Consider the following 71,209-nt stretch of genomic DNA (forward strand, 5'->3'; position numbering starts at 1 on the left):
CTGGGGCACTCTTGTTGGAATTTAACCTCTGCAACGGGTATCTGGAGGCAGGATGAAAATTGCTGATGTTCTGCCCCTCTTGTAATGAAAGCCTTCCTGTTGGGAACTGGAGGGGAGAGAGAACCCTGTGGTTTTGGCTGCACTAGTGTGGAGTAGAGTTTATATCTCCCAGTGCAGACAGGGGTAGGAGATGAGGAAGTGGGTCTTAATTCAGATACTATAGACTTTCACTTTTCTTTAATGAATTTTAGTAGATTTGTAGCTGGGGTGCAGGGGTGCAAGAGTACCTGGCTCTGGGGGGTCCCAAACACACCAGATTTGGCCACTCCCCATTGACAAAATGCAAAGGCAGAGGGACGAGTGGTGGTGGAACAAGACAGAAATTTATTTCAGTGAGGCCAACGCCGGGAAGACTTGGATAGCGTTTCAAAGACTGTCTCCAAAGTGACAAAAATACTTCCTGGTTTATGTAAGTAAAGTGGGACAAAGGTCAGTGGGTATGTGCAGGTGGGCAGGAAAAGTCTGGCACTCAAGGTCTTGGAGTTCATTACCTGCTGGGTCTTGCTGGCTTGGGGCAGTCCTTATTGCTTGAGGGGATAAGCGGGAAAGAAGAACTTAATTAGAAAGTACAGACTGTGGGGTTGTGGGAGGGGGGTGGGCTAAATGGGTAAGGGGCATTAAGGAATCTACTCCTGAAATCATTGTTGCACTATATGCTAACTTGGATGTAAATTAAAAAAATAAATAAAAATTTAAAAAGTACAGACTGATACCACAATGGGGGTAGTTGAAGCCCTCTTTCAGATTTTCTTCCCCCCCCCCTTTTTTTTTTAAGTTTATTTATTTATTTTGAGGGGTTGGATAGGGAGAGAGGAAAATCCCAAGCAGGCTCTGACCTGTCAGCTCAGAGCCTGACACGGGGCTTGATCTCACAAACTGAGATCATGACATGAGCCAGAATCAAAAGCTGGATGCTTAACTGATGAGCCACCCAGGTGCCTTGTCTTTCAAATTTTCTTTCTTTCTCTTTTTTTTTTTTCTTAATTAAAATATTTTTTGGGGGGCACCTGGGTGGCTCAGTTGGTTAAGCATCTGACCTGGGCTTAGGTCATGATCTTGGTTTGTGAGTTTGAGCCCCCAGTAGGGCTCTGTGCTGACAGCTCAGAACCTGGAGCCTGCTTCAGATTCTGTGTGTGTGTTTCTCTCTCTGCTCCTCCTCACTCATGCTCTCTCTCAAAAATAAAGTAAACATTAAGAAAAAAAATAAGGGACGCCTGGGTGGCTCAGTCGGTTGAGCGTCCGACTTCGGCTCAGGTCATGATCTCACAGTTGTGGGTACGAGCCCTGCATTGGGCTCTGTGCTGACAGCTCAGAGCCTGGAGCCTGTTTCAGATTGTGTCTCCCTCTCTCTCTGCCCCTCCCCCACTTGTGCTCTGTCTCCCTCTGTCTCAAAAATGAATAAACATTAAAAATTTTTAAAAGAAAAAATTTTTAAATGTCTATTTTTGAGAGAGAGAAAAGCGCAAGCAGGGGAGGGCCAGAGAGAGGGGGGCAGAGGATCTAAAGTGGGCTTTGCACTGACAGCAGAGAGCCCGACGTGGTGCTCAAACTCCTGAACTGTGAGATAATGACCTGAGCCAAAGTCGGATGTTTAATTGACTGAGCCACCCAGGCACTCCTCAGGTTTTCTTGAATAAATGTTTCATCATGTGCTATATCTCCTTTGGATCCTTTCCAGAGACTTAAACTTTTTTTTTTTTTTTCTAATTTTTGTCAGTTTTACTGGGGGTGTAGGTCTGCAGAGCCTCATGCTGGAAAGTGTTCTTATATGCTGATTTCCCCTTTTAATATTATAAATAACTTTTCTCGTCATTATATCATTAGAATTATAGCATCATGGGAAAATACAAAAAAGTAAAGATTAAATGAAATTCTAACCTCCAGTGATTATTGTTCATATTTTGTTGGACATCCTTCACATCTTACAAGCGTATATTCACTGATAGATATATGCATGTAATTTTTACATGTTGCTCTATAACGTGTAAACTTTGTAACGTGTTTTACACACCAGTATGTCTTGAGCATCTTTCCCTGGCAAAGTAGATTTACAGGTTTTTTAAACGTTATATAGATGGCTGTCTAATATTCTAGCTTATAACTATGCTATACATTTTCTTCATTTCTTGTTGGATGTCTAGATTGTGTCCAGTTATTAGCTTATTTATGAATGCTGCTTGAAGTCTTGCAGCCAAGGCCTTGTTTATGTTACTTATTTCTTTAGGCTAAACGCTGAGGAATGAAATTATTGGGTTAAAACATGTGAGAAACTTCAGGGTTTTAATGTGTATTTCCAAATTCTCTTTGGGGAAACTACACCCATTTGTTTTCCATTACCACTGAGGGTGACTGTCCACTTTTTGTGTACTTGCCATTGAAACAAAAAACTGAACACTAGTAATTAGATCTGCAGAAATGGTACTTGATTTAATTTGTGATTATTAGCTAAGTATACCTTTTATCATTTTGGCTATTTGCATATTTTTCCTTAGAGAACTATTTGTTTTCTTCTGTTTCCTCCCCCACCCCCCCTTGGAATATATTAAACAAAAAAATCTGAATAGATTGTTTATATCTAATCGTTCCCAATATAAATTGCAAATGTTTTTTCCTGTTGTTTAACTTTTATGATTAAAAAAAATGAAGATCTCTATAGAGATATAAAATTTAAAATTCAAAGCTGTTGCTGTTGGGTATTTACCTTTGCCTTTTATTTAATTTATATTAAGTGAGTAATTCCCAACCACAGATAAGATGCATACTTATATAGTTCCTTCTGGTTTTTCTTTTTGCTTGTGTGTGCGTATCTTTAAATCAAGAGGAGAATTTATTTTGGTGAATGGTTGTGAGGTGAGGATTTAAATAAATATTTCTTGGAGTGCCTGGGTGGCTCAGTCGGTTAAGCGTCCTACTTCAGCTCAGGTCATGATCCGTGAGTTTGAGCCCTGCGTTGGGCTCTGTGCTGACAGCTCAGAGCCTGGAGCCTGCTTCAGATTCTGTGTCTCCCTCTCTGTCTGCCCTCCCCGCTCATGCTCTGTCTCTCTCTGTCTCAAAAATAAATAAAAACATTAAGAAAAAATTTAAATAAATATTTCTTCCCCAAATATCCAAGTAGTTTTCTTAACTCTGTTAGATGATCTGTCCCTTCCCCATGGTATGTGATTTTCAGGGTGATCTTGTTTTGTTTTTCTTCAGGCGTCTTGCAGCCCTCCAGAAGAGAAGAGAACTTAGAGCAGCTGGCATAGAAATTCAGAAGAAGAGAAAAAAGAAGAGGGGAGTTGATTATAATGCTGAAATCCCATTTGAAAAAAAGCCTGCTCTTGGTTTCTATGATACTTCTGAGGAAAACTACCAGGCTCTTGATGCAGATTTCAGAAAATTAAGACAACAAGATCTTGATGGGGAACTAAGATCGTAAGTTGCCTTTCTGATTTTGAAAATGGAAAAGTATAGTAGGAATTTTATGGAGGGCCATGCGCTATCCTTGTCAGAGCCAGATTTTTATTATTTAGGACAATGTGACCTACATAATATTTTTATTTATTTACTGGATTCACGTTTCTGAGAAAACCAGTGACCCTTGTGGTCGTGTCTTTGGCATAGAAGGCTGTTTGCATCTCCTGACACATCAGCACTTGGCTCTTAGTGTAGTCTTTACTCACTGAGTCACAGTCTTAACGTTGATGTGCATTTGTGAACAAGTTAGTTATTTTACTAATGGACTGAGGAATCTGTCAAAATCTGGTCTGGTTTTTTGTCTATTCTAGTGAAAATTTTATCTTGTTTTCTTTGAATGAAATTAAAGTTACCGATGCATACCTAAGTCTTTTTATCTAATGGGGATACATAAGTGTATTTATAAAATGTTTGTCTAAAGGTGCAGAGGATTTTGCCTATTTCTAGGGATTTTTAGAGTTTTCTCTATTTCTTCCATTTGAATTTTGTGGGGAGAACTTTTTATGGTTGTCAGAGAGTTTTAGTTTTCTACTCCCCTACTGACCTTCCACTCTGTTGACATGAATTGGGACTAAATGACAGGTGTCAGGCACCATGAAACAGGATTTTCTTGGATGTACTCCATTGTATTTGTTTCTCAAATTAAGACCTTGTATGAGGTAGGCTGTTTGAATAAAGAGGTGGAAGTGGGAGCGGCTCGTCTGGAAGGAACAGGCTGGATGGGGAAGAGGCTGACACCCAGACTGGGAGGAGGCATTCTTGGAGCTTTCAGAGGTGGCCTTGAGCCTGGCATTAGACTTTAACCATTTGTCAGGACTGAAATATCCTTTAAAAAAACAAGTGAATTAAAAGAATCATAATGAACAATTGAAGAACAGTTTTAAAGGGAAATTTAAAAATTCAGTGTTTTAATCCCATCCCCTTTGTATTACTGTTTTCCGTTTTTTTGTATGCTTGTCTCCATCATTTTCGTAAGTGCACGCACATACTTTTGTAAGAATGTAATCATGATATAGGAATAGTTTAATTTTCTTGTTGAAATTATATATAAAATTTTGTTTATCATCATAGTCTTTATGTAGCCTTAATATTTAATATGTAAGTTACTTAGTACTATATCTTCTTAATAATTCTATCACTATTCTCAGCCTGCATTCCTCTTGAGTATAGTGGGTGAGTAACGGTGTAGGGCACAGCTTAATGTATTTGGATTTTGTCTTTTTATCAGTAATTTTTTTAGGAATGGGATTATTTTGTTCGAAGTGTATGAGTATTTATATGGCTTTTACTGTTATTGTCTATGTGTAACTTTTAAAAATCTCTCTCTGCTTTGATTCATGGTAGGGAAAAAGAAGGAAGAGACAGAAAAAAAGACAAACAGCATTTAAAAAGGAAAAAAGAATCTGATTTGCCATCAGCTATTCTTCAGACTAGTGGTGTTTCTGAATTTACTAAAAAAAGAAGCAAACTAGTACTCCCTGCCCCTCAGGTAATCTAATAAAAACAGTTTTTTTATTGTGTGAACTCATATGCTTATAATTTATTTAGCACATGTTTGAAGAAGGGTCTACATGCCAGGCTTTCGCTAGGTGTTGGGTGCCCTTAAGAAATTTACAGTGTAATAGGTGAGCCACATAAGGATAAGTCCTTGTGATTTACTATGATAAGTAACAACTTCTCTGTATAAATTATTATATCTGGCCTTAAATTGCCCCTGTGATGGTTTAGTAAGTAATTGTCAGCTTTTAGCAATTTGTGAGCAGGTTAGGGCTCCTGGCCTCTTATTGTAGCCGATTAGGATACAGGTGGTATTTGGCTGTGTGGACTTTAGGCTGCTTTCTTATAGGGAATGTTTTGTTGTGCCATACTTCTCTTTTTGAGACAACAGCTGTGAAAATCAATGTGGTAGATGTGAAGAGAGAAACATACCCTCATTCAGCTTACCATTCAGCTTACCATTCAGCTTATCAAGGAACAGCCTTCTCTTCCTTTGACTTAATTATAGTTGGTCAGAACCATGGGAATTTTGAAAAAGTTCTTGGTTTATTTTGAATAGTACAGCTCTGTAGAATTGGACTGTTTGGTTTAATGGAGCAGAAGGATGGACTTAGGAGGCCAGAAGAGCTTCTTTCTTTATCCAAATGATGCACTTAGGTCAACACAAAATTCTTGGGCATAAACATGACATAATTTTGTCAGATGCTGCCATCCAAGTACTGATACTCCCTTTTTTTTTTTTTTTTTTTAAGTTTATTTCTTTTGAGAGAGAGAGAAAGTGCTCATGTGGCTGAATGGGGAAGGGGCAGAGAGGGAGAGAATCTCAAGCAGGCTCCGCAGTGTGGAGCCCAGCACGGGGCTCAAACCCACGAACTGTGAGATCATGACCTGAGCCGAAATCAAGAGTCGAATGCTTAACTGAGCCACCCAGGCGCCCTAAAGTAGTGATATTTCTTAAATTGAGATTTTGCCTATAATTTTTTTTTCTTAGTTCTCTTTGGGATACTTGCTTTTTAAAAATTTATTATTTTTTTATGTTTGTTTTTGAGAGCGAGAACAGCTGACTGAGCTGTCAGTACAGAGCCCGACGTGGGGCTCGAACCCACAAATTGTGAGATTATGACCTGGAGCTGTAGTCAGACACTTTACCGACTGAGCCACCCAGATGCCCCTAGGATACTTATTTTTGTAAAATTACTAAGATAACGCTTTTTGATATTCTCAGGGATCTTATGGCTCAGTGGACTTTGATGTTTTAATTGGTTTTTAGGCCCCCCTCCTTTGATGGTTGTATACAAACGTGATTATTTTATGTTCTTGGTTTATTGATGTGTTAGTTGGTTTGAAAGCATTTCATTATAGAAATACAAGACTTTGCCGCTTGATAGTATATCATATATGGAATTTATCCCCACATTATATGGGGAAGACTTAAAAACTTTTTTGTAGAATTTTTCAAACCCACAATAGTGAAGAAAGAAGTACAGCAAACCCCTGTGTACTCATCACACAGCTTCAGTGATTCATCTTTCTGGAATATGGAAGTTTTAGGCTGTATTGTTCTTTGGTTAAAATGTTGCTGTATGATGATTTTCAGATTTCAGATGCAGAACTCCAGGAGGTTGTAAAAGTAGGCCAAGCAAGTGAAATCGCACGTCAGACTGCTGAGGAATCTGGCATAACAAACTCTGCCTCCAGTACGCTTTTGTCTGAGTACAATGTCACCAACAACAGCATCGCTCTTAGAACACCTCGTACACCGGCTTCCCAGGACAGAATTCTGCAGGTAAGCTGTCGGATAGTAGAGTGAGCCTTTCACTTCTTGTCCTTGAAAGTGAAGGAGCATAGTAAGTGATTTGGTTTGTTTCTTTTAAAAGGGGTAAACTAGATCCTAGAGATTTTGTTATTAGGAACCTAAATTAGCAGATTCAATAATGAGGTGATTTCATTTCCACATTTATTCATAGGTTTGTTTGTTTTGTTTTGTTTTTTTGAAGCTAGCCCTTCGAAATCTTTAGTACCTATTAGTAAAGCAAAGCATTTTAAAATTTCACATTGCCTAGCAGTCCTAGAAAGAAGTCAGGTGTATGTAGTCAGTAGCTTTTAAAATTTCCTTGCATTTTTGTGCTTAGCTTGGCACAGGCTGCCATCAGTACTGTTTCCCTCTCTCTCCTAAACACATGGGGTATACAGCTCTGTAGGGGGTTTGTATGCCAGAGAATAGCCACACCTAACAAAACACTATTGAACGTCCTTACGTCTCATTTCCTCTTCTCTAATAGTCAGAAGTACAATTTTAAGGTCTTTATTGGGAGTCACATGGTTCCTATTAAAACTTAGTAAGAAAAATAGTTGTGCTCCTCATTGCTTGCTCTCTAGAGGCACCAATTACAACTCTGTTTTTACCATCTTCTTGCTTGGACACTTGTTACTTGTTGATTTTATTTTCAGTTTTAGCCACTTCTCCACCTGGGGATTTGAACATTTGGCTCTCCCACCCTCTTCCTCTATCATGCACGCACACTCTTTCTATTCCCTCATTTTCCATTATGGTTATATCATAATTTTGATTAGTTCTGTATTCATGGTTTACTTAATGACTGTGCAAGCTGTATTCGTTGCTGAGCCCACAAAGCGCCTTATGATTACTTATGATTATGGTTTTTTTTTTTTTTTTTGAGTTAATACTTGTTTTATTCAGATGCTAAATTTTTTGATGACTTAGCACAAATTCAACTCTAGATTGACACTGTCTGTGTAAATCTCTTGTAATCTGATCAAATTTTAGATATTCTCAGCTTCTTGAAAAAGTCTTTCTCAGAATTTCTGAGTGTTCTATTCTGGACGATTACTCTTTTATTTTATCTTTTTTATTTTAATGTTTTAATTTTTATTTTTACTTATTTTTTCTTTTTAAAAAAATTTTTTTTAATGTTTATTTTTGAGACAGAGCGTGAGCAGAGGAGGGGTAGAGAGAGAGGGAGACCCAGAATCTGAAGCAGGCTCCAGGCTCTGAGCTGTTGGCACGGAGCCCCACGCGGGGCTCGAACCCACGGACCGTGAGATCATGACCTGAGCCGAAGTTGGACACTCAACCAATTGAGCCACCCAGGCGCCCCACTTATTTATTTATTTATTTTTTTAAGTTTATTTATTTTGAGAGACAGAGCAGAAGAGGGGCAGAGAGAGAGGGAAAGAATCCCAGGCAGGCTCTGTGCTATCATTGCAGAGCCTGATGCAGGGCTCGAACTCACAGACTATGAGATGATGACCTAAGCCGAAACCAAGAGTTGGACGCTTAACCAGCAGAGCCACTCAGGTGCCCCTATGTTTTTTTTTGAGAGAGACGGGGACAGAGCATGAATGGGGGAGGAACAGAGAGAGAGGAGGACACAGAATTCACAGCAGGTTTCAGGCTCCCAGCTGTCAGCACAAAGCCTGACTTGGGGCTTAAACCCACAAACCATGAGATCATGACCTGAGCTGAAGTCGGTGCTTAACTAGCTGAGCCACCCAAATACCCCTGGACGATTAGATCTTGTTTACAGCTTGTTCTCTTGATTTCCTGTTACTGGCACCCTAGAAAGTCTCTTGGATCACCTCTTTCCTGGCTCCCATGTCTTTGGTTTTTTTGGTTTATGTCTGTTAGTGAAAGGTTACTGAAGTTATGGAAGTTCCTTCAATAACTTTCTGAGGAGAAGGGTTCATGGAAGATGGAATTTTTAAGACCTTGCATAGCTGTGAATTATTGGTCTAACTATAGTATAACTGGGTATAGAACTCAAGATTGAAATCTTTTTTTTTTTTTTTTTTTTTTTTGGTCTTTTAAACTCTACACCCAATGTGCAGCTTGAACTCATGACCCTGAGATTAAGAGTTGCATGCTCCACTGGCTGAGCCAGCCAGGTGCTCCCAGATTGAAATGGTTTTTGTTTACAGTTTTGAAGGCAGTGCTCCAGTGTCTTCTGGCTTCTATTATAGCTATTGAGATCTCTGCCATTTAGCAAATCCGTTTTTTCCTTTCTCTAGAAGCTAATATCTCTTTTTCACATGCATAGTTCTTGGTGTGGGTCTGTTTTCAATCACTCGCTAGGTACTTAGTGATCTTTTCATTCTGGAGATTCCTGGCCTTCAGTTCTGGGATGTTATTTTGAAAATTTTGTTTCCTCCCTTTCATTGGTCTATTTCTCTTATGAAATAAAATAAGAATTTTCTTATTTATTCCTCTCTGGTTTTCTGTTTTAATTGACCTTTTGACTTCTTGCTAGGAGATTTTCTGTGAATTTTATCTTTTTTCGGTTTTTAAATTTCTACAATCACATTTTTAATTTCTAAGAGCTCTTTAAAAAAATGTATTCAGTTCTTAAATATTTCATTTAGTGAATATTTTGTCTTATTTCTCTGAAGCTATTAATGATGGTTTTGTTTTATTTTTATGTTTTATTTTCCCTGTATAGTATTTAAGTTTCTTTTGTTCTCTGTTTTTCATATTGGATGTTTCCTCAAATATCTTTTGATCTTTGGCTCTTTGCCTGTATCTAGGGGTTAAGGGCAGGGCAGTTAAAAGTAGACTAGAAGCTCTCTAGGTGTGGGTAAGGCTCCTCAACTCCAGGCTTCCCTGTAGGCTGAACTGTCTGCTGGGTTTCTTTGGCAAATTCTTGATGTCAGTATTCTACATCTTTTGGGTTAGTCAGATTCTTGAGAAAAGTAGCTTCCAATTTTCTGCCCAAAGGTGTAAAGCTGGCCAGACTTTTAGGAGCCTAGTTGGGGAAAGTGTTTTGTATTTGGACTAGCAAAAAGAACACACACAGGACTTTGGTAGTGTGAAATTCAAGGTTCTTTCCATGAACTAAGAACAGAGTAATGGGTAATGGAATAAGCCTTATTCTGGTTATCTTCATTTATTTTTTAAATTTTTATTTATTTTTTTTTAGAGAGAGTGTGTGCACAAGTGGGCGGGGGAGAGTGGCAGAGGGAGAGAAAGAGGGAGAATCTTAAACAGGCTCCATGCTCAGCACAGAGCCTAATGTGGGGCTCAATCCCATGACCCTAGGATCATGACCTGAGCTGAAGTCAGGGGACACTCAACCAACTGAGCCATCCACGTGCCCCTGGTTATCTTCATTTTGCCCCAAAACTTACTGGCTTAAAACATGTCATTGATGCTAATGGTCTCTCTTGGTCAGGAATTCGGACCGGGCACAGGAAGAATGGCTTGTCTCTGCTCCATGATGTCAAGGGCCTCAGCTAAGAAGACTCAGCACTGGGGGGTGTCTTGACACATAGGGACTTGAATCATCTTCTTTCCATGACTGGTGGTTGATGCTGGCTGTGGGTTGGGTCCTCACCTGAGAATGGGGAATGCATCTGCATGTGGCCTCTCCAAAGCTTGTGCTTTCTTTCAGCCTGTGGCCTCAGGACAGTTAAACTTCTCTCATGGTGTCTCAAGGCTCCATTAGGGGTGTCGTAAAGAGTGTGGTAGGAGGCTGTATGTTTGCTCACCCTGCCTTGGAAGTCAGGCTGTGTCACTTTTCCTGCGTTCTGTTAGTTACAGGTAATTCACAAGGCCACCTGGACTCAAAAGGAGGGGACATAGACCTCCACTTCATGATGGGAGGAGTATCAAAGTTGGATTCTAAGAAGAGCACATAAGATGAGAGATATGGCTGTCATTATCTTGGAAGATGTAGTCTTTCACAGGCCCGGAGTTGGGGATTAGGAGATTGTGGGTGCAGTGATAGTAGTAAGTGCTGCAGGGTTGTGGCAGAGGGACTAAAGACTTCGGAACATTGGCAGGCCTGCCTAAAGAGGACAAGGCTTCTGAAAGGAATTTGCCTTCATGAGTTTTCTCAGGAAGTGGATTGGACTGGCCAGTTGGAGGTATCTTAACTTCCCAGTAGAGGAAACTGAGAGTCAGAGGGGCTAGTGAACACTGGAGAGAGTTCGTGATAAAGCCAGACTAAAATCTGGGTATTCTGACATTTAGCCTAAGTTCACATTGGGAAATTTCCATTTTTAGTTTTTTATGATTGTAAAGAGATTTGGCACAGGTAATAGAAGCTTTTGAGTCATGATACTTTCATTTTAAAACATTTTTTGATATTTAAAACTTTATTCCAAAACTTCTGATCTGCTGTGTTAGGTTGACAGAGGAATGGAAGTATTGAATTCTGTCATGGCAAGTTCATTTTATCTGTTGGTGTTCATTAAGAAAATGTATAAGAATTCCGTCTCCTTTGAGGTTTATATAGTAGGACCAGAAGAGAGGATTCGGCTATTCTGGCTGAACTGTTAAAACACACTTCTTTACCTTCTTGTTTATCAGGAAGCTCAGAACCTCATGGCCCTGACCAATGTGGACACCCCATTGAAAGGTGGACTTAATACCCCTTTGCATGAGAGCGACTTCTCAGGTGTGACTCCACAGCGGCAGGTTGTACAGACTCCAAACACAGTTCTTTCTACCCCATTCAGGTATTGTAAATGAATACATCTTTATTGTTTTAGAAAAACTTAAAGGATTTGGACAACATGTTTGTTTTAGTAATGTTGACAGAGAATGGAAATAAGTATTTAACATGGCTTTTTGATTTCTTCTCACTCATGGTAGTAAATAACATAATAATACCCAGGAATTGGTTATTACTGTATGGAACTGTCTTTTTTTTTCAGAGTTTCTGATGCTATCACCTTTTTTCTGAATACATTTTATCTGATTTATTGACTTTAAAATTGTTTTTTTTTTAATTAAAAAAAAAAAAGAATCTGAAACAGGCTCCAGGCTCTGAGCTGTCAGCACAAAGCCCAACATGCGGCTCGAATTCATGAACTGCAGGATTGTGACCTGAGCCGAAGTCAGACGCTTAACCAACTGAACCACCAGGCACCCCCATTTTATCCGATTTAAAAGAACAAATCAGTCCATTGTTCGTTTGATCATTCATTGAATTTTATAAAAATTGTAGTCCTTTATCTGTGTTACTATTGCTTTTCTCCCAACATTTTTTTTTTTTGAGAAAGAAAGTGAAAGAGATAGCAAGTGGGAGAGGGGCAGAGAGAGAGAGGGAGAGAGAATCTTAAGCAGGCTCCATGCTTTTTGTGGGGCTTGATCTCATGACTGAGATCATGACCTGAACTGAAAACAAGAGTCAGATGCTTAACCGATTAAGCCACCCAGATGCCCCATATCCCAACATTTTATTTTGAAAATTTCTAACATTCAGAGAGGTTAAAAGAATGGGAAAGCAAACATCCATATTTCACCATCTATATTCTACAGTTGTTAACATTTTACCGTATTCGCTTTTCACATATCCATCCATCTGTCAATCCATCTAATTATTTGGTGCTTTTCAAAATAAGTTGCAGGTTTCAGTCCATTTCACTTCTAACACTTTCTTGTGCTTATCATTAACTAGAGTCCAGAGTTCAGTCTTTGTTTACGATTTTTTTTAAGTTACTGTTTTTTAAGAGGAATTTTTTAGATAGAAACCTTGTAGAAGCAGGTCATATTAAAATGAAATTTGAGCTTTTAAGTTTGGAAATCTTTTAGGTTCGTTTTTAATTTTCAGTGTTAGGATATATCCTCGTACTGATTATTTAGTATGGGAGTGTCTCAAACTGTTACAACTGTGCCTGACAGCAGGATCAAGAAGCATTGGCAGCCAGATCCTAATATACAACTTAACACTTTTGCAGGGCTTGTAAGAGAGCCTAATCCTTCTTTCCCTGTGTATGTCTTGTCTCTCAACTAGATTGTAAGCTCCTTGGGGGCAGGGACCATGTCTTTTGATAACACCTCATCTCACCTTTGGGAACATCTGCCTGGCAGATCACTTGTCTGGAACAGAGCTAAGGTATAGGAAGTAAGCACCCAACCAGCCAAACAAACAAAAACAGGCTTTGAACAACTAAGATATCAGTTGCAAAGTCTGTGGATTTTATTTATTGCTAAGAGAGTCTCAGCCCTCACTCAGAACTGTTCATATGTAGACATGTTAATTAAGTTTCCAAACAGAACGTAAAGGAGGAACCACTGAAGTGGATGCATACCTATGATAGTGGTGTTCTAGCCAGCAGCTACTGGTGGTGAGGGCAAATGATAAGATGAAGACACTATTGTGAACTTATAAACAATTTCCTAGGGGTCTTTGAGCATTATGGCTGCCCTCTGCCCATGGTATGTTCTTAGCCACCCCACAATGCATCAAGAAAGGTTGAAATAATGTTTGGTGGGCCTAGTTTAGCAAGGCAAGAAAATGTCAAATGTAATAACTTTACTTGAAGTCATTAAAATAAAAATACTGTGTGTAAATACTAAGCTAGTTGAACTAAACCTGTACTCCAACGTAGAGATCTCACTTAAAACCAGGTAGGAAGACAGATATTCTGCAATCTTAGTTTCTTTCTTTTATGCTTTCTTTGTAAAATAATTTATGTGAAAAATATTTGGAAGCACAATCCAGATAAAATTGGCACTTTTATTAATTGGAATTTCTGTCTTTCTAGGACTCCTTCTCATGGATCTGAAGGGTTGACTCCCCGCAGTGGGACAACTCCCAAACCAGTTATTAACTCCACCCCGGGTAGAACTCCTCTTCGAGACAAATTAAACATTAATCCCGAGGATGGAATGGCAGACTACAGTGATCCCTCTTATGTGAAGCAGATGGTACATGTCAAATCCCTTTAATACTCTTTTTTTTTTTTAAACTCTTCTATCTCATGGACGTTGTATTAAAATATTTTCCCTTGTTGGTGCATATTACATATACTTTAAGATAACTGTACACCTATGGATTCCAGAAAAGGAAAATGATTTATAGAACTTGAGAAGGGGAACCTTTTGGTCTCCTAAGCCTACTTACTCTTTTTTTTTTTTTTTTTAATTTAAAACATTTAAAAAAAATATTTCTTTTTGACAGAGAGAGCGAGTATGTGAGTAAGGGAGGGGCAGAGAGAGAGGGAGATACCGAATCCAAAGTAGGCTCCGGGCTCTGAGCTATCAGCACAGAGCCTGACGTGGGGCTCGAACCCACGAACCATAAGATCATGACCTGAGCTGAAGTCGGACGCTCAACTGACTGGGCCACTCAGGTGCCCCTAAGCTGACTAATTTTTAATGTGTTTGTGAATACTGATTGTGCTGATAGTAGTTCTCCTTGTATGTCATATGATTTTATTTTTTATCATTTACTAATTAATAGTTTACTTTCTTGAATGGCACTCTTTTTTTTCTTTAACTTCTGTAAAACAAATTTTGAGTTTGGAATGCCTTATAAATTAGATTTTGAGCCTTGATTCTTGTTTGCTCTAGACTTTTAGAAGAGCTATCTAGATCTCAAAGCCAAATTAAGTTGATGTTTATTGCTTATCTTAGTGAAGTTTTCTTTTGTATTTTTGCAAGCTGATACAGACAGCTAATCATAAAAGCCACAGTTTTGTTTCTGCCCACGTTATTGCTTTTCTTACGTCACTCTTGGGTCTTATATGATGCCACAGAAAAGCATTGTGAGATTTTTTTTTTTTTTTAATGAGTTCCAGTGATACCTGTTTTTAGTTTACAAATTCTAACCTAGTGTATAGATTTGGTTATTTTAGAATTTTTTATTAAAAAAAGTGTTTTTTTTACTGTTTATTTTTGAGAGAGAGAGAGAGAGAGAGAGAGAGAGAGGGAGACACAGAATCCAGAGTAAGCTCCAGGCTCTGAGCTGTCTGCACAGAGCCTGACGCCGGCTTGAACTCAGGAACCATGAGATCATGACCTGAGCTGAAGTTGGACGCTTAACTGACTGAGCCACCCAGGCATCCCGAGTTTAGAATTTTTTTAATGCCCACCTTGATATCAAGTAATGTCAACTGTGAATGGCTACATAATAGCTAAACAAATGAATTTAATGTGTGCAGAGCGCTGATTTGGAGACTTCAGAGGATCTAAAGTTGAGTAAAGGTGTCCTTTGTCTTAAGGAAGTTTATACTCTGGAGAGATTGACAGTGCTAAACCAAGTCCCCAAATAATTGTAATGTAAGAACAAAATAAGCTTTCTGTGTAAGACCAACATGCTTGGGGGGGCCGAAGACAGAAATAATCACATTTGTTGGGTGGGTACTAGGAAAACCTTCGTTGAGGTATGCTCAGAAGGAGAGGTGGGGGCTGTCTCAGTTAGAGGCCACAAAATGAGTAAGCATGGAGTGTATTTTGGACATAGCAGGTCATCTGGTTGGGCCTCACACCTACCATACGTGTAATGGAGCTATGGGGAATAAAAGGTAAGCCAAGGATGTACTGGGGAAAACTTTGGGTACCAGGCAGTTTCTTTTGGGAAGTGTGGACTGTTTTCTTTGGTCATCATATGATCTAGTCATTTCTTCCTTTCTTTTTCTTTTTTTAATTAATTAATTTGTTTTTAAGTAAATTTTACCCTCAATGTGGGGTTTGAACTCAAAACCCCAAGATCGAGCATCGCATGCTCTATTGACTGAGCCAACCAGGCCCCCCATGATTTGGTAATTTCTATTAAAAATAAACACACACAAAAACTCAGGCATCTTTTCAGATTCGATTTTATTAGTCCAAGAACAAATTGACTTTTGAATTTGTTCTTTCATTTGCTATTAAATTTCATGGTCAGAAATGTATTCCTTAAATGGAAATTCTAAAGGATTTTTTTCTGCCCTGCAGAGATAATTCCCAAACCTTCTATTAGAATATCTGAGAGTAACTTTACGGATCACAAATCAGAGTTTTTGATCTTAATTTAGAGAAGAAACTGAGATAGAAATCAAACAAACTTGTCTCAGCTCTGAAATTAGGGATTGTTTTTCTAGAATTAAAATTAGGCTAATTATTTTTTAGAAACTCTTAAGAATGGAGGTTGAATACTTAAGATGTATGAATTGAGAAGATCAATTTTTTTTCTACAGGAAAGAGAATCTCGTGAGCATCTCCGTTTAGGATTGTTGGGCCTCCCTGCCCCTAAGAATGACTTTGAGATTGTTCTGCCAGAAAATGCTGAGAAGGAGCTGGAAGACCGTGAAATAGATGATACTTACATTGAAGATGCTGCTGATGTGGATGCACGAAAGCAGGTGGGTAATTGTGCTAGAAAAGAAGTGTGAAGTAGCTGACCGTGTCAGTAGGCTGAAAGAATGAAGAATGGTCATTAAATGTGTCCATATTTAAAAGTTTTTTCAATATCTGAAAAAAGAAATTACCCTAAATTGCTTAACATAGTTAATAATATGTACTCATGTAATTAATAATATACAAGAATATCTTGATAGGCAGTCTTAAAACGTGTGTATGTATATGTGTATGTACATAATTTAAATACCTCCTGTCAAATTTATTATGCTTCTTTAAAATACACATAAATGTTCTTGTAGACATTGCTTTTCACTCTAGCCAAGAAAAGGTGTTATTGATCAGTCTTAAAAACAAGTGCATGTTGAGTGCACAGAGCCCAAATTAGGATTCAGTCTCATGAACTGTGAGATCGTGACCTGAGCCAAAATCAGGAGTCGGATGCTTAACTGACTGAGCTACCCAGGCACCCCTAGGATAATTTTAGAAATGGAATTTCATGGGACTTGAGTGTGAATAGCATCAATGTAAATGTATTTCAGAGAGAAGTCACATGAATGTGCTTTTTATTTATTTTTTAATTTTTTTTAATGTTTATTTATTTTTGAGACAGAGAGAGCATGAACAGGGGAGGGGCAGAGAGAGAGGGAGACACAGAATCGGAAGCAGGCTCCAGGCTCTGAGCTGTCAGCACAGAGCCCGACGCGGGGCTTGAACTCACGGACCATGAGATATGACCTGAGCTGAAGTCGGACGCTTAACCGACTGAGCCACCCAGGTGCCCCTGAATGTGCTTTTTAGTTGGTAGTACAAGATAATACTTTATTTTTTAAGTTAATTTATTTTGAGACAGAGAGGGGGGGGGGTGGAGAGAACCTCAAAGCAAGCTCCGCACTGTGAGCACAGAGCCCAGTGCAGGGCTTGAACTCATGAACCATGAGATCATGACCTGAAGTGAAATCAAGAGTTGGATACTTAACACACTGAACCACCCACGTGCCCCCAGGATATTACTTTTTATGTTTAGTTTTCTTAGTTACTTTGCCCTACATTTACTCTCAGAAATGCCTTGAAATTCTAATATGTTAACTTATATTATTCGTGATTTAAGAATCAGGAAACAACACATTGGCTAGTTTTTTAAATTAAAAATCAGTAGCTTTTGAGGTGGAAGTGAGGGTTGTGTTGCAGGAGGAACAAATAAGAGTTTATTTGTTAAACTTATCCTCTAAGTTTAGGATTCCAATTGATTATTTAAATTTTTAAATTTTATTTTAATTCCAATTTAGTTGATATACAATGTGATGTTAGTTTCAGGTGTACAGTATAGTGTTTCAACAATTCCATACCTCACCCAGTGCTCATCACGACTAGTACATTCTTTAATCCCCATCACCTATTTCACCCATCCCCCCCACCCACCTCCTCTGTGGTAACCATCAGTTCTCTATAGTTAACAGTCTGTTTCTTGGTTTGTCTCTCTTTTTTTTTCTTTCTTTTGCTGGTTTGTTTTGTTTCTTACATTCGACATATGAGTGAAATTTTATGGTATTTGTCTTTCTCTGACTATTTCACTTAGCATTGCACTCTCTAGCTCCGTCCATGTTGTTGCAAATGGCAAGATTTCATTCCTTTTCATGGCGGAGTAATATTCCGTGTGTGTGTGTGTGTGTGTGTGTGTGTGTGTGTGTGTGTATGACATCTTCATTATCTTTATAGGTATATACATATACGCACACATACACACCACAACTTCTTTATCCATTCATCAATCCATTGACACTTGGGCTGCTTCTGTAGTTTGGCTCCTGTAAATCATGTTGCTCTAAACATAAAGGTGCATGTCCCTTTGAATTAGTGTTTTTGTATTTTTTGGGTAAATGCCCCATAGTGTGATTCTGGATTGTAAGGTGGTTCTATTTTTAACTTTTTGAGGAACCTCCATACTGTTTTCCTCAGTGACTGTACCAGTTTGCATGCCCACCACCGGTGCTCAAGGGTTCCTTTTTCTTCACATCCTCGCCAATACTTGTTCTTTCTTGTGTTTTTGATTTTAGCCATTCTGACAGGTATGAAGTGATATCTCATTGTAGTTTTGATTTGTATTTCCCTGATGATGAGAGATGTTGAGCATCTTTTCATGTGTCCATTAGCCATCTTGATGTCTTCTTGGAGAAGTGTCTGTTCATGTCTTTTGCCCACTTTGTAACTGAGTATTTGTTTTCTCGTGTTGGGTTGTATAAGTTCTTTATATATTTTGGATACTGACCTTTTCTTGGATATGTTGTATACAAATATCTTTTCTCATTCAACAGGTTGTCTTTTGTTGATTATTTTCTTCATTGTGCTTTTTATTTTGATGTAATTCCCATAGTTTATTTTCGCTTTTATTTCCCTTGCCTCTGGAGACGTATCTAGAAAAATGTTGCTACAGCTGGTGTCAGGGACATTCCTGCCTATGCTCTCTTCTAGGATTTTTATTAGAATTCCAAATTAAACAAGAAAAGAATGATTATCTGATGGATGGAGCCACATAAACTTGGAGAATGCTCTAGTAGCTGTTGGCAGTTCTTAGTTTGTATTGTAATGAGAGAATGAATAGACTGATTTCTGTTGCCTTTTATTACCTTTCTACAAACTTACACAGACTTCGACAGCTTTAACTCTTGAACATACATGTTCTTATACATGTTTTCAACTTTATTGAAATGTGGCAAATACCATATAGCTGTAATAATGGATATAAAAATAATTTTTTTAGGCTATACGAGAGGCAGAGCGTGTAAAGGAAATGAAGCGAATGCACAAAGCTGTCCAGAAAGATCTGCCAAGACCATCAGAAGTAAGTATTAGAGTTTCTGGCTTAGGAAGTTTTGAGTTTCTTCTTATGTGATTGATGCTTTTATATCATTCATAAAGTTTGTGAAACAAAATATTATATTCTTTCTGGAATATAGTAAAGCACTTCCCAGATATAATGTAAAATGTTTTGCTGGTACAAATAAGACCTTAGAAGGAAAGCAAAATTCTTTTGAAAATGTAAAACTACTATTTAATTCATGCTAGAACAAGTAATAACATCAGCATTGGAGTGATAATGTTTGGTAATTGTACTTGTCTTAAAATTTTAGGTAAATGAAACTATTCTAAGACCCTTAAATGTAGAACCACCTCTAACAGATTTACAAAAAAGTGAAGAACTAATCAAAAAAGAAATGATCACAATGCTTCATTATGACCTTCTGCATCACCCTTATGAACCATCTGGAAATAAAAAAGGAAAAACTGTAGGATTTGGTACTAATAATTCAGAGCACATTGCCTATCTGGAACATAACCCTTATGAAAAGTTCTCCAAAGAAGAGCTGAAAAAGGTATCGTTGATTATAAAGTATTCATTAAATACTGTGTATCATGGACAAACACTGTCTTTTCTCATGCTGATATTTATAAACAAGTGAATTTCATGATTAGGAGATAAACGTTCATAGTAAGTGTTATGAAGAAGACATACTTAATCACCCCCCCCCCCCCCCCGCCCCTTTTCATTCAGTGACAGACCTTTTCCAGGTAAACACTGGCTTAGGTGGCAAGGTGTTTTGTTTCATGGGTGTATGCCTCATGGACAGTTGCTGCAAATTGCCATTTTCTGTGTTTAACTCTGCTACTTCTGAGTTGAATTGAATACCTTTAATACCTAAACCTCATTTATTTAGATTAATATGAAAAAGCAGGCATGCGTAAAAAACGTTTTTTTCACCTATTCAAAGAAAAGAAATACAGTGTACTGAATCTTTTTCCCTTAAATCATTTCCCACTATCCTTTTAGATAAGGAAATGCAGGAACATTTTCTTGTATAAAGTCTGTCCTGCCTCTTCCTCCGTATGCATTTGATTTTTCTGTTCTGACAGAGCAAACAGCTGTGATTGTAAATAGAAATCTGTTCCATGGTATGAGAAAATACAGTTGGTGTCATGGTTGGAAGCAGAGTGGTCATTAGCTTTAGTCTTATTTCTTTAGTCCTTAGCCCTGAAGGGCAGTTATAGACTTGTTGATTGGAATGGGTTATTGAATACTTGGGGAGAGAATCCCTACAATATATATATATTTTTTTCTGTCTTCTCTCCTGCTCTTTACCTGTATTTTTTTCTTGCTTTCTATTTTCCTTTTTGCAAAAGTAATACGTGTTTATTGAAGGATTTTTAGAAATTAGAGAAAGGAAGGACAGTTGGCCCCGATTTCTGAGTAACCTTGAATTACTCTTAGTAAGTATGATAGGAAACTGACATCTGTTGAATGCTTACGCTTGTGGCAGGCACATTTTACCATTGGACTGGGGTTGAGAATTACACTGTGAACTCCATACTTGAACAGTCTCCTCTTTTTGAAGTGAAAATAGGGGAAGATGGGATTTGAGAAATTTACTGTGTGTATGGAAACCTGAAATAAGGATCACATTGTTATGTAACAGAAGGTTCTGTGGGGAATCGATTCTAATAAAACTTTTAAAAATAATAGTTGTAGGTAGTGCTTTAGAATTATTGGAAACCATTACAAAGTAGTTTGAATTTTTTTTTTTTTTTAAGTTTATTTTGAGAGAGAGGGTGAGTAGGGGAGGGGCAGAGAGGAGAGAAAGAGAGAGAGAATACCAAGCAGCCTCTGCTGTCAGTGTGCAGCCCTATGCAGGGCTCAAACCCATGAACCATGAGTGAGATCGTGACCTGAGCTGAAATCAAGAGTTGGGTGCTTACCTGACTGAGCCACCCATGCAGCCCTGGTTTTTTTTTTTTTAGTTTAAATATTCTTTCATATTTTATTGTATGTATTTATATTCTTCTCTGTTCCAAAATGAATTTGAAACAGCATTTACTTAGCGAGCAGATTCTTTATGGGCAGTTTAAAGATAAATTAGTAGGGTGCCTGGGTGGCTCAGTCGGTTGAGCGTCCGACTTCGGCTCAGGTCATGATTTTGCGTCTGTGAGTTCAAGCCCCGCGTCGGGCTCTGTGCTGACGGCTCAGAGCCTGGAGCCTGTTTCAGATTCTGTGTCTCCCTCTCTCTCTGCCCCTCTCTCCGCTCATGTTCTGTCTCTCTATCAAAAATAAGTATACATAAAAAAATTTAAAGATAGTACTACTGTCTTCTAATAATCATAAGAGCTGAATTTGTAAATTTTTACTGTGTACAGTTTTGGAGTGAAATACCATTTCTGTTACTATGAAATGTTGGGTTTTCATTAAGTGTGTTAAAATTGGTTTGTTTTTGTTATTTTCTCAGAGATCTTGTTTAAAAGTATCCGTTCTTTATCTTCTATAGACATGATTTTCCGTTGTTTTACGTTTTTGTATTTGATTTTATTATATATTTTGGTCTGTGATGTACTGGAACGATTGAAAGCTTTCTTTAAGGCACAAAATGATAGTTGTCAGTTTTGAGCCAGGAAGCAAAGGGCTGGAAAAAGTTGATGTGGTATGCTTGTGGAGTCCTTGGGTCTCGAGTTGGGCCACACTCTGTGTGTATGTTTTATCATTTAATCCTGATAACAAACATGTCAGGTGGGTATTATCCTCACTTTACAGATGAGAAACGGGCTCAGAGATGTTAAGCAAGTTCAGACAGCTACTTAAATGGTAAAGGTATGATATGTACCCAGGCCTGTCCAACTTTATCTCTCCTCATTCTGTCATCTTAAACTCTCTTTAGTAAAGTAAAAGCTGGTGTGTGAGCCATTATTATTTGATCTGTGCCCCCATCTCATTCTTTGGCAATGTCAGGGGCATCTCTTCAGATGAGAAAAAAGGCATGTATCAGAAGCAATAAATGCCTGGTTCCCCTTCATAATCCTGTGAAGTCTGAAGTGTATGGAGGAATTGGTAGAGTGGAAGGAGCACACCCAAGCGAAGGTACCATTCGGCTTTGGGGCATGATCCTGTCTTGCCTTTACTAGTGTGATGTGTTTTTCAAAAATTGCTTAATCTTTCTGAGCCTTAGTTTCATCATCTTTAATAAGAGAGTAATACCAGCTACTTTGTAACGTGTTAATGGTGTTTGGAGATAATGTAGGTAAAATTTTTAAATTGAGTTCTTGGCATAGAGTAGATGTGCAAGAAATGGTAGCTACTGTTAATAATAGAGTGAAGGCAAAGATGTTTATTGGTGATATACGGAAGCTTGACTTTCAAATCAGTCTGTGTCAACTTACTGGCTTCTTAATTCATTTTGTTTAGATATTGTTCCCCCCTTCCAAAACGAAAAACAAAAAAACAAGTCAACCACAACTCCTTGCCTTTACCCAAAGAAAGAGGAAAATTAGTGTTTTAAAGTTCTCTCTTGATAGCAAGTAATTCTGGTACCCAAGCTTACTGAAATTATTACTGTACACAGGCCCAGGATGTTTTGGTACAGGAGATGGAAGTGGTAAAACAAGGTATGAGCCACGGAGAACTCTCAAGTGAAGCTTATAACCAGGTGTGGGAAGAATGCTACAGTCAAGTTTTGTATCTTCCTGGGCAGAGCCGCTACACACGGGCCAACTTAGCTAGCAAAAAGGACAGAATCGAGTCACTTGAAAAGAGGCTTGAGGTTGGTATCCTTTTAAAATTCTAATTTAAATGTACCTTGATTGAGACAATGGACCAAGTAATAACCACTGGAGACAATTACAGAAAAACAGACCTGAGGCACTTACTGGTTTTGCAATTCTTGCCTTTTTTTTTTTTTTTTTAAAGTCTATTTCTTTTGTTTAGTGATGTCTACACTCAGTATGGGGCTCAAACTCACGACCCCATGATCAACAGTTGTATTATGCTCTTCTGACTGAGCCAGCCGAGTGCCCCTTGCTTTTGCAGCTCTGGAGGGAAAACTGTACTAAAGTGTTTGGTCTTGTTTGGCTTTCATTGATTTTTCAGAATTGCTGGCCTTTATGATAAAGAATGGTGCCCTCCAGGTTGATCACAGGTCAAACAGGACCTTTTAAATGTGGGAGCAAGGAAGACAAGAAGTTAACACTGGTCACCCAGAACAATGTCCATCAATGCTAGAATAGCTTGTTTTCTGTAAAGAAGGATCTCAGTGGTGCCGAGGAGCTTTTTTTTCTGGAGCCAAAAGAGCACATTCATGTAACTTTGGTTCCTTTCTGTTCATTCTCTGATTCCTTTGGGTTTGTTAGAGAGCACCGAGCTGGATTATCTTAGATAATGGCTTCTGTGATTTTTTTCACATCTGAGGAAATGTTGAAATGTACTAGATGGGAGTTTCATGGCACATGGTTTCTTAATATAGTCTGCAGGTTTTGAATTCCAGAATCTGTGTAGGCATTTTGCCAATGGCATGTAAATTGTGGTTCATGGACCACTGGGCTGTCTTGTGGATTTTTCAAGGTGGTCTTCAGGGATGTTTCTGAGGCTAGGGTAGGGTGGGGAGAAAAGGGTGCTTCAGGCAGTCACATGCAGAAATGGCCTCAATTTCCTCCTTTGTGACTACTAATTTCTCTTTACAGAAAGCAGATTGGAAAATATTTTTATTTAGAGTTAAAATAAAAATAGCAGTACCACTGGGAGTGGTTGGTATCATGTGGGGCTAGGGAAATGAACAGGAAAAAGAGTTCTAGTAATATGAAATTATTCTAAGTCTTAATTTTACCTTTAAGACTACACGTATAGGCATCTGGTGGTTAATGTCTTTGAGCCTCTTTTATCACTTAGTGGGAAATTAGTTTCTCTTTGAAGTAATTCTCATCGTGGGTGAAATCTTTGCAGTCCAGTTGCTGCTTGTTACTCCGTTGTACTGCTAACTTCCAGCAGGGTGTGCTGTTGTTCTGTGTTTTAATTTGGGATTTAAAGTCAGGGAAAGTAGAACATCAGTGGGCACATTTTGAGTTACATTTTCTGTTGTGTTGGCTTCGTTTATTTATAAGTGGTAGTTAGCAGTGTAATCCTGATCTAAGGTCAGCATTGTAATTGATTAGAAAGCTATTTGGAAAGCTTTCTTGTAACCTTTATATATAAATACTTTGGTCTCTCACTTAGTTTGAAAATCTTCTCATTTGAGGTGGGTAAACGTTTTCTGCCCCACGTGGTAAGGACATTTTGTGCTCTTTAAAATATAAAAAAAGTTTTTCCCTAAATCTCATTTACTTTGCTGAGGCACTAACTTTCGTGACAGCAAATAAATGTGTCACGAAGTGAGTGGTGCCATAAAGTACAGTAATTTTTATTTTTATGTTGAATTGGTCTTGTGAGTTTTGAAGGGAAAAATACAGAAAGAACCACTGCCGTTCTTTTGGAGATTTATTTGGGTCGTTTATGAGCAACCATTAAAAACATGTGGCTCTCTTTGTTCAGTTCAGTACCAGGAACTGAAATCTTCCGTTGAACTATTTTTGTTGAAGGATTGGTGATTTTGGAAGAATATTCATAAAACAGTCTGAAGTAATTTTTCTTTTCTTGACTTCTGGATAACTTACTTTATTGTTTACTCAGCTAGTTACTTTTAAAGAATATGTAATCAAATCCTTTAATTTAGTAAACTACACTTATTTCAAATGAAAGTTCATTAAATCTTTAAAAAGAAGAAAAGAGACTCAAAAACCCAAATAAACAACTCCCCCATTTTATTTGTATCCATCCCTAATTCAGAACTAGGCTTGTGTTAGCTTATTTTAGTTTTTGAAGACACAATTCTACTGGTTTGAAATACATAAATATTTTATTTCAATTGTGGTAATTCTTTCATCATTTCAGTTGATTGCTAAATTATAAACACTATTCAAAGTTTGTTGTGGGGAAGGAACTCCAGTTGTATTATATAAACTAAATGCTATACTTAAATTATTCTTTCCACTCTTAGGTTCAGGGAGATATGCCTTTCTGTGCAAGCACAATACACCATGGCTGCCAGTGTGTTTGATTTTTGCTGTCATGAACTTTGGAACAGTGAATCTAAATTATGGCCCTATCACAGTGTATCAAGCAAGATGAGATCCAGCTTTGTCGTGGTTGGTGTCTCCTAAATGGATTAAAAAATATGCCCTGAGGTTTATATTGGAGCTGGGTCTTTGAGCCATTACTCATGATTAGTATTTGAAATGCAGAATTTAAATGAAAATCCTTAGGATACTCACTTAAAACTAATGGAACCATCTCAGATTTTATGTAGAATGTGGTGGGTGGTATAAGGAGTCTGTTAAATAAATGGAATTGGAAAGTAGTCACAGGTCAGAAGTAAGTGGGAAAGACTTCTGAGTTGTAACCAAGTTCACGTGTTTTATTCTGCTTTGGAGGCAGAATTAATTTTAGAATTGTGCCATACATTTGTGTGTCAAACAAGGCAGCAGCAGCAGCAAACAGAAATGATAACTAATATCTGAAAAGGAAAAGTTAGAAAGCATAGCATGTCGAGGCCATTTAGATACACTATTTTATTAGCCTCTGAGGGCATTATGGGTGTGTGGTGGGAGAGCAGAGTGATTGCTATCTGTAGTGATGCCCCAGATATTTAAAAAAATGGTTAATTTCTGCTCACTGTTATATATATATTTTTAAAGAAGGATGCCTAAAATGGTAGGAAAATTTTGTATCAAATGGTAAAAAATAAAAGGACTTTATAGTCCTTGATGTGATCGTATGTTCAGTGACTATTACTGAGCATCTAATATGTGCCAGCCGTTGTTCTAGCACCTGGGAGTGTAGCAGGAACAAAGCGGACAAGCTCTGTGCTCTTGTGGACATCAGTTATCTGGAAAATGCTTCATGTGGAGGAGAACCTCATTTTCTGATGATGCCAGATAAATGAGTCATTACTGTATTTGGGAAGTGCAAATAGAATTTGAAGTGTTCTAATTTGTTTCCACTTTAAGTGGAAATAGGAAATCGTCTGAAGACATAATTATTTTGAGTGAAATAATTTCCAGGAGGTGCAAAAGTGAAAAGAGAAGTCTGAATTTAGGCCTGCTATTAAATTTAATAGTATTTGAAATAGTATCTAAACTGCTGCGTTGAGGAAGTTTGGCTGAAAAGTAGATTTTGTCATGTTAGCTATAAAAATGGAAAGGCTTTCCTTAGAGGTGGAAACTAGGTCCAGAAGTAATACTTCTCTCTGTATTTTACTGGCACAGTCAACTTAGTCAAGAAATATTATGTAACATCGACTTCTTGGAAATAAAGTAACTTGAAAAACACAGATAACACATCTTTCTCAGTGTACTTGAAGAACTCTTAGGAGCACCCCTGACTTTACTGAATGGTTATATTTCAGCAAAATTGACTGTACAATGGATCATATTTTCTCAGTGATTTTATTTATAAAGTCAGATATTTTTACATAGGAAAAAATTCCCTTAATACTTTAAGGAGTGAAAATTTAGGGTAAGGATCAAGTTGTTGGGCAAATCTGGATGGAGGACTGTATGTTGAAGTAACTCGGCAGGTTTATGTTCTCTTGTGCGTGTGGGGGAGGGGTGACATGGGGCACAGGAGAGAAGTTTCTGGTACTCTGGAATGCTCCCTTTCTCAAATTCTGCTCTGTGCTTTGACCCTTAAGGGCACTGGCAGAGTTCTTGCTTGTTCTATCAAGAAGAGCTGGACCAGAGATCTCCTTGGTACAGTCGTGTTGCTTCTGGTATGCCTCAACGTTGAGTTGAATTTCTTTCATGCAGTTTATGTGTTTCATTTCCTAGCTCGTGCAGACGTCAGGTGCTCTTGGTATTGCTTTGTTGGTACATTACTGTTCCTGGAAAGGTTTTTGGTAAGGTTTTTTGCCTTCCTGTTTAGCTTGCTTTGCCGGGATGCAGTCTGGTGGATGCTAACTCTGGTAGATGCAAGCAATAATCACATGCTTGGACCTGCATCTCGTCAGTGTGGAGAAGGTTCACTGATACGATTTAATGCTAGTGAGTAGTATAGAGATGAAAGGAAAGGCACTGATGGGCTCTTGTTGTTTGCAAACATTTCGGTGGTCGAACCACATCGTTACTACCATAGGATCATATTGCTAAACGATGGACTAGGAAGTGGAGCTGCCATCAACTATGTATTTATTTCGGGTATCCTTAAACCTGTTTTTCCAGTGGTGTAAAGTTATATTCTGGGCCTCCAAGCAACAGTTTCACGGAGGGATGCTCTTAATGTTTCTGAACCTCACTGTAACAGACTTTAACTGAAGACAGTATTGGAGACCCAAGGATAATGTGTTTATTTTGGAATTACTTAAGCTTAGTAACCTTAACAAACTTAGTGAGTTTGAAAGTAACAATTACACTTTTATAAGTCCCATACAGCCCCCTTTTGTAATGACCCGAGGAAACACTTATGGTTCCACTGATTCATCTCCTGGGGACCATCAGTTTTCCATTGGTCTCTGGCCAGCCTTTTTTAGACAGTTTCTCTTCTATGCATTTAAAAAATAACATTTGTGGGCGTTTTTCTAAAAATAATACCTGTACTTTGTAGAAAATTTAAAAAGAAATTAAAAAACAATTTGAAAAGAAGCCTACCATCCAAACATAATCGCCTTATACATTTTGAGGGATATGTATGTGTGTGTATATCTATTAATATATGTGTGTGTGTGTGTGTGTGTGTGTAATTAAATATAGAAAAAAATTACTGTATGCATCTGTGTGTGGATGAAAGGAGGAAGATGTTTAAAACTGAATTGGAATCATCATATACTACTTTGTAGATTTAATAACATATTACAAATACCATTTTAAAAAGACCTGATCACTTGCTCTCATTTATAGAGTTGTGGCAAAGATCTGGTTTGGCGAAATCCCCAATTATGCTGGTTATATTCTGCCCAACTTCTTGAGAAGTTGTTAAATAACATTTTTTTTCCCTGTAAATTTGTTCTGAGAAATGTTTGTGTTCTTCTAATTTTATAGCTTGTTAAGAATAGAAGAGTTAGGAATTTAAAAGGATAAGCTGAGGAAAGTCAAAGCTTTTCTCAAGTGTCAAATAAAACTCTTGTAGGTTAATGTCTCAATCAGGGAAAGAGTGATGGGCAGATCCATTAATTAAGATCTTGTTTACACGTGTCTAGAATAACTTGTTTTTCAGGGAACTGTCTGATGGCATTAAGCCATTCAGTCCCACAGCTTGAATTTCTTCAGGCATGTTTGCATTTCACAGGCTGAGGCAGAGGGGACATTCGGTTTATTAGTAGTGGTGTGTTGAACTTTCAAGTAGGACGTACTTCATAGCTTCATCACTTAGTGGCCGTGTGGCCTCGTGCAAGTTACTTACCTGTCTCTGAGCCTCGTATTTCCTCATACTTACCTGTAAAATTAGGGTGGGTAATAGTTCTTATCTCACGGAAGTGAGAGTTTGAGATAATGTAAGATTAAGTGAGATACTGTGTGCCTAGCAAATAGCAAGTTTTAGCAAATGGGAATTCCGTCCCATGTCTCTTCAGGTCTGTTAACCACCGTTAGTGTTGTCTAAATTGGATTAAACTTGGTTTGATACTTTTAGGTGTCATGAAGTAACTTTGTTACCTTGAACAGCAGGGTGGCTGAGTTTTTATTCTAGAAGTTTTGATGACTGTCCGAAATTGGAGATATGGGTTGATTTTCGCAGAGATTGAGTAAGACTGAAGGCTCAGATTTTGGTTAGTATAAATGGATCTTAACGTAATTGTGGATTTTAATTTAACATTTCATATATACATCTGGTGTGCTAAAATCGTTGACATGGAGATTTTGATGTCTCTTATATTTCATTGTATTGGTGTTTCATGGTTTGTGGTGTACAGTCTTAAATAGCCTCTGCAGTAGATCTTGAATTTGAATTTTATAAAACCTTTTATTATGGGAGTTTTCAAATACATCCTGAAGTGGATTAGTTTAATGAGTCCTCCAGTGTTATCATCCAGCTGTATCAACTCACCGCCACTTTTGTTTTCATATGGCATTTTCCCTTCCCCACTGTTTTGAACCAAATTCCAGACATTGTATTGTAAAACAGTTATGGTACATGAAATTTGTTGTCTTGGTGTCCCTACACACTTATATGTAGATATATTCTCATTCATCTCTTGGATTGAATTTTACTCTTTCATTTTGGGCGTAGTCAGCTTCAATTATATCAAGTGTAGCCTACTTTAATTTCCTCATAGATATTAGAAATTTTGTGCTGATATGTATTTAAAGCATAAACTTCCATTATAACCATATTTGGTAGGTTTGTCTAGTGACAAGTTAACAAAGTATTTAATCCTGTCTCCACTGCCATCTCTGTTAGTATTTGTGAGAGAGAAAGAGAGCTTGCGCACGAGTGGGAGAGGGGCAGATGGCAGGGGGGACAGAGGATCTGGAGTGGGCTCCGTGCTGACAGGAGCGAGCCCCATGTGGGGCACAAATTCACCAACCGTGAGATCAGGACCTGCGCCAGCTGGATGCTCAAGTGACTGAGCCACCCAGCTACCCCTCTGTACCCCTCTGTTAGATGTTTGAAGAGGAATTTGAAGTGCATATCTATAGTGCAGATAAGGATTTGAAAAAAATTTTTGAGAACTTTTTGTAAGTCAGCTCTAATGTACCATCCAAGCTCCTTAAGCCAATATCGTTTTGTTTAAAATAAGTTGTCCTTCAGGAAGGGCAGTTGCTAATAATACTTAATATATATTTCTTTTATTAAAAAATTTTTTTTTACATTTATTTATTTTTGAGAGGGAGACACAGCGAGTGGGGGAAGAGTCGAGAGAGAGGGAGACATAGAATCCAAAGCAGGCTCCAGGCTCTGAGCTGTCAGCACAGAGCCCGATGCAGGGCTTGAATCCACAAACTGTGAGATCATGGTCTGAGCTACAGTCAGATGCTCAACCAACTGAGCCCTCCAGGCGCCCCGCAAATACTTAATTTTTAAAAAAAGGTTTAGAAACACGAATATGATTAAATCAGAGTCTTTTTTTCCCGTTTGTTTGTTTGTTTGTTTTTGTATTATAAAATCTTTAAAAATTTTCTTTATTTTAGAAAGAGTGAGCAAGTGTGGGAGAGGGGCAGAGGGGGAGAGAGAATATTAAGCAGTGGAGCCAGATGCAGGGCTTGATCCCACAACTTTTGGATCATGACCTGAGCCTAAATCAAAAGTCGGGTGGTCAACTGACTGAGCCAAGAAGGCATCCCTGATTTTTTGTATTTTAAACAATAAGGTCTTATATCCTGTTGGACTTTAATGTTTCTGTAGTGTATGGGGGGGGGGGGGTTTGGACTAATTTGCATATGCATTTATTTCATGCTTGTGATTTCTTGCTGCTAGAAAAACGCCAGCCTTATAGGTTAGTTTTTTCCCTCCTAAAGCACATTGAGCAGTCATAGAAAATTTTACAAAGTGTACAGATCTCTTCCTTCACATTTTAATGATCAGATGATAAGATGATAGGTGTTAAGATAACTGAGCTTAAATTGAATATTAAAAGCTGCATTTAATTTCTTCTTTATACTTTTAGTGATTAAATTTATATAGTTACTCGACTAAATTTTTTCCTGTACTAAATTTTTTGGGGTATCATTTATTTCCATATTTGCTTGAAATCTTAGCACAGTGTTTGAGTCAGAAGATTTTATATAAAGCTTGAGCTAAATTAAATTGTTGGCGTGAAATGGAACCTAGCAGCTTAGTAGTTTTAAAATCCTTGATAGTTTGGGAAGCATAAATGACTCAATTGTACGAGGCAAGGTATTCCCCGGATGCAAGGTACCAGTCATAGTAAATGTGCCTTGATGACTAATTAAACACTTTTGGAACATAAGTATTAAGCTATTGCACCAAATTGGAAATTGAATATCCATGGAGTGCAGCATATAGTTAAGTGGATTATCTTGACCAATGAAAATGAAAATTTGTATGTCTATTTTTTTAAAAATGTGCTATGTGTATTTGAAATTCTGTACTGGTAAGGTTTTTGGAATGTTTATTTGAATCCATGTGTGATTAGAGTATCTTAGAACGTGCTGAATTATATTTAAGGAACTGCATGCAACTCATTGATTTAGTTCACTTATTATTGGGAGTGAGGGCTTTTTGGTGGGTCTAGTTCAGAGAAAACAGCTGATTGATGTCCAGCTTCTGTAATGACAGTGGTTGAAACAGATTCTCTATCCTGATTGTTCAGGAGAATCATTTGGGGGCTTTAAAAATACCAAAGTCTGAAACCATTTAAATAAGCGTCTCTGGGTTTAGGGCACTGACACTGGTACATTGTAAAAGCTCTACAGGTAATTCTAAAGTTTAGCTGGGATTGAAAACCACTGGCTTGAGAAGATGTGTTTGAGTACGTGTTACTTGGTATGGTTGTCCTCATGAGGCAAACTGCTCTCTTAAAGAAGGAACAGCTATTTTTCCTTGTTTTATTTCCAGCAAGGATTCCAGGTCATTTTTTAATTAAGGTTGGAATTTTAAAGAAGGTTTGAAAGCCTCATCATTAGTCCCTTGGTCCATTAGAGAGGAGATCAAAATGGTTAAACTCTTAGTATATATGAAATAATTGTAATCAGAGCTGACATTTGTTAACTGCTTACTCTGTGCCAGTCACTGGGTGGCTAAGGGCTTTTACGTACATTATCTTATTTAAGCTTCATAATAACTTAGCAGTGACTGCCATTTTACTGATGGAGAAATGGAGACAGGTTAAATAACTTGCATCGATTCACAACAGTTGGGTGGCTGTGCTGCGAGGAAAGAACGACTCACTCCCCCAGTATACTGTGCTGCCTTGACTTCACACAGTATTTCCTTAGAAGACATACAACTGCCATGGAACTTACTTTGATTTGCTATTAGAGGAAAGTGGCCCCTTTATAAAGGACATTGTTTATTCTTGGATTTATTCTTCAAATGAATTGCAGAGGAATAAAAGCTTATTAACTTGTATAAAATGCCGAAGATATAAATGGTTGTTAAAAAGCTGTATTTTAATTTTAGATCCATCTCACATTTTTAAGGCAAGGCGTGGACATGCGACATGTTCGTTCTTTCCACCCCACAGGCTTATTTGACTTTGACTTTTAATAAACTAAGCTGGAGGTGGATAGGTATGAAGTGTTACTTTTCCGGTAAAAGTATACACTTGACCCTTGAACAACACAGGGTTTATGGCCGCTGACCGCCCCCCTCCCCCCAGTTCAAAATTCATGCATGGCTTGGCTCCCCCAAAACTTATAGCCTGCTGTTGACTGGGGCACCTTACTGATAACATAAAGTCAATTTACGCGTATTTTCTATTGTGTATGTATTATGTCCTGTGTTCCTGTAGTAAAGTAAGCTAGAGAAAAGAATGTTATTAAAATTATAAGAGAAAATACATTTACAGTACTATAAAAAATCCATGTGAGAGGACCCGTGCAGTTCAAACCTATGTTGTTCAAGGCTCAACTATACTTTGTATTTTGAGGAATATTTTATTATGTTTTATTTTACTTTATTTATTATCTATTTATTTATTTTGAGAGCGAGAGAGAGAGGGGGAGGGAGCGAGCGGCAGAGAGAGAGGGAGAGCGAGAGAGTCCCAAGCAGGCTTTGCACTGTCAGTGCGGAGATCAGTGAGGGGGCTTGAACTCATGGAACCATGAGATCATGACCTGAGCCGAAACCAAGAGTTGGACGCTTACCTGACTGAGCCACCCAGGTGCCCTTGAGGAACATTTTAATTTTTTGGTGTTCTTATATATTCTAACCATAAAGCATTGTAACTGATGTGTTTATTTTTAAATCGGATATTAGGCATTGAAGTGGATGTTTCAAAGTTGTTATTTTGGAAAGCTATATATTTGTTTTGGTGATTATATGGTTTCTAAATATTTTAATAAAACATCCTATGTATAGTTTTTCCTATCAGTTATTTTGCATTTGACATTTATCCGTGGTACCATTTCTGTTTACTTATCCCTATCCTATTTATTCCACATTTGGTATCTTAGAAAAAAAAGGGTATTTACATTGTCATATGGTCTTCCTTGTTTATAGTTACATTGTTATGAATTATGGATTATCATTTGGGTGTATGTTATCTTGAAACTACTTAGTTTTGGAGTCACTTGATGAAATCAGTTTGAGGGGGAGTGGAAGAGAGTGGAGAGAGGTGAAGTAAGGGGAGGGAGGGAGAGAGGAAAGGAACGGACAGACATATATAGATAATAAATTAACACAGATTGAATATAAGAAGCTAACAGATTTAATAATTACTCTTAAGGCTTTGACCTCACAGTTGTAAGTGTCGTATGTGCATTTGCAGATCACTTTAAAATATGAAGTGGTTATATACTGTGGGACGTAGACTAGATACCTGGCGTAGGTGCCATGTGGATGGGATTCTGCATTACATACCTTTACCCCTTCTCATCCATCTCTCCTTGGACTCTCTCGTTCTCTCTCAACTGGGGCCTTCTCTGTCCTGCTTCAGCTCTAGAATTTTGTTGATAACTTGCTCCTGTTCATTGTCCTTCTCCTGTTCTTTTGTGAGTTTATATATTTTGAACTCTTTTCCCCTAATTTTAGAGTGAGCTGAGGAGGCAGCCCATCTGTGCCCAGGATACATATTTAATAGGAAAACTGCCATCTCTCAATTTTATGGTGTCTTTTCACTGTACAAAAACTAAATATTTTTTCCTTTGCCAAACGTGGCATTGTTTTTCCTTTATGGGTTTTATGCCAAATTTAGAATTATAACGTTATAAAAATAACCAGTAGTTTTATAGTTTGAGGGGGGTTACATTTTGATTACAACTGTGGTGCACTAATTGGTTGTTATTCAGTTATTAAAAATGTACTGGATGTATAATATAGAAGTGCATTTTCTCCACTTTTACTGAGAAATAATTGACATCCATCCTTGTATAAACTTAGGACATTCAGCAGGATGGTTTGACTTACATGTATTGTGAAATGATGATCACAGTCTCATCTCAGTTAAAAATCTGTCATCTCACATAGATAAAATGTAAAGAAAAGAAGAAAACAGAGAAAGAAAAACATTTTCTCTTGTGATCTTCAGATCTACTCTTGTAACAACTTCCCGGTACGTCATACAGGAGTCTTAGCTGTAGTCGTCATATTGTATAGCAATGCGTTTTGGGGATGAAGCTGGTGAAGACAGGTCTCTGCCAGTCCCCACATCCATGCAGATTAATGATAGCAGAAGTTATTTTCAGAAGTGCAGGTTACTTTTTCTTACACTGTGAAATTCAAGCCTGCTTTGAAATTGAATTATGGGTGAGATTATTACAAATCGATTATTTGGGACTAAACTGTACAACCCTTCCAGTGCAAGACAAATCCTTCTTAGGCCACATTTTGTGTTATGGTAGCTCAAGTATGAGGAATTCTAATGCGCCTTGGCTTTGAGGAGGTAGATGAACCAACAGGACCTTTTCTGTTATTTAGCCTGCTTTTCTCATGTCTGCTGATGTGATCTTCCCCTGCTCCCCCAGATAAACAGGGGTCACATGACAACGGAAGCCAAGAGAGCTGCAAAGATGGAAAAGAAGATGAAAATTTTGCTTGGGGGTTACCAGTCTCGTGCTATGGGGCTTATGAAACAGTTGAATGACTTATGGGACCAAATCGAGCAGGCTTACTTGGAGTTACGCACTTTTGAAGAACTCAAGAAACACGAAGATTCTGCTATTCCCCGGAGGCTAGAGGTAACATCATTGCCTTGCAGCATTGCTTAAAAAGAGAACTGCAAAAAATTACCAGGGCTTTCCTGTTTTTTCTTTCTCCTGTGCAGATTTATCTCTTAAGTTGATACTGTCTGGCTTTTTTCAGTGAGAGCCTGACGTTTTTGATTTTCTTATCTAGAATTGTCTGTGTATAGGTGGATAGACCAGGCTAGTGGTGGATACAATGGCTTTTCCTTTACTGATTTTCTGGTTTGCATATAGATACACGGTGAAATAGAATAAGTAACCCTTGTGATTTGTCCCCCTGAAACTTAATTGCATCCCATTCTTACAGCTCTCTGAGGTACATTAAACCGTTGCCTGTTTTGTAATTTAGAATGCTGGGAATATAGCTGGTCATTGTACAGCATGAAATTCCTCTGGCCAGATTTGGTTTAACTTTTATTTCCGAAGTGTGCATGATAGTCCCTACCGAGATAAAGGGCCGTGAGGGCTTATCGAGGTGCATTTGTGGGTACTGATAGGGCAGCAGTGGCTTGTGTATTTGAGCTAGCAGAGATTCTCGCAACAAGATGGTAGTCGTATGACCAAAGAACCGTTGCAGTACTGGCTTTAGAGCATAAGTAGTTGTTCTTCCTTGTTTCTCTGGGAATACTTCTCTCTTAAGAGTCATGACTTAACCCTTCTGTTCGTAAGATGATAAAGTGCCATAAGATATTTTTAATTTTCATTGCGTGCTTACATACGAAATAATGATTTAATATTTTTGTCTCTTCAAGTGTCTAAAAGAAGATGTTCAGCGACAACAGGAAAGAGAAAAAGAACTTCAGCATAGATATGCTGATCTGCTGCTGGAGAAAGAGACTTTAAAGTCCAAATTCTGAAGCATAGTTTATACTCTGTCACAGGATGAATTAATTGCTGGTTTTCATACTTTGGAAGGCTGAAACTGATGATTATCTTCATTGACAAATTTGCCCACGATCTGTGGTTTTTCAGTTGTTTACTTTAAATGATATCGATCTTACACAGTCTATGTATAAAGACTTTAACTCCACAAAATGTTTTAGGGTTTAAATTATTAAGATGATCATTCTTTTAGCAGTGTCATATTTGCAAAAATTTTTTTAGTTTTGGCCTTTAATTTTAAAAGCCTGGTTTTAAAGTGCTGCCTGTGAGTAAACTCTTGAATAAAAAGAAAATATAAAAAATTGTGAGTGTAGCCTTTTGTTTGAAGTAATTAGATAGTTAGAGTGCCCACAAACCAGCAAGTATGTACTCTGTGTCATATTTAATGAGTAACTCTTGGGTAATCAGAATGGTGATCCCGTATCTTAATTCCTTCAGAGGCAGTCCTTTTGTGGCCTCGTTAGTTTTAGCACAGGGCACTCATTTCTCTATACACTGACAAGATGGATTAACATTTTAATACCTCAGGGTTTGTTTTTTTGTTTTTTGGTTTTTTTTCAAGTATAATTTTAAGAAGTTCTCTTCTTTGCCCAGCTACTCACACAGTTTATGGATTAGGACTCAAAAGATTTCATTTTTATTGACCTGTTAGGTTCTTTTAAATGTCTTTTCTATGAAGGTGTGTTGAAGATTAATTTCAGTAAGGCTATCACACTTTATTAAAGCTTTGTGTTTATCCTAAGTTAATTACACAAGTGTAGAATTTTGGGAATTGGTAGAAGTGGGAAGACCAGACTTTATAATTCACATGAAATCGTTTGGGATAGTTACTAGTTGGCTACAAGTTCAGTATGGACCAACAGTATGTTGGACCTACCAGGAATATTTCCCCATCTTAATCCTAGGGATTAAAAGGAGGGAAGGAGGGATTTATTCAGTTATCAGGTAATTTATTAACCGCTCGGTGTCAGAGTCATGGAGATAGAACAATGAGTAAAGTAGGTATGACTCCTAGTTTGTGGAGCTTACAGTCCATTGGGAATGATGATAGGCGACTCAAATTCAGATGTTTTTTGAGTGACTCTTCTTAAGTGCCGGACACTTATTTAAGTGCTGGAGATAAAGAGTTAAGACAAACTTCTTGCTCTCATGGAGGTGACGTTAGTGGGAGGAGATACTCAACATACAGGGAAAAGTATCAGATCATGAACTTTGATTCTCTGGAGGGAATTAAAATCGGGTGATGGGAGACAGTGACTGGATGGCGACTTTAGTTTGGATGATCAGAAGAGCTCTTTGAAGGGCTAACATTTAAGATAGGATGTGGGGAAGAGCAATGCCGGCAAAGCGCCTTTGGGGTATTTGAGGAAGAGGAAGGAAGACAAGGTGGCTAGGGTGTCAAGAATGGCTTTTGAGTAAGGCCTGGGCGTATAGGGGCATATGTAGAAGGCCTTGGTAAGAAATTTGGTTTTTATTCTATTATGGGAAGCTGTGAGAAGATTCTGAGCAAAGGAATGGCATCAGATTTGGTTTAGAAACATCCTGTGGTCATAGTGCATAACGTCTCACCAGGCTGACGGGGGGTGGGGAAGCCACTTAGTTGAGCATGAAGGTGATGGCAGACGAACAATAATACTGACTCCAACCAGGATAGAGGCAGTCCTGGTGGGGCAGGTGCAGCGACTTGAGCAGGAATCAGTATGCGGTCTCCTCAGACTATATTTTTCTAGTTACCTAGTCACTTTAATTCTAGAACTTTTTTCAATAATTTCACATGGATTTTCTAGGAAACACTTTATCATCTGTGAATAGCAGTAATGTTTCTTCTAGTAGTTTCGTTTTTGTTGCATATTTTGTTGGCACAAATGTTTAGAACAGTTTTAAATGACGATGATGGCAGACCTTGTTTTTGATTTTCATGGGAATGTCCGTAATATTTTCTTTCGAGGTTGGCTGTTTTGAGTTCTTCTTTATCTAGAAAGGAAATACCCGTCTATTTTTAGCTTTTAAAGAATCTGAATTAGGATTGGCTCTGGAATTTTGTCACATACACTTTTTGGGTATCTTGTAAGATAGTCATATGGGTTTTTTTCCATTTAATTTGTTGATGAGATCATCAGTCGATTTTTCCAACATTAAACCAATCTTTGAACTCCTGGAATCAGGTAGATAATTTAAAAAAAATTTTTTTTTTAAGATTTACATTTTGCTTGCATCTTGTGTAGACTTGAATTATATGGATTTAAAATAGTTGCTCTCGTATTAAAGACTCCCTTTGTTTTCAAAATCTGAAGTAGTACACACATACTTTCAGCCTAAAGAATGACCACGGTTTGTGTAATTTCATAACTGGCAGTCTGCATCGTGCATGGCTCATGCTTTTGCTTTGTAGCAGTGAAGCTTTAACTGGTAAAGAGTTCTGCCATCCTCCTTTGTGAGCATCCTGTAAAGCCCAGGGTTCTTCACCAGTACCACTCTGAGAGTGATTTTGGTGACTGTTTTCACATTCACATTTATCGTATTCTCTTACAGGCATTCATTGAATGGTCGTGGTAACATTAGTGTTGAAAATCATGTTCAAGTGTCAGTAACTTTGGGACAGACATTAAATGTGATAAAGAGCCCTCAAACCCGCCAGCATGAGTGGGATCTCCTCTCTGAAATATTAGAAATGATGCCGCCTCTCTGCTACCAGCAATTGTAGACTTCTGCTGTCCAACCGTTTTATTCTCCTGATTTTTACGTTTATTTTTCTGGGAAAATCCGTTGTGAAATTTGTGATTGTCATGCAGTGCATTTCTCCTCAAATGTGGCCGCCTTATTGGTCCTATAAAATTTGATATGCTAATATGTTATTTAGGAAAATGGCATTTTTACGTGAGTGAATTTAATCTTTTGGGCTCATGTCCAATTTTTGACGTAGAGATTTTGCTAGCTGTATGAGGCGAATAGGATAAATATGTGTATTTGCATCAAGCACGTATATCGTTGGGGTTACTTGTTCCACTAAACATGGAAGGATTGCGCTTATAAAACTTTTGAATTGAGAGCCCTGTTTGGAAGTCATTTCTTGATAACTGTCAAGTTTCTTCTGTGACTGTTACCTATTTTTAAACTTAGGTATTTTCATATCTGATTTTAAGATTTTGTTTCAAATGTATTTCTCCTTCTGTTTGTTACTTGTTAAATTTAAGTGATTTATGTTTTTCCAGAAAACCGAATTTTGTTGAAATTTAACACATTTATTAGCAGAGAATTTGAATAGGGTAAGAAATTTTCTATATTAAGTTTGTTACTTTTAAGTTATAAGAAATGACCTTTTCTTAGTTTGACCATTCCTTTTTCTCCTTGATTTGACTTGCTAAAGGTAATCTTTTTTCCCTTAAAAAAAAAAACCCCTGCTGTTTGGATTTATCACGTGAGATTTGTTTTAAAATATTTTAATTTCTCATCTTATGTGTATTTCTTTTGTTTTCTGTAGAATTTTTCCCTGTAACTTTTTGAGTCTGATGTTTATTTTTTGTTTTTATATGTATACAAATGAAGGGTTTTAGTTATCTTTAATTTCAAATATGTTCCTATCCCAGCTACATTGATGTGTCTTTTTTTTCTAAGTAGTTTAACATTGTGTTTAAACTTTTGGTTAAATAATTAAGAATATTTAAAATTTTCTGTGTGGTTGGCTTTTTTTTGTTTGTTTGTTTTAAATAATTGTTACTTGTAGCAAGGAAAAATGGCTTATGTAGTTTCTGTTTTTTGGAATTGATTGAGGTTTTGGGGCCCAGCATTTTAAAAAAGCATGCTATGGATGTTTTAAATGAAGGTTTATTCAGTGTATGTGGGACAGCTGAACACGTACTCAACCACTTTAATTATATGATTGAAATTTTATTTTCTTATTTTTGGGTGTAAACTACCATAGACTAGTAGTGTTGTCTTAAAGGCTTCTAGATCGTTCTTTCTCTCAGTTTTATTTTGTTTGGAGCTTTTTCTTTATATATTTTGATACGGTTGTTTAGTATGTAAATACTTGTGTCTGTTGGGGATCATTCATAAGAAGACAATCTATAAAGTTATTCTTTTTGTCCTTTATGTGTTATCTCTTTGAGATTGGAATATTCTTTTTTTTTGTTTATACTTGCTTGATAAGTTGTCTATTTTTTTTTTAACTTTTATATAATTTTTTGTTTTCTCTAAAGAGCATGTCTTGTTGGATTTTATACTTCAACCCATTTGGAGAGGTTTTGCAATTTAATAGGGGAGACTAATCCATTTGCTTTTATGTTAATTACTGACTTTGGTCTTTGTGATCATGTTTTATGCTTTCTCACTGATTCCTCTCATTTCCTAAATGGGCTATAATGCCCTGGGCTTTAATTTTCTTAGTGATTTAGGAAATATGCATTCTCTTTTAAGTTTTACAGATGATGATGGTATCATTTAGGGTTCAGGATCCATTCAGGACAAAGAAACCATACCAGTAATTTGAACAGGGAAATTTAATGCGAAGAATTATTTGCTAGTAACAGGAGATCAATCACTAAGAGGGACAAAGGCAACCTTAAAGAATGTAGGACTAGCAGATGTAGAGAGGAACTACTACTTGTAGACAGAGATAGAGAGTACCTAAGTAGGGAACATTCTTTTTTATGGCTGAATAATATTCTGTGTGTGTGTGTGTGTGTGTGTGTGTGTGTGTGTGTGTGTGATGTTTTGTTACCTGTTCACCCACTGATGGATACCTGTGTTGTTTCCACATCTCGGCTATTGTAAATGGTTCAATGGACACGGGGGTGCAGATATCTTTTGGAGTTAGTGTTTTCATTTTCTTTGGATAAATACCCAGAAGTGGAACAGCCGAATCACAGGGTAGTTCTGTTTTTAATTTTTTTGAGGAAGCTCCATACTGTTTAGTTGCTGCACCAGTTTGCATTCCTGAGTACAGTACATGAGGGTTCCCTTTTCTCTACATCCTTGCCAACTCTTATTATTTCTTGTCATTTTGATACTAGTAATTCTGACACTAGTCATTCTGACAGGTGTGAGGTAATGTCTCATTGTAGTTTTGACTTGCATTTCTCTGATGGTTAATGATGATGAGCATCTTTTCATGTACTCATCGGCCATCTGTATGTCTTTGGAAAAATGTCTGCCCATGTTTTAATCGATTGTTTGTTTTTTTGGCTATTGAGTTGTATGAGTTCCTTATATATTTTGGATATTAGTCCCTCACCAGATACATGATTTGCAAATATTTTCTCCCACCCAATAGCTTGCCTTTTAATTTTGTTGATGGTTTCCTTTGCTGTGCAGAAGGCTTTAAGTCTGATGTAGCCCCACTTGTTTATTTTTCCTTTTGTTGCTTTTGGTGTCAGGTTCAAAAAATCATTGCCAAGGCAGGGAGTTTACTGCCTATGTTTCTTGTAGAGGGTGTATGGTTTCAGGGCTTACATTTAAGTCTTTAATCCATTTTGAGTTAATTTTTGTGTGTGGTATAAGACGGGTCCACTTTCCTTCTTTTGCATGTGGCTGTCCCATTGTTCCAGCACCATTTATTGAAGAGACTGTTCTTTCCCCAGTGTATATTTTTGGCTCCTTTGTTGTAAATTAATTTTCCATATATGCATGGGTTTATTTCTGGGCTCTATAATCTGTTCCATTGATCTGTGTGTCTGTTTTTATGCCAACACCATACTGTGTTACTTACTGTAGCTTTGTAATATAGTTAGAAATCAGGGAGTGTGACGTTTTCAGTAAATATCAACAGATGTGACTCACAAAAAAGATGTTTGGGGTCCTCAATTTTTTTAAAAGTATAAAGGGATCCTGAGGCCCCCCCCTCCCCCCCCAGTTGAGAACTGCTAATTTAGATTAAGCTGGCTGGAAAAAAGGAACATCTACTCAGAGAAACCACAGCTTTCTCTGCTCTTTGATCAGAAGTGCAGATGGGGCGGGGCACCTGGGTGGCTTAGTCGGTTTAGTGTCTGACTTCGACTCATGTCATGATCTTATGGTCCCTGAGTTCGAGCCCTGCATCGGGCTCTGTGCTGACAGTTCAGAGCCTGGAGCCTGCTTTAGATTCTGTGTCTCTGCCTCTCTCTGCCCCTCCCCCACTCATGCTCTATCTTGCTCTGTCTCTCAAAAATAAATAAATGTCAAAAAAAATTACACAAAAAAAATGCAGATGGGGCGCCTGGGTGCCTCAGTCCATTAAGCATCCGACTTCAACTTAGGTCATGATCTCATGGTCCATGGTTCGATCCCCGGGTCGGGCTCTGTGCTAATAGCTCAGAGCCTGGAGTCTGCTTCAGATTGTATCTCCCTCTTCCTCTGTTCCTCACCTGCTCACGCTCTGTCTCTCTCTCCTTCAAAAATAAAAAAATTAAGAAACAAAACAAAACAAGTGTGGTGTGCCCTGCACTCCTGGGCCTCTCACCCCACATATATGTGCCTGAGAGAGGCTGGTGGTGGCTGTGTCCTGTGTGTGCACTGTGTCACTGTCCTGTCCTTACACTCATTCTTGGATTCTGGGGCTTTTCAACTTAAATAGCAGAAGTGACTAGTTAGATTTTGTTGTTTTTATTGTTATTTTTTCTTTCTTGATATTAGGTGTGCAAAATATAGTCATGAGGAAACCTGAAGCGGTTAGTGCTGTATAATTTCCTTTGCAGATGGGGTGACTGAAATCTCATGAGGGGAAGGGATTTGCCTAAATAGTGAAATTGATGTTCAAGCCACATCCAGAGTGTAGGCCTGGTTTTTCTACTGTAGGCAGGCACCATGGGATCTGAAATCTCAAGATGAATCCAAGGACACTTGTTTTTAAATGAAATAACACTGTACGCTCCTATAATCTAATAAACTTGGGACTGACTCATCACCCTTCGGTTTATTTTTAAAATTCTTTTTTAATGTTTTATTTGTTTTTGAGACAGAGACAGAGCATGAGCAGGGTAGGGGCAGAGAAAGAGGGAGACACAGAATCCAAAGCAGGCTCCAGGCACTTAGCTGTCAGCACAGAGCCCGACACAGGGCTTGAACCCACGACTGTGAGATCATGACCTGAGTCAAAGTTGGACGCTTAACCGACTGAGCCACCCAGGCGCCCCACCTTTCAGTTTAAAGAAATCCACCTTTTTGAATAATCCCTCTTTAATGAATAATGAATAATTACGGACTTTCCTTCTATATCTTAGGAGTATTATCTTGTACTGATTACCCTTGAAACTGATTCAGGGAAGAGCAATTGTCACCCTTTCCCACTGAGCATCACTTGATGTTCTGTCCCTGTGCCCCTTCTTGCCAAGAGTTTCTTACAGAATGTACTTGAAGATTGTCCTGGTATAGTGAAGTGGCCAAAAGACAGAAGCTGGACCAGATTTTAGAAGTGATGCATATGGCTTGCCTCGAGGAGGTATATTTTGGATTAATTGGAAGATCAAATGTGTAATTTACTCTCTGCTTCCAGAAGAGCCCTTGCAGGGAAATTTAGTATCTGACGGAGAAGAGAACTGTTCAAAATATGTAGGTGATGGTTACTTGATTTCTCCCAAGGAGAACTCCCTACTCCCCAACAAAAAGCATCAGGTCTGCCAGCTATTAGTTTTGTGTTTAAAATTCTTTACTGGAGGAAGGAGATGTCTGGAAACCCTGCCCAGATTCAGGATTTGCTTGCCTGAGAAATGTAGAAGTTTTTAACAACTGTGGAAGTGTCCAGTGTCTGGACTCAAAGTTCAGAATGGGTTCATAAAATCTAGTAAAGGAAGAAGAAAGAGGATGACAGCCATGTTTTAATTTGGTATTTGGCTAAGGGAACTGAGGCTTGGCAGTGAGCCACTTTTCTGGTTGATGAGTTAAGAGCCCATGTGAACGAATGGTTTCTGAATACTTACAGGATAGCATCTTGGAGAATTGGGCTCAGAGGGAAGGCGGGAATCTTAGCGGCGATGAGCCTGCAGATAGGGACCTGGTGCTAAGCCAGAGGGATTTGGAAGTAGTTAACCTGCAAAAGCTGTCGTTTTCACGGGGTGAGGAGCTGAAACTAGAGGGTGGGGCTAGGAAGAATCATGACCTAGACTCCTATGTGGAATTATTTTCCAAGTCATCTCTTTGCTTTTCTGCTACTTCTTTGCTGATAGTCAAGTATTTTATTCTTGCCTTTAATAAGAATCAGTTCTGAGCGACATGCTTGTTATGTCTGGGTTAAGGAAGTAGCGGCATACCTTCCGAATTCCAAGTCTCTTGTCAGCCCCCGCGGGGTTTGGCCCTAAACTCTACCCAGCTGTCTCCGCGAACCATGGCTCAAGTGCCATCTAGTGGTTAAGTGGAGGAATTGTTTTTCAACCAAGGAACCAACAACTGAGTTAAGACTTTTTGACCTTCAAATCTGAGAAACAGAACATGTTCATTCTCCAGTGTCACTGCTATTTTCAAGGGAACTTGCTTCTTTGGAAATCCTGATTTTTGAACGAGATGAATTCCAGAATAATACTAGGCCCTGACATCCCTAGCAGGTAATGAAGAAATAGAAGCAGTGATTTCTTGATGACAAAATCATAGCCAATAGGTTAAGGGAAAAAACCTAAACAAAACCAGTGCTGTCTGAGAAACGGGTTCCTCCAACTCGAGACTTACGTCTGTCCCTCACTAGACTGAGCTGTTAATGCCTCACCGTCTAGCCCTAGCGGGGGCTCCCTGAGTGTGGACGAGGCAGCGAAGGTCTGTCTGCGTCTCTGTCACACAGTACCTGCGATGTGGCTCTAAAGTACCATGCCTGATTGTGGACTAATTTCGTAAGCGCCAGGGTGTATTTGTGTGGCCTTTTCCCAAGCAGTCCCCTAGGAAGCCATGCGCTTACTTCAACAGTGCCGCCACTGCTTAAAAATAAAAGGCTTATTGGAATTGTTTGGAATTTCTTCAGCGGTGCTCGGGAAAGACTGACCTGGAGGCTGTTTCTGTAATGGGGTTGGGAAGGAGAGAGGTGGAGGCAGGAAGGCTGGTGAGAAGTTGCCGAAGGAGCCCGAGGTGAGGTCACCCCGAGGTGACAAGGGCGGGGCGGGGGGGCAGTGAAGGCAGAAGAATTCAAGAGGTGAAGGCAGGATTGAAAATTGTTGGCATTTGGATATGGAGGCAAAACAAACAAAGCTACGGGTTAGTCATTTCTGACAGAAGATGCTGAGGGGACCAGATTTTGGAGAAAAGGTGAAATGTTTGCTTCTAGCGAAATACCGAGCAGGCATTGGCTCTAGAGGCCCAGAGGGCAGTTGTTACTGCAGACTGATCTGTATTTATTCATGGAACGAACATTGTAAAGTGCCTATAGTAATGGCTTGCGTGTCGTAAGTACCTGTCATACGAGGGACAGTGCTAGACCCCTGTGCACTAACTTAATCCTCACAAAACCGAGAAGCGTAGGTGCTCTCATACCCTCCTTTTCCAGATGGAGGTAAAGTGGTTTGAACGGGCCAAGTGTTTCACCCCCAGTTTAGACGGAATTAAGTGTGAGGGAGAGAAGAACCGAGAAGAAATCAGCGAAAATATCAACATTATTACCGATGAAACAAGGCTGGAAGGTGGGGCCGAGATTTGTGCTGACAGTGGCTTCTGGAGTCTTTCCCCCACTCCCAAGCCTCAGCACAGGCCCCTTGTGAGCCGGTGAGTTTGGGGCGCAGATGTGTTCACTCAGACTGCTGGCTCTCCCAGAGACCCTGGGCTCTCGGGGCGTCGGTCCTCTGTGTTCGGACGGGTTCTGGTAACTTTGCAGAGTTCTGTTGATTGCTGATTGCGGCAGGTGAGTTTACAAAGCGGGGCCGATTTTCTGCGAGACAGGCTTCGAGGCGATCCTTGCAAGAGAACCTAGCCCTCGGCAGGCAGGAGTGGGTCGGGAGTCAGGGCGCTGGAACCAGCTGCCGGCTGTCGTCAGTGGGCTCTCTCCGTGGACGCCAGCAGCATTGAGGCCTTAAGCCTCACTACACAAAGTGTGGTTTCTGCACCAGCGGCCTCAGAGCACCGGTCCCACTGGATGGGAATCTGCGTTTTAATGCGATTCCCCAACTGGCGTGCATGCACGTTAAAGTTCGGGAAACACTGCTGGAAACATACCCAGGAGCGGCCTTGTACGTGAAGGAGAAGCTTGTTTCTCTCCCAGTTGCCCCTGCTCTTGGGAAGCCTGCATTAATATTCTCCTCCCTGCAGAGGCCTTTCTGCTCCGGAGGCTGCCGACCAGCCCTTCCTTCGATCACTCATTATATCAACAATTTGTCCGTTATTTGGGAGCCATGAAAAAAGCCTTCTCAAAACATGCCCTGGAGCTTGTGGGGCTTATGTGATAACTTACTCAAACCAACCTGATACTTACTTCATTTCCCTGCATAGTCCACTCCAAAGAGTTTTTAAAAAGCAATTTTTGGAAACCTTTGGATAGGCCATTTGTTTCTCTATAAGACTTTTTCCCCAGAGGGATTTGTGATTATAACTGGAGTGAGAAAGTTCTGTTATTAGAAATAATATTTGGTCCTAGAAAGCTCTAGAGAACTTGGGTGGAAGGGGGGAAGGTAGAAAGGGCAGGGGCAGTTAGGGGGTGAGGATGGGGAGAACAAGGACTCGTGCTGTATCCGTAAATTCCCATTTTTGTACTTTGACAAAGAGGCCGGGAAATCCAAGGAAAAAAGTTCAAAAAGGTGCTGGTTCAAGGGATACAGGAGTGCTGATGTGTAGGGGCACGGGTACCCCAATGTTTATAGCAGCGCTCTCAACAGCAGCCAAATTATGGAAAGAGCCCAAATGTCCATCGACTGACGAATGGATAAAGAAGCTGTGGTTTATATATACAACGGAATACTACTTGGCAATGAGAAAGAATATAATCTGGCCATTTGCAGCAACGTGGATGGAACTGGAAGGTATTATGCTGAGTGAAATAAGTCAGTCCGAGAAGGACAGGTACATGTTTTCAGTCGTTTGTGGATCTTGAGAAACTTAACAGAAGACCATGGGGGAGAGGATGGGGGGGAAAAGTTACAGAGAGGGAGGGAGGCAAACCACAAGAGACCCTTAAATACAGAGAACAAACTGAGGGTGGATGGAGGGGGGTGGGGGAGAGGGGAAAATGCGTGATGGGCATTGAGGAGGGCACTTGTTGGGATGAGCACTGGCTGTTGTATGGAAGCCAATTTGACAAGTTCTATTCATAAAAAAAACATTAAAAAATTAAAAAAAAAGTGCGGGTTCTAGAACTACGCCGTCCAATATGGACGTTAGCTACATGTAGCTATTAAAATGAACATTTTAATTAAGTTCAATAAAATTATGTTCAGTGATCTCAGCTACATTTCAGGTGCTCAATGGCCACATTTCCACCAAGAAAGTTCTGTTGGGCATTGCTATTTGGGGAAGCCGTATAGGGTTGACATGTCGGTTGCTGGCGTGCAGTATTAACTCACAAGAGTAAATTTACAAGAGGGGACCTGAAGATCTGCCTGGTCTTCCCTAGACGTGGTGGGATAAGTGTGCCTTTCAGTTCTGTAATGCTTTGAAGACCAAGTAAAACAGGGCATCCGTGCTCATTTTGCCCAAGTGATAAGGAACTGTGGGCCATGTTTCATTGCCTTGTGTCACACTGGACAGTAGGGGACAGCAGTGGTCTCTAAGGATAGTGTGTGTCACTAACTGGGAAGTGTGCTTGGGTGCCAGAGAGAGAGAGAGAGAGAGCGGGGGGGGGGGGAGAGAGGAGAGAGATGGTGTCGTTCTGAATTGCCCACAAGGCTTATCAGAAGAAAACTCATGGATGGGGCGCCTGGGTGGCTCAGTCGGTTGAGCATCCGACTTCGGCTCAGGTCATGATCTCACGGTTCACGAGTTGGAGCCCCGCATTGGGCTCTGTGCTGACAGCTCAGAGCCTGGAGCCTGTTTTGGATTCTGTGTCTCCCTCTCTCTCTCTGCCCCTCCCCTGCTCATGCTCTGTCTCTAAATAAAAACACTAACCCCCCCCCCCCCCACACACACACAAAACAACAACTCACGGATCCTCATTCAGTTAAGTAAAACGGCCACAATAAAAGCAAGTGACAACAATAACAAAAAAGACACTCCTGGCTCCCTGCACTTCCAGCAATGTGCGTATTATTCTCTCTGGAAGAAAACCAGGCACGGCGAACATGGCAGAAGTGAGCTCTTGAAACTGTATTAGACAAGGAAGCTGTATCAGTTTTGTGTTGCTTGAGAGATTTGATTTTAACAGGTTCGAAACTAACCCCGATGCAGGCTGTTTTACAGAACAAAACCTCGGTGGGCAGCTCCTCAAAATGGTACTTTTCAAACACAAAGGTGTTCGCGGGTTCGCGTTCTCCTACGGCTAACGGTTAAGCGTGAGGGTTTGCACGTATGAAATGTGTCTGTACATTTCCTGCCTCAAGCTCAAAGCACCTTGTCTTAGCAGTTGTTTCCTCTGTGAATAAGAAGGTTTTTTTTCTTTCGGCGCGTTTAGTTATTAGCCCTGGTGATTGGTTCTCCTTATACACAAGTAAAACAGTGTCTCGAAGGCTTTCCTCTCTGTGCCTTGGTCTTTGAAGCCTATTTCAAAATGTTTCACACTCCGTTGAGATCCCATGGACACGGGGTGATCACAGGGGGAAACTTGCTTACTCAGCAGCACGGAAGTGGGCGCGAGGGAGGGAATGCCCAAGTCAGGATCCCCAGCTTCAGATAAGGTTAGGATGAGGGCGAAGGTTGGGAGGCATTCGCGGTTCAGCCCAGTTCTCCGTCTCATGTCCGGCGTGGCCCACTCGGGCCTGGGGTTACGGAGGTCACTGCCAGAGGACGGTGTCCTCCCCACACATTTTCCCACAGCACATAAAAGAGAGAGTGGTCACTGTATGTGGGAGTCGGGGTGGGGTTTACAGACCTGCCTAGCCCCCTCGGACATTTGAAAAGGTCAGAATAAGCCTGTAAACCTTCATTTCTCTACATTTCTTCCAATGCACGATCGGAGCACCGATTTCCATGTCACTGAGCTGGAAAGAAGCAGGAGGGCGGTTCTGGGGCCGTCTTAGCACAGTGGCCCATCTGGGAATAGCCACCTGCAGAGACCGCGGCGACGAAAGGGTACTCCGTTGCAGCACTGTGTACTGGGAACAGCCCAGATGCCCGTAAACGGATCCAATTCTTCATGGCAACGCCTGCGCCATGGAACGCTGTGCAGTCCTGTGCCCTGGGGCTGGGGCACCCCCCACCCCTGCTCACCCCTGCTTCAGGCCGGTCTTGTCTTTGTCTTCCCTCTCGGCCCTGTTCAAGTCCAGCAAGGCCAGCCCCAGCCCACCCTCCCACACTCAGCCCTCCTCTGTCACCTGTGGTGCTGACGCGTATCTGGTCTCACGCATTTTGTTTTATTTTATTAAATTCTTTTATGTTTTATTTATTTTTGAGAGAGAGAGAGAGAGAGAGAGGAGGAGGAAGGGCAGAGAGAGAGAGGGAAGCGGAGGATCCGAGACAGGCTCTGCACTGTCAGCACAGAGCCCGACGCGGGGCTCGAACTCACAAACCGCACGATCATGACCTGAGCCGAAGCCAGACGCTCAACCGACTGAGCCACCCCAGGCGCCCCCATACGAATAAATGTGAATAAAAAATATGAATTTTATTATTATTATTTGTTTAAAAAAATGTTTGTTTGTTTTGAAAGAGAGGGAGCGAGAGAGAATCGTAAGCAGGCTCTGCACTGTCAGTGCCGAACCGGACTCGGGGCTCAATCTCCCAAACTGTGGGATCATGACCTGAGCCGAAATCAAGAGTCGGAAGCTTAATCGACTGCGCCGCACAGGTGCTCCTTGGCCTCATGTATTTTAGGCTTCATTTCTTCCTGTGTCTCCTCTTGACTCCTTAGCTAGACCAGAGCTTCTTCGAACCATGTCTTCCAAGCATCTCCTCAGAAAGATACTTGGGTATCTAAGTATCTTGCTCATTCTCTGTCTCTGTCTCTGTCTCTTTGTGTCTCTTCCCTGTCTACCTCTTGTGTCCTGGCACCTCTGGCCCATAAACAGATCCCGTTGTCAGTCCCCACCCCTGACCCCCATGCCAGCAGATGCGCCTTCAATCTGGAAAATAACAATTACTTTTGCTGGCTGGACAGAAGGGAAAGGGACGTCGAGGAGAAATGTCCCAGGAAGGAGAAACCACCGTTCTCAGAGTCTCAAGTCCTGGGTGTGAGTCTTGCCTCTGTTTATTTCAGGCTGTGTGACTTGGGGCAGGTTACTTGATGTCTCTGAACTTCTCTGTGCGCGATGCGGCTGTTCTGCTCTCGTGGATTGTCCCGAGAGTCCGGTTAGGGTGGGTTTGTGAGCTGCCGAGCGCTCACGCCTGCAAAGCTTCCTTACCACCCAAGCTCTTCACGACTTCCTGACCCATCGTTCATGGGGAAAGATACTAGCGCGAGCCCCCTATCAGGTTCCGAGCCCAAACACAGGACTGCGGAGGAAAAGGGGACTTGGCCGGGAAGGCTGGGAGTGCCTGCAGACTCCTCATTCCACAGTGTCCTGACTCAGAAGTCCTTGGCATTGGTTTGTATCTGAGTGAGTGGATGTGCTGATTAGTTGTACTTGGTGAACCAGAAGCACAACCCAAATATGTTCCTTTGTGGGATTTAAACAAATTAACAGGAAGAGCAGTGTGGGGGTGATGAGTGTGGAAGCACATTTCGGTTTGCCTTTTCAACCATTAACACATATGTTCTGAAAGCCGGTCTGGAAAAACATGCTTCTGTCAACTGTAGGGTGAGCTGGGTGATGTCCTTCCTCCCTTATGCTGATGGGGGAGAAGTGGGCGGGGTGGGGGTGGGGGACATTTGTCCCCAGAAGGCCAGACAGCAGAGTGGAAAGAGCTTTGGATTCATGCAGCCTCTACCACGAAGGAGCTGTGTGACCTTGGGCGAGTGACCTACCTTCTCTGAGCTTTGGTTTCTTGTTTCTTCACCTGTAAAGCAGATCCTCCTTTCCAGGCTCTTGTGACGATTAAATGTAAAGTGTCTCAGACTGTGCCCAGCACGCAGCAGGCCTCCAGTCAATGGTAGGTATTACGGTCACTTAAAACGCCCAGAAGCGGGAAACGGAACCAAACCACTGTTACTTTGGGGTTTTGTGTTACAGCTGAACTTAATCCTGACTAATACACTCACTTTACAAATAAACTCCACACGTCTCTTAGGAGAGGAACCCAAAGTTATGAGCCCCAGACTTCCTACACACGGCCTAGCCTTTAAGCCTGTTTCGTATTTTTCTAAAATAACTACTACTTTCTCAGTTAACATTCTCGGCACGGTTTGGCGGTAAGTTTTCAAGGCCATATAAAAGGCCTATGTGTCTGGGGCGCCTGGGTGGCTCAGTCGGTTGAGCGTCCGACTTCAGCTCAGGTCACGATCTCGCGGTCCGTGAGTTCGAGCCCCGCGTCGGGCTCTGGGCTGACGGCCCGGAGCCTGGAGCCTGCTTCCGATTCTGTGTCTCCCTCTCTCTCGGCCCCTCCCCCGTTCATGCTCTGTCTCTCTCTGTCTCAAACATAAAAAATAAATGTTAAAAAAAAAAAAAAAAAGAAAGACCTATGTGTCTAAGGTTTGGCCAGTGGGACGGAAGCAGAAGTGTAGGTGAGAGATGTGTTCTTAAAAAGAGGCCGGGTGCCCTTCGTCCCTCTTTCCACACTTTTACTCCCAACACTTATGACACCAACCGTGTGGGTTTTGTTTCCCACACCAACTAGTTCTCCCAATTCTCTGCACACCACCCGGGGGGTCCTACGATTCAGTTCGGCTCCAACACTACTGACCTGGAGTTAGTGTCAGATCCCACAGGTTAAGGGCTCCGTCCCACAAGACTGCCCCGCTTCAGATGCCCAATCACAAGTCCTGGGCTGTCACCTGCACTTCTGTTTTTTTTTTTTTTTTTTTTTAAGTTTGTTTGTTTGTTTGTTTATTTTGAGGTAGGGGGAAGAGAGAGAGTGAGAGAGAGAATGCCAAGCAGGCTCTGTGCTAATCGTGCAGAGAGCCCCATGCAGGGCTCAAACTCAAGAATCCTGAGATCACGACCAGAGCCAAGATCAAGAGTCAGACGCTTAACCGACCGAGCCACCCAGGCACCCCGGCGCCTGCACTTCTGACCAACTGGCTACAAATCGGGGGTTCCCACGACCCCTTCAGTTTTGGCAATTTGCTAGAATGGCTCACAGAACACAAGAAAGCACTCAACTTAACTATTACTGGTTTATTAAAAAAAAATTTTTTTTTTACATGTTACTTATTTTTGAGAGAGAGAGGCAAAGACAGAGACAGAGCACAAGTGGGGGAGAGGCAGAGAGAGAGGGAGACACAGGATTTGAAGCAGGCTCCAGGCTCTCAGCTGTTGGCACAGAACCCGACGTGGGGCTCGAACCCACAAACCGTGAGACCACGAGCCAAGCAGAAGTTGGATGCTCAACTGACTGAGCCACCCAGGTGCCCCAACTATTACTGGTTGGGGATATAAAGGATATGATAAAGAGTACTAGTGAACAGCCATAAGAAGAGACATGTATGATGAGGTCTGGATGGGTCCCAAGCACAGGTACTTCTGGCCCCATGGAGTTGGGGTGCACCACCCTCCCAGCAGACGGATGCATCTGCCATCTGGAAGCTCTCTGAATCCTGTCGTTTGCAGGTTTTTATGGAGGTTCCATTATGTTGGCACGGTTGACTAAATCATGGGGCACCTGGATGGCTCAGTTGGTTGAGCGTCCAACTTCGGCTCACGTCATGGTCAGATGGTTCATGAGTTCGAGCCCCGTGTCAGGTTCACTGCTGTCAGTGCAGAGCCTACTCTTCTGTCCCCCTTCTCTCTGCTACTCGCCCCCCCTTCTCAAAAATAAACATTAAAAAGTCATAATCAACTAGTGACTGCACTCAACCTCCAGTCCCTTCCCCTCCCTGGGGCGTGGGGGATGGGCTGAAAGTTCCAACCCTCTAATCAATCACATGGCCGGTTCCTCTGGCGACCAGCCTCCCTCCTTATCACCATCTAGGGGACCACCAAGAGTTACCTTATTAGATTAGAGTCACTTTATTGTCTAAAAGGGCTTGTTATGAATAACAAAAGACATTCCCACCACCCCTACCACTCAAGGACATTCCAAACAGATTAGGAGCCCTGTGCCAGGAACTGGGGATAGGACACAGTAGCCACCGTCCCACAGGGACATGCTGAGAAGGGAAACCGGGCTTAGGAGAGAAGAACATAAAAGGTGCTTAGGTCCCCGATACCAGGGAGGGACACACTAGCCCCAGTTGGACCATCTCTGGACTTCTGAACATGCAAAGATATCCCTAAAGAAGCTGATTATCTCTCCCAATGCACTACTTAAAATTTCAGCAGGAGTAAGCAGGCTTGCGGTGGTGCCTGGTGAGCTTAGCTCAGCTGTGTGTAAGCGAGAGAAACGGGAAGAGGAAATACTCCGGCCAGTGCCGGGAATAGTGCTGCTCCCAAGGGTGGTACCTGGTGGTGTGCCCCAGGCTCTGACCTTGACCCTAGAGATAACGCAGTAACTTGGCTGAAGCCCTAAAGAGCATACTTACAACATTTGGCGATGATTTGAAACGAGTTGGGAGAGCTGATATTTTGAAAAATATTAGAAAGATGCAAAGCATACTTTGATCCAACAGCCTTTTGAGCTGAATGTAACAATATGGTCCACGAGATGAGGCTGAATGGAAGAATCTGCCTGATGTGGGAACCACACACCAGCAGCCTCAGTATAATTCCCACTGCGGGAATTGCGTTGAGCTCTGAATTTGGGGGCAACTGGCCATCAGTGTGAAGAGACTCAGACATGTGTTATGGGAGATCCGGTTGAGGAAAGGGCTGGTGGGATGGGGTGAAATGAGGCAAGAGTCCCTTTAGTTTCCTTGGGCTGCCAAAACCAAGTCCCAACATGATAGAAATGTGTGGTCTTATGGTTCTGGAGGCTAGAAAGCCAAGATCAAGGCGTTGGTAGGGTTGGTTCCCTCTTCTGTGCCTTTCTCCTAGCTTCTGGTGATTTCCCGTCAATCTTCGGCATTCCCTGGCTTGTAGACCCATCAGCCCTATCTCTTTATCTTCACGGGGTCGTCTCACTGTGTGCATGTCTCTGTGTCCAAACACAGTCATATTAAGTTAGGCTTATTCTATAATGACCTCATTTTACTTGCTCATCTGCTAAGACCCTGTTCCCAAATAAGATATTGACAGGTACTGGGGGCTTAGGGCTTCAGCACCTTTTTGGAGGGAATGCAATTCAAGCCATAACAAGCCCTCTTCTAATACTTGGAGGGTTGCCCTGGGAAAGAGGCTTAATTTTCTTCTACAGGACCTCAAGGGAGAGAGGCAGGGCTGGGGGCGGGGGGCAGTTCCACAGAGACGGAGGACAGCCTGGTAAGAAGGTGCAGGGCTGTGTCTCAAAGCTTCTGTGCTTCTGGCTGTTTCTCTCCTCTCCCACTTGTATCCAATGGCCATTTTCTCCCCATTCCCCCTCCGGTCCCTATGTAAGCAAAAACAAAGATGCCAATAAATTATTAACCAAATAACGTATCATCTAAACTGGAACACTTCTGAGCATGGCAGTGGTGTGAATGGGGGGAGCAGGTGGCAAGGGGGTACATTGACTAAAGAATGAAAGTAACAACAGCAACAACAAAAACAAAGAAAAACCGGCTTCTCACGATCACCGTGCATCAGCAATAAAGCCAGCAGTTCTGAACCATGGCAGTGATAACATGACTCCTTGAAAAAATGTTTCGTTGGCTTAAGTCATAAACAATTGTTGTAACATATACGTAAGCTTTAAATTAGCTTGTTTTAATCTATCTTTAAAATAATTTTTTAATGGTTTTGTTATTTAGTTTTGAGACAGAGACAGAGCACGAGCAGGGGAGGGGCAGAGAGAGAGGGGGAGACACAGAATCCGAAGCAGGCTCCAGGTTCTGAGCTGTCCACACAGAGCCCGGCATGGAGCTCGAACTCACGGACCGCGAGATCGTGACCTGAGCTGAAGTCGGACGCTTAACCGACTGAGTCACCCAGGCTCCTCCTTTATCTTTTAAGAAATAAATATTTGGGGCACCTGGGTGGCTCAGTCGGTTGAACGCCCAACTCTTGATCTCAGTTCAGGTCTTGATCTTGGGGTCGTGGGTTCAAGCCCCGTGTTGGGCTTCACGCTGGGCGTGAAGCCTACTTTAAAAAGAAAGGAAGAAAGAAAGAAAGGTTACTATTTTGCCTGGAAGTACATTTGGAGAATACTCAGTTCTACAGGTGGCCCCTGACCCATGGGAACTCACTGTGTGTACATTCGCCTGGAGAAGAAGTTCACAGCTATTCAAAAGCATTCAGGCTTGGTGAGCAGCCCGTGTCTCCAGCCCCCGGGTGAGTACTTCTGGGTTTAAACAACGGATTTGAAATGGACAATGACAGTGCAGTGATTAATAAAGACAAACACATATATTAAAAAAAAAAAAAAAAAAAAGACAAACAGAACTTGAGTGACTTTAAGTCTGTCTTTCTTCAGAATGACAGAATAAACTAAAGAAACATATTCTCTTTTACTCTCCAAGTCGTAGCACAAATGGTTCATCAAACACATCTGATAATGTCCACATTACTTGTTCACGTTCAACAACCGTTGGTGTGGGCTCCCGGTTGCTGTGGCTGACCCTTCTGAAGTGACGCAACCTGTCTGGACAATGATTTGATGCAGGACATGGCACCAAGCTCTTCTGGCGATTTCCCTACTTAAATTATAGTCATTGGGTAACGTGTAGCCTCCGTAAGTGGAAAATTATTCTGAATGTCAGTGATACTATAAATGATGCTTATCTTCGATTCTGCTAAACTAACAGCAATTAAATTAAACATTTTCTAGGCCTTAAAAACTTCCCTGAGCTTTCTATATTCCATACCTCTAATTATTGACAAAATCACCGGGAATCGTTCTTTGAAATATCATGTGTAGTTGGGTCAAGTGCAAAGTTTCAGGCGGTTGGAGGGAGGGCAGCCTACTTGGCTGAGTGGGTGGGCTCTCCATTGCCAGATGGCCTGTTTTGAAGCCTGGACTCACTCTGCCAGTGAAGTTTTAAATATCTCTGCCCTCTGATTCCTCACCTGTAAAAATGGGGATGGTGATGATGATGGTACTTAGTGAAGTATATAGTACATTTACTTTTTTTAACGTTTATTTATTTTGAGAGAGAGAAAGAGAGAGAGAGAGAGCCAGCACAAATGTATGACCGTGCGCAGGGAAGGGGGAGAGGAAGACAGAGGAGAGGGAAAAAAATCCCAAGCAGGCTCTGAGCTGTGAGCGTTTGAACCTAAAAACCATGAGATCATGACCTGAGCTGAAGTCGAGTCAGATGCTTGACCAACGGAGCCACCCAGGTGCCTCCTTTAAAATACATTTCATACATTTTAATACATAATACATTTTAAAAGGTGTGTGGCATTTATACAGTTTAATACATTTAAAAAGGTGCGTGGCATTGAACAAGCCCCTTGTAAGTGTCAGCTCTCATTGCTATTGAGATTATTCATCCCAATGAGGGGCTGGTGCTTAAGTAGTTAAAAAAAATTTTTTTTTAATGTTTGTTTGTTTATTTATTTATTTTTTTCCTGATTTTATTTTATTTGAAATATGAAATTTATTGTCCAATTGGTTTCCATACAACACCCAGTGCTCATCCCAACAGGCGCCCTCCTCCATGCCCCTCTCCCACCCCCCATCAGCCCTCAGTTTGTTCTCAGGTTTTTTTTTTTTCTAATTTTTTTAACGTTTATTTATTTTTGAGACAGAGAGAGACAGAGCATGAACGGGGGAGGGTCAGAGAGAGGGAGACACAGAATCTGAAGCAGGCTCCAGGCTCTGAGCTGTCAGCACAGAGCCCGAAGCGGGGCTCGAACTCACTCACGGACCGTGAGATCATGACCTGAGCAGGAGTCAGATGCTTAACCGACTGAGCCACCCAGGCGCCCCTGTTCTCAGGTTTTAAGAGTCTCTTATGGTCTGCCTCCCTCCCTCTCTAACCTTTTTTTTTCCCCCTTCCCCTCCTCCCCCATGGTCTGAACGTGTTCAAGGTCTGGACATTTCCTGTTGAAACAGGTCGACAGCCAGTGGTGTGATTTCAGGTATAGACACTGCAGCTGGGACAGGTCGCTTGGGGTAGGAGATCCTCCTGAGGCTAGGCAGCCTGCACGGGGTGGATGAGGGAGACGGCAGACCCGGAGAGCGGGCTGTGGAGGTGGGTGCAGGGCAGGCGGGAAACTGGAGGGGTGTCCTGTGTGCCCGCTCCCCTGGGCACCCTGCCAGTGGTGAAACTCTGGTGGCGTGGGGGGTGGGGGGGACAGGAGGTGGCTCTTGTAGTCCTTGCGTCTGATGGGCATTTTCTCGGTGTCCCTGGGGCTCAGGTACCCCAATGCTTGCCTGGAGGGACCTCTCCGCTACCGGCCCCAATTTGGTAGAATGGCTGCCTTGCGGCTCGGTTTGTCTGACGTGCCTGCTCTGGGCCCCTCCGCCTGACACCATCACCTGCCTCCTTTTCTCTTCCTGATAGGCTCCTGGAAACCCTCTAAGGGTCTCTCTCCCTTTTTATATTATAAAAAGAGACAGTGGGGCAACCAGAGAGGGCAATGCTCCAACTCAAAGAACACAATGAAGACTAGGGTGGAGGGGCGCCTGGGTGGCTCAGTCGGTTGAGCGTCTGACTCTTGATTTCAACTCAGGTCTTGATCTCAGAGTCGTGGGATTGAGCCCCAAGTCGGGCTCCTTGCTGAGCATGGAGCCTGCTTAGGACTCTGTCTGTCTGTCTCTCTCTCTCTCTCTCTCTGTCTCTCTCTCTCCCTCCCTCTGCCCTTCCCCCATTTCACTTCAGGCACGCATGCGTGCTCTCTCTCTCTCTCTCTCTCTCAAAAGAAAAAAAAAGCTAAGAAAAGACTTGGGTGTCATGAGCACCCACTGGATGCCAGGAGCTTTGCACAAAGCATCATCTCATTTCATCCCCACAACAGATGGGTTTACTTTCCTATTCAACAGATAGGGAAGTGGAGGTTTGGGGGCTTGAGAAGGTAGTTACTCGGTTAAGGTCACAGAGCTGGCGGCTCTCTGGCGGGGCCGCACTTACACGCACATTTGGTACAATCCCAACCCCTGGCCTGTCTTCAAGACAGTGCCCCTTCCTCTCCCCTCCTCTCCCTCCCTCGGGCCCCTGGCCTCCAGAACCCACCTGGGAGCCAGGCCCCTTGTCCCTTGCCCACGGCGCCTGCGCTGCGGTGGGTGGCAGAGGAAGGGCTCGCTGGTCCCGGCTGCCCATCTGCGGCTTGAACAGGAAAGAGACAAAGGTCCCATTTTAGGGCTGCTGTCTGTTTCCATGTCTCTAGTTGCTGAACCACCAGGAGGAAAAGCATTTGAGGTATTTCCACGGGAAATGGTAGCCAACAAAAGCGCCGTTGGGTGGTATTCTAGTTAATTGCAGGAAGGCGGGCAGCCCTCCAGGATATTACCTTTCTTGGGCTGGAAAGTGTTTCTTTGAAAAACGTTTTGGTTCAGCCGAGGCCTCCTGAGTTTTCGCAGATTTGTTCATAACTACGAAGAGAGTCACCAAGTCGGTCCATCGGGGGCCGGGAGGGGGTGCGGTGGGAGGCAAAGTCGGGCGGGAGGAAACCACTCTGATGACAACTCTCTGCTAAATGATGGCTGGAAAACACTGGATTATATTTCCCAGCCGGTATAAATTCCTAAAGGGGGCCATTCCCCCGAGGCCCGCCTCCCCCAGACGGAAACAGAATCTGCGACCCTGAATGAAACGTCTCATGCCCCTGAGAAGGGGAGAGGGCAGGAAATGAAGAGAAACGATCACTCTTCTTAAACACACTTAAAAAAAAAAATGTGTAACGAAAAGAAAAGTGTTCGCAAAGGTGCATGAATCCAAGCGTGTTACTCCTGACACGTTGGGTTTGCGTGTGCTTTTGTCTTCTCGGAAGGCTCCCCATTCACAGCGGCCCCGGGCAGCGAGCAGGGCCCCCATCGATCTCTGCACCTGAGAGACGAGGACACCACGTTACTGACTCACAGTGCGGGTCGCCCTGTGCATTCCGTCCGTCTGTCGTGACCGCGTATTTGCCACAGCCACCTCCTTTGTGCCCCACGCTGGGCTGCTGGCAAGGACGTTGAGGTGGCTGCTGTCTAGCCGTGGAGACACACGCCTTGTTTAAGTGGAACAGTCCAGAACAGCCCGAGGTGAGCTGGAGCCCACGTGGCGCTCTGAGAAGGGAGGGCTGAGGGTGGTCGGAGTAGGGAGACTGGCAGGACCTTGTGAAGGAGGCCACCCTCCCTCCCCCACAGGGCTCTTGCCATCACAGCTCCCTGAAGTCCAGGTACGGTGCCCAGGATTGAGTATTTCATTCTTAGCGGCCATTGTACGTTTCATATATGCTACTTGTCATCAGCTCAAAGGCAGAGGCACAGACAGTGAAAGGTCACATGTCATTTCCCCTACTGCCTGCAGTTCTGGCCCCCCGCCCCCAAGATTAACACTCTGCACACGTTCGCATGTTGGCGCGTGTCCCTTTGGACATTTTCATCTGTGTACAACCTGCGTGGTTTCTTCCCTGGACATACCTCCAGGCCCACTCTCACTCTTCCAGCCTGCTCTGCCTCTCTCTGCCCCTGCAGGGACAGTGTCGTGGTGTTTTTTTCCTTCCTCTCTGCCAGGTGTGTCTGTTCTGGGTCAGAGCATCTGTCAAGTGCATTCCTTCCCTCCTGCCCATCCCCACAGCCGCCTCCTCCCTTTACTCTAGCGCGTGGGGGGTTGGGGAGGGGGTGCTGCTGGCCCCTGGGTCCTTCATCACGCCTTGCCCATTTCCTTAACCCTATAAAGAACCCTTTTAAAAAATGTATTTATTATTTATTTTTAGGTGTTTGTTTTTGTTTGTTTTATTTTACTTTAAAAAAAAAAATTTTTTAACATTTATTTATTTTTGAGACAGAGAGAGACAGAGCATGAACAGGGTCAGAGAGAGAGGGAGACACAGAATCTGAAACAGGCTCCAGGCTCTGAGCAGTCAGCACAGAGCCCGATGCGGGGCTTGAACTCACATACCGCGAGATCATGACCTGAGCCGAAGTCGGACGCTTAACCGACTGAGCCACCCAGGCGCCCCTGTTTTATTTTACTTTTTTAAGAGAGAGTCAGAGCGAGCATGTGTGCATGAGCAGGGTGGGAGGGGCAGAGGGAGAGAGAGAATCCTAAGCAGGCTCAACACCCAGCTTGGAGCCCAATGTGGGCTCAATCCCATGAATGGTGAGCTCATGACCTGAGCCGAAATCAAGAGTTGGAGTGTAGCCAACTGAGCCACCCAGGCACCCTCTTTCCTCTTTCCCGCCTTCCTTTCTGAACCCTTTTTTTTAACTCTCCCCAAATCACCCCACCTCAGGTTTTGTAGGACCTTGACTGATGGTGAGCACATACATTGTTTTGTAGTCTGCGTATGCAGATGTGTGTGTGTGTGTGTGTACCAAAAGTAGTAAAGCATTCATATAGTTCTATATGTGTGTATCTATCGCCTACTTTTTAAGGTGAGCATAGTATTCCATACTATTCCATTGAGTGGATAGGCATTGTTTATACCAGTCCCCCTACTGCTAAACATTTAAGGCTGTGTTCAGTTCTTCTCGTTGGTATCATGACCTTTCCAAATATGTATATGGCTTCTTCCGGGAGCCGGACACGTGGCCTACGGCGGTGGAAGGTACCTGTGAGAGCCTGGGCAAGGCACTCCACCTCTCTGAGCCTCAGTTTCCCCATCTGTCCGATGGGAATTAGCATAGATATGTATAGATGTATACTGTATAGGTCATTGGCCCCGGAGGCACGTGATGGCCTGTGACTTTGCTGAGCCCTCATCTTCCGGAAGCTGCTGTTGTGAGGCTGGAGAGCAGGCAGAGGCATCTCCTCGTCATGCTCACTCATTGCGAAAACGCTAACTTCTGGAAGAAGCCCCGAAGCGAAAACCAGCTATGAGGGCTAGAAGATTCGGAGAGAGGGATGATTCTTACAACTAAGAAGTGTTATGGGAGAGTGGCGCCTGGGTGGCTCAGTCAACGAAGCCTCCAATTCTTGATTTCGGCTCAAGTTATGACCTGACGTTAGAGGGATCGAGCCCCATGTCCGGCTCTGACCTGACAAGTGGGGAGCCTGCTTGGGATTTTCTCTCTCCCTTCTCTCTCTGCCCCACCCCTGCTTGCTTGCACTCTTTCTCTCTCTCAAAATAAATACACGTTGAAAAAAGTTTTACAGGAGAAACGATGTGTTCTTGGGCATCTGGGGAACTACGAGGAGAGATGGGCAAATCAAGGACATGGTGTGGGCGGCTACACGCCCTCGCAGCTCCATCCAGACCCCAGGTGCTCCTTCCGGGCTGCGGGAGGCTGGAGCAGGGCCTCGAGCAGGCGATCCCCCCTCCCCCGAGCGCGCAGAGAGGCTCCCGCGCAGTGCGGCGGCAAACCGGTCCTGGCCCCGGCCCACCCCGAGCGTGGCGGTGCCGGCCCAGACCAGCAGGTGTCGCTGCTACCCCAGCAGACGGCCCCGCGCACGGACCAAACAGCTCTGTTCCCGCCCGGCAGGGTTTACCCTGGGCCATAACAGGGTTAGAAGCCTGTTCTCCCCCACGTCCCCACTTCTGCCTAAGACAAGGGGTGACACCCCCCCCCCTTCCTCCTTCCCCCAAAGAGGCCGGGAGGCTGTGGGCCGAAGAGAACTCCATGCAGGTTGGCTGCGCAGTGTCCCCCCTGACCTCCTGGCCACGTGGGGCTCCAGGGCACCACTGCCTGCCAGGCTCTCCCTGGAGCTGTCGGGGTGCTCCGATGAAGAGGCGTTTTGGACTTCATAATCCGGCAGGGGGATGGGACAATTTGAAGGGGAATGTGTAAGTGTAACAAAGAGGGGCCCAGCCTGGGTCTGGCAAGCTGAGTTCCCAGCCTGGTTTTTCTTTCTTGAAGGGTCCTGTTCTAGGTTTTGAGTTATTCCTCTGCACCATAGGAGAAAAGGAAGTAGCTCACCTGAATGGGTTTAGAGGGTGACCAGTGGTCCCATTTGCCCAGCGACAGGTGGCTAGGGGCTGAGGGGTTGCTAGGATACAAGACTTTGGTGCTAAACCCCGGAAAGCCCAGGGAAGCTGGGAACACCCTGGTCATTCTAACTGGGTAGCGGCCACGTTTCAGGCACTGTTTCATGTAATCCACACCGGCGGTAGCATTGTCACCTCCGTTGTTCAGAAGAAGAAACTGAGGGCCAGAGAGCTTAAAGGGGCTGCCGGAGGTCTCAGAATGGGGAGGAAAGAGCTGACATTGCAATGAAAGTCCATTTCGCTGGTGTTCTTTCCATTGCGCTCCACAGCCTCCTGGATTCCTCCGAAGTTGAGAGTTGAGAAGTGACTTGCAGAGGCAAATCTGGGAGGCCCAAACAGTAGGCAGCTGTGGGTCGTGGGCATAGATAATTATAACGTGTGCTGCGGCCGCTGCCTGAACTGGGGCAGCGGCCCGGGAGCTCCTCAAGAGCTTTCAGTTCTGAGGGAAGCAGCGTGTTGGGAACTGGGGGGAGACGAGGACATGTCGGCGAGGGCACACGCAAAAGGAAGATGTGCAATGGGCCAGGCCAAGGGGGCACTGCTGGGGTCGACAGGGCTTGCGGGGGGACAACACAGGTTACGTCAGCTGGAGGGGGGACAGACCACACCACCAAGGAAGCTCTGACAATTTCATGTACCCCTTCGATAGCCCAGACATTTAAAGAAAAGTATCTTTTGGGGCACCTGGGTGGCTCCGTCGGTTAAGCGTCCGACTCTGGCTCAGGTCATGATCTCGCGGTCCGTGAGTTCGAGCCCCGCGTCGGGCTCTGTGCTGACAGTTCCGAGCCCGGAGCCTGCTTCGGATTCTGTGCCTCCCTCTCTCTCTGACCCTCCCCCGTCCATGCTCTGTCTCTCTCTGTCTCAAAAATAAATAAACATTAAAAAAATTGTCTTTCTTTTAAATGTCTTTTGGTACAAGAACAAACGCCTGGTGAGCTCAGGACTTGTGGGGTTGTCTTGCTGAGCCGAGCAGGACCGGGTGAGCAGGAAGAAGCAGATCCTGAAGGAAGTTCACGGTCATCCCCCTTGTGGGGCGGGCAGGGACAGCATCAGCTACCTCCACAGCTTGTCATGAAGTGGTGTTGGGTTCTGACAGGGGAGCTGGGGAAACACTCAAACGAACGTGAAAACCCAAACGAAATGATCCACATGGTCCTTGATCCACCCGGTAAAAGCAACTCTTGTCCCCCCAGGCTGGTTGCCGAGCTCAGGGCCAGTGTTACAGAGAGAAGCCCCAGCTTTCCCGTCTCTGCCTGTGAGAGCTCCTGGGCCCCCAGCAGACAGACTCCTCAGCAAGTCACCACAACCAGGATGAGTGACGAGCTCATTAAGACAGAGCTCAAGGTGTCACCCATCCACTCCTGGGATCTGCGTGTGTCTGCCGAGCAGGGCTACTGCCTTCACAGGCGAGAGTTAAGGACAAATGCCCTCTCTGGATGTGTACGGCTCTCGGCAGCACAGCTTTGCAAGTTCAGATCCCACTAACCCCCTCAGCTGGGTGCCTTTGTGCAGTGCGTAAACTGTGCGACTGCACATGGTGATCCTGCCGACAGAAGCCTGTTTGTGTCAGGGGCCGAGGAACCCTTTGGGAGGGAATTTGTCAGGAAGGAGGAGTGCCAGGCATGCATGAATGGGTTCAGGAGTGAGGCCGGAGTGTGCTTGGAGTGGCCGCCTCTGCCTGGGAAGTACCCACAAGAAGTTATTCAGGAAGACAAGGAGGAGGAGGGGCCTCGTGGGCAAAGGAATAACATGTGCAGATGCGCAGAGGCCTAACATCTCCAGGCTGCTTGGAGGGTGGGGTGCAAGGAGGGGACAGTGGGGGACGAGGTGGGCAGGGGCCAGAGGGTAGAGGTCCGGGCTTCTGTGCGTTGTTCTGTGGTTGAGGATGGGAGGAATCGGACTTGGAGAGAAGGGGGCCGCAAGGAGGGAAGAGCGGGGAGGTAACACTTCTTTTTGTAGGCTCCCCTGATTTTTATTCCCATACCGCGTCCAGAAACCTCCATTGGTAGTTCTGAGCTCTGTCTTCTCCCATCGGGCCTGATCCTGCTGGGAGTCTTAGAAATAAAAGTTGGGAACCTTACTCTCAACAGAAATGACAAGTCTGTAGAAGAGAGTTCGGATACCACACGTGTGCCTGCTGGGACCGACAGGGCACAGAGAGTGCGGGGCGAAGGAGTCCGCCCTGTGCTTGGGGTGGTCTGCAAGGGCTTCTCAGACCTGCCCACTGCCTGTGTAGACCTGGCTGTGGGCATAGTCTTCACCCCTGACAACGGCACCGGGTAAGCCACTTCCGCGGGGTTCCACTGCTTGCCGAAGGGCCCAGAAGCTCCCACTCATCCTATGGCCAGGGCATAAGCTGCCTGGATGTCATGATTATTTACTCTTCCTCCTGCTGGGTGGCAGCATCTCAGGGACCGACCACCGCCTCTCACCCACCCTGCACATCAGTGAGGACCCAAGTTTGATTTTACGTAGCCAAAGAATTTAGCTCTTTTCTTTTTCTCTTGTATTTTGGTTTCTCTTTTTGGAAGGCGCAGGAGAGAGGCTGGAAAGGGCTCCCTTGACCGAAACTGATCTGGAGGGGCTGAAAGTGTGCACACAATGGTTGGTGGGCCAGGCTGGCCGTGTCCCAGGGGCCAAGCCCCATGCTGGGCCGCTCTAACAAGAACTTGAACTGAACCGAACCATGACCCCCACATTGGAAAACACTGCCCCGATTCACTGAACCCAAAACTGAATCCAAATATTATTATTTTTCAACTGAACTCTGAATTGAACTGTTTTTTTTCTTAAATACCTACCAAGCCAGTTTGAACTAGACACAAACATATGTGTTTTCTGAAACTATTGAACCTGAACTTCAAAATAATCTCCTATCCGAGGGCGAAGTGAGACTTTATTTGCTTCAGAGTGTCCTGTTCCCAGCAGGCCAGCCGAGTTTCCTTTATTTCATTTGTTCGGCACTGTAACTTTATTTCTCATCTTTTTTTTAAATTTTAATTTTTTTTAAGAGACAGAGTGTGTGCACGTGAGCAGGGGAGGGGTAGAGAGAGAGGTTTTTTTTTTTTTTTTAAATTTTTTTTCAACGTTTTTTATTTATTTTTGGGACAGAGAGAGACAGAGCATGAACGGGGGAGGGTCAGAGAGAGAGGGAGACACAGAATCGGAAACAGGCTCCAGGCTCCGAGCCATCAGCCCAGAGCCTGACGCGGGGCTCTAACTCACGGACCGCAAGATCGTGACCTGGCTGAAGTCGGACGCCCAACCGACTGCACCACCCAGGGGCCCCTGAGAGAGGTTTTTTTTTTAAGTTTATTTGTTTATTTTGAGAGAGAGAAAGAGAGCATGAGCATGGGAGGAGCAGAGAGAGAGAGAGAGAGAGAGAGAGAATCCCAAGCAGGCTCCCCACCTGATGCGGGGCTTGATCTCACGAACTGTGAGATCATGACCTGAGCCGAAATTAAAAGTTGGGTGCTTAACTGACTGAGCCACACAGGTGCCCCGGGAGAGAGAGAGAGAGAGAGAGAGAGAGAGAATCTTCAGCAGATTCCATGCTCAGTGCAGAGCCCGACTGGGGGCTCGATCCTACAACCCTGGAATCATGACCTGAGCCAAAATAAAGAATGGGATGCTTAACCAACTGAGCCACCCAGGCAGCCTACTTTATTTCTCATCTTTAAACACAGTGTGATGCATAGATCTTAAATGCGTAGTTCGGTTGATTCTGACAGATGCACATACTCGAGGACCTGGCCCCCGGGTCAAGATCTAGAACATCTGCATCCACCCAGAGAGATCCCTCTGCCCCTTCCAGGTCCATTCCACCCCCACCAAACAACCACTGTTCTCATTTCTGTCTCCTTTTGCTTCTCATTGGAGGCTAATGAACAACTGTCCCCCACCTCCCACACCACAGGGAAAACAAGATAATACCCATTTTATGGATAAGAGGGATGAGGCTCAAAGGAGTACAAGTAGCTTGCTTACGCTCACGGAGCTCGGTGGTGGCAGGGTTAAAATGACCCAGGTTTCTGGTCTGCCAGCCAAGTGTTCTTTCCATTTCAAGCCAGCTGCTGAACTGAAGAGTGGATTTAATGCCTCCTTGGGCTCCCTAGGGAAGGTGTCCCACCTCTGGCTTTCAGGGCACGGTGGGGATCGCTTGCCCCACAAACAGGGTGGTTCCACCGACTTTTAAAGATCTCTTGCAAAGAGGGCCCGGCGTGGCTCGGTCCTGGGCTGGGCCGCCTTGCAGATAGGACCTTCTCGTGGGGCCCCCACAGACCCCCGTGGCGGCAGCCTGCACTGGGGTGCCTGTTCCCTGTCTCCAGCCTGCCTGTGTGTGGCTGTCTGTCGGTGTCTCTGGCCGCCTGTGTGCAGACAAACTGTATCTGACCCCCGAGGAGCAGTGTCTGTCTCCCGGAGCAGTCGAGCTAGAGAACATTGACCAGGTTCCCAGGCTGGTTTTCCTGGGGAAACATTTTCCAGAGCCTACAACAATGTTGCATTTGATTTGATTTTTTTCCCCCCTTTGCAGGCGATTGTGTGGTTTGGGGTGTTTTGCTCCTAGTTATAATCCAATAAAGAGCAGATGCTGTGATTTTTCCAAGAGTGCTGCTTTCAACCGCCCTCGTTGAAAATGCTCTAATTTATTTCAGTCGCTTGTGGGAAAACCAGCCTCAGCTCAAAACAAAGGCGTCCTGTGCTGATGTAATTGCCCCGTGAGTCTCTCCTCGGGGCTCCAGGCCTGCTGATGGTCACCGAGGCAGCCCAGGAAGAAGCCTCCTTTCTAGATGGTGGCAGTTATCCAAGAGACCCTCTCTTCCGAACCTCTCAGGGGGAGGTGGGAGCCCCAAGCCCAGAAGGGGGGCAGGAACCAAGATGTTCTTCATGGCCTGCCCATTTCCTGTGGCTCACAGGGGTCAGTTTATGGGTCCATCACACCTTCTTGTGCATTAATTTGGTCATTTTCTTTCTGCTTAATATGTAGTCAAGCCCTGCCCATCGAGGGGCTGAAAGTTTGGGAGAAAGAATGGATTGAGAGAGAGGGAATCTCAGCTAAACAGCTGAGCTCCTTTATGGGTGCTCAGGCCGTGGCACCTGTAGGAGGACGTGTTGGGCACTTTGGTGTTTTGGGGAGGAAGACATGCCAAGGGTGGGGGTAGACCTCAAGGGTCCACTGGTCCACCCACTCTCAGCTGTATTCAAGCTGACGTGTTCTGTCTCCTGTTCTGTCCAGACACCACCAGACCCCTGGCTAAGGTGATTACAGACCACTCACTCATTGCTGTGGTTTGATCGTGCACAGATTTCTTCTCGCGAAGCACATGGGCCTCCTGGACTCCAGAGTCCAAGATGCAGCCCCTTGGCAGAGTGATGTCAACTCATAGATAAGACTCTGATTGGATTACACTGGGTGGTGCCACCTGTTTGACTATAACTGTGTGTCCGCGGGAGGGACTCTGGGCGTGTGCTGTGGGGCTGGCTGTCTCAAAGGCCCTGCTTTCCATTTTGTTTGCAAAGCCATTTCCATAGAGCCGCAGAGCTCTGTTTCTTTCAAGTTCGAGGAGGTCACATGCTGGGGAGCATTTGCCTGGGAGGCGCCCTTCCTCCCCGGCAGGGCCCCTTCTCCCCTGCAGCCATTCTTTCCCTAGAACCACCTGGTGGGGCAGAATGAATCAGGTGGGCAGAGACTTGTGCCAGCAAACCCTCTTCTGGCCTTTGATTCTTGGTGGCAAGTTATAAGGAATTGGCGAAGGCACAGAGGAGTCCCAAACGCCTAACAAGTACAGATTTCTAGAATTCACGGCCTTTAGAGATTCAGGTGCAGTCTGTCTGATGCAGGACTCAAGCATCTTTATTTTTATTTCAAGAGAGTATTTAAGCATGCGTGTTCGTTTAAAACCTTCTGAGAATTAAGAAAATGTGAACCATAATGTTTTCTGCCCTCCAACAGTCACACTGAGCGTTTTTGCAAACTTCTTTCCGGTCTTTATTATTGTACAGGCATTTATATCTGGAGAAGTACTACACGCTCACTTTGGTGTCCTTTTCCTTTTGAGCATCATGAGTATTTTCCCGTGACATTCGATATTTTCTGAAAGCATGTTTTGTACGGGTCGCACATAAGGGAATCTTTGTCCGATTACTTCCACGAGCTGGGTTCTTGGGTGTGTGAGAAAGCTCTAGAGTAGACTTTGAAATACTTAGCTTTGTTCATTCCCTTGTGCTGGGTTCCACTCCCCCGATACACCCGGCTTTTGCTCCCTTCCAATGTGGAGCCTCATTTATGGTCTTAGTTTTATTTATTTATTTAAAAAAAATTTTTTTTAACGTTTATTTATTTTTGAGACAGAGAGAGACAGAGCATGAATGGGGGAGGGTCAGAGAGAGGGAGACACAGAATACGAAACAGGCTCCAGGCTCTGAGCTGTCAGCACAGAGCCCAACACGGGGCTCGAACTCACAGACCGTGAGATCATGACCTGAGCCGAAGTCGGCTGCCCAACCGACTGAGCCACCCAGGTGCCCCTATGGTCTTATTTTTAAAATCACAAAGGCAGGGGTGCCCAGGTGGCTCCATTGGCTAAGCATCCTACTCTTGATTTCGGTTCAGGTCATGATCTCACGGTTCATGAGTCTGAACCCTGCATCAGGCTCCGTGCTGACATTGTGGAGCCTGCTTGGGATTCTCTCTCCGTTTCTCTCTGTCTCTACCCCACTCATGCTCATGTGCATGCTTTCTGTCTCTCTCAAAACAAGTAAATAAACTTAAAAAAAAATCACAAAAGCAGCACATGCTCGAGGAGGCCAGTCAAGCAACGTGAAGGTGTGTGAAACAAAACACACAGTCCTTGGGTTTCCCCAGCCAAACACTTCCCCACCCCCCCCGCCACCCTGAGGACCCATTGGTTAGGGACGTACCTCTTTAGTCTCATTTTTATTTGTACTAAGTTTCTCAGCTGTTTTTGCTGCATGAGAAGATGGGGAACTGTTGTTGTGGGGGGCAGCGTAGGCTGGGAACTGGAAATCTGAGGTCTTGTCCCAGCTCCCCCACTCACCGGCACTGGGAATGTGAGCACTGTAAGAAATTCTGGACCTCACTTTCTTCTTTGCGGTGTAGGGACGATGACATCCTTGATCCCTGCCTGCCTGTAGATTGTTCTGGGATTAGATTTAGCAAGCAAGCAAAGAAACAAACAAAACAATACAACAATGTAAGACCAAACAAGATGCCTACTTAAATTTGAATTTCAAATACATCTTGGGGGGGGGGCGCCTGGGGCCGGTGGGGGTGGGGGATCTCAGTTGGTTGAGCATCCAACTCTTGATTATGCCTCGGGTTTGTGAGATTGACCTTCATGGGATCGAGCCCTACTTCGGGCTCTGTGCTGACAGCGTGGAGGCTGCTTGGGATTCTCTCTCTCCTTCTCTCTCTGTCCTTCCCCTGTTTGCGTGCACGCACACACACTCTGTCTCTCAAAATAAACAAATACATTTAAAAAAATCAAATAAACCACGGGTAATTATTTAGTATAAATATGTCCCATGGCATATTTCATTTGTATTTTACTTGGCAACCCTACATGAGATGAAACACGGGGAAGTGATTAGGAGATGGGACCTGGCAAGATGACTCCCCAGGACCCCAGCTGGTCTTGTCCCTTTGGAGGGAGGGCTCCTTTCTCTAGGGGAGGTCAGGGCTCCTCCGTCCTTGGACTTGAGACAGCTCCTCAAGCACTGACAAGTGCAGGAGGGCTGAGGCCCTGGAGCAGCAGGGGTGAGGAGGACAGTGCACTGCTATTTACTGAGCACCTACTGTGTGCCAGGCAGTTGGTAAACACTCCAGTGTCCATGTTTACCCCCTACTCGTAGGTGCTAACCCTCTTCCTGACTCCCTTGCCCTCCCAGACCTCACCACACCTCTCTGCACCCAGGCCCAATTCCTGCCTTGTCAGGCAGTATATTTGGAAATAATTCTGGGGCTTCAGCCCTTGGCTTTCTATACATGTCTCCAGGTAGGTGCTGGGTCAGGAGAGATTTCCCCCAAAGATCTTACCTCTCTGGTCTCCCCTCGGTCTCCTTGGATCCCAATCTTTTATGCAGGTGTGAATGGATGGTATTGAGGCGGCTATTCGAGAATCCCCTGGGCCTCTTTCTTTATCTCCTTTAATTAATTAATCAGTTTTCAAGTTAGTTAACATACGGTGTAGACTTGGCTTCAGGAGGAGAACCCAGTGATTCATCTCTTAACATATGACACCCAGTGCTCATCCCGAAAAATGCCTTTCTTGATGCCCATCACCCATTTAACACACCCCTCCTCACCCCCCTCCAGCAACCCTCAGTTGTTCTCTGTATTTAAAATTTTTTAAAATGTTTATTTCTTTCTGAGACAGAGAGAGACAGAGCATGAGTGAGGGACGGGCAGAGAGAGAGGGAGACACAGAATCAGAAGCAAGCTCTAGGCTCTGAGCTGTCAGCACAGAGCCCGATGCGAGGCTCGAACTCACAAACCATGAGATCACGACCTGAGCCGAAATCGGTCTCTCAACCAACTGAGCCACCCAGGCGCTCCTGTTCTCTGTATTTAAGAGTCACTTATGGCTTGCCTCTCTCTCTGTTTTGATCTCATTTTCCCCTTCCTTTCCCCTATGTTCATCATTAGGTTTCTCAAGTTCCACATGAGAGAAATCATATGGTATCTGTTTTTCTCTGACTGATTTATGTTGCTTAGCGTAATACCCTCCAGTTCCATCCACGTTGCGAATGGCAAGATTTCATTCTTTTTCACTGCTGAGTAGTATTCCATTGTATACATATACCACATCTTCTTCATTCATCAGTTGATGGACATGTGGGCTCTTTCCATAATTTGGCTGTTGTTGATTGTGCTGCTATAAACATTGGGGTGAATGTGCCCCTTTGAATCAGCACTCCTGTATCCTTTGGATAAATTCCTAGTAGTGCTATTGCTGGGTCATAGTGTAGTTCTATTTTTAAATTTTTTTAATGTTTATTTATTTTTGAGAGAGAGAGAGAGATAGAGTGTGAGACGGGGGAGGGCAGAGAAAGAGCAAGACACAGAATCTGAAGCAGGCTCTAGGCTCCGAGCTGTCAACACAGAGCCCGACGTGGGGCTGGAACTCATGGACCGCGAGATCATGACCTGAGCTGAAATCTGATGCTTAACCGACTGAGCCACCCGGGCACCCCTATTTTTAAAAATTAATTAATCAATAAATTAATTTTTAAATTTACATCCAAGTTAGTTAGCATATAGTGCAACAATGATTTCAGGAGTAGATTCATTAAGGCCCTTACCCATTTAGCCCATCCCCCCCTCCCACAACCTCTCCAGCAACCCTCTGTTCTCTATACTTAAGAGTCTCTTATGTTTGGCCCTTTTTTTTATATTATATTATATTTTATATTATAT

The 71,209-nt window shown here is 42.7% G+C and overlaps 1 protein-coding gene across 2 annotated transcripts; it reads left to right on the plus strand.

The window, feature by feature from the left end:
* The first annotated feature begins 2,738 nt into the window (after positions 1 to 2,738).
* Positions 2,739 to 37,621, plus strand: LOC125917880 (cell division cycle 5-like protein). Of its 2 annotated transcripts, XM_049623973.1 has the most exons (11): positions 2,743 to 3,474; positions 4,861 to 5,005; positions 6,611 to 6,799; positions 11,339 to 11,487; positions 13,522 to 13,684; positions 15,937 to 16,101; positions 18,858 to 18,938; positions 19,228 to 19,470; positions 22,480 to 22,677; positions 34,520 to 34,732; positions 35,491 to 37,621. In XM_049623973.1, the coding sequence occupies exons 1-11, from the start codon at positions 3,194 to 3,196 to the stop codon at positions 35,593 to 35,595; spliced, it is 1,932 nt and encodes a 643-aa protein (XP_049479930.1). In that variant the 5' UTR covers positions 2,743 to 3,193; the 3' UTR covers positions 35,596 to 37,621. The 2 variants fall into 2 exon arrangements, with proteins under 2 accessions (XP_049479931.1, XP_049479930.1); XM_049623974.1 differs by lacking the exon at positions 22,480 to 22,677 and having other exon boundaries at positions 2,739 to 3,474.
* The last annotated feature ends 33,588 nt before the right edge of the window (positions 37,622 to 71,209 follow it).

The sequence above is a fragment of the Panthera uncia genome, unplaced genomic scaffold (assembly GCF_023721935.1).
Source record: "Panthera uncia isolate 11264 unplaced genomic scaffold, Puncia_PCG_1.0 HiC_scaffold_273, whole genome shotgun sequence".
In the NCBI taxonomy this organism is placed as follows: domain Eukaryota; kingdom Metazoa; phylum Chordata; class Mammalia; order Carnivora; family Felidae; genus Panthera; species Panthera uncia.

Excerpts from the sequence above, each read along its gene's own strand:
- LOC125917880 (XM_049623973.1), top strand. The coding sequence starts at position 3,194 with ATGATCTGTCCCTTCCCCATGGTATGTGATTTTCAGGGTGATCTTGTT. Across the intron at positions 11,488-13,521 it reads GTTCTTTCTACCCCATTCAG|GACTCCTTCTCATGGATCTG; the intron begins GTATTGTAAATG and ends CTGTCTTTCTAG. Across the intron at positions 34,733-35,490 it reads CTATTCCCCGGAGGCTAGAG|TGTCTAAAAGAAGATGTTCA; the intron begins GTAACATCATTG and ends TGTCTCTTCAAG.